This window comes from Papio anubis, chromosome 14 (genome assembly GCF_008728515.1).
Source record: "Papio anubis isolate 15944 chromosome 14, Panubis1.0, whole genome shotgun sequence".
Taxonomy (NCBI): Eukaryota; Metazoa; Chordata; class Mammalia; order Primates; family Cercopithecidae; genus Papio; species Papio anubis.
The window spans coordinates 75,970,099-76,026,045 of record NC_044989.1 but is presented as its reverse complement, the minus strand read 5'-3'; the positions used below and the strand labels follow the sequence as shown (position 1 = coordinate 76,026,045).

General features: G+C 37.1%; 1 protein-coding gene across 5 annotated transcripts; it reads left to right on the top strand.

Annotated features, from left to right (window-relative positions):
* Positions 1 to 3,350: 3,350 nt before the first annotated feature.
* Positions 3,351 to 54,774, top strand: GCFC2 (GC-rich sequence DNA-binding factor 2). Of its 5 annotated transcripts, XM_021925006.2 has the most exons (18): positions 3,351 to 4,128; positions 8,308 to 8,436; positions 12,198 to 12,422; positions 13,332 to 13,429; positions 18,309 to 18,424; positions 20,221 to 20,407; positions 22,871 to 22,994; positions 24,323 to 24,404; positions 24,950 to 25,062; positions 25,824 to 26,023; positions 27,072 to 27,222; positions 37,113 to 37,234; positions 43,926 to 44,002; positions 45,403 to 45,469; positions 47,189 to 47,335; positions 51,437 to 51,561; positions 52,471 to 52,509; positions 52,695 to 52,805. In XM_021925006.2, exons 1-17 carry the CDS (start codon positions 3,834 to 3,836, stop codon positions 52,481 to 52,483), a joined length of 2,271 nt encoding a protein of 756 aa, XP_021780698.2. In that variant the 5' UTR covers positions 3,351 to 3,833; the 3' UTR covers positions 52,484 to 52,509; positions 52,695 to 52,805. The 5 variants fall into 5 exon arrangements, with proteins under 5 accessions (XP_021780698.2, XP_003908917.2, XP_017803162.2 ...); XM_003908868.5 differs by lacking the exon at positions 52,471 to 52,509 and having other exon boundaries at positions 3,351 to 4,098; positions 52,695 to 54,774; XM_017947673.3 differs by lacking the exon at positions 52,471 to 52,509 and having other exon boundaries at positions 52,695 to 54,770.
* The last annotated feature ends 1,173 nt before the right edge of the window (positions 54,775 to 55,947 follow it).

Below are 55,947 nucleotides of genomic sequence, written 5' to 3'. Positions count from 1 at the left end.
TATTTAATACTCAGTATCTCATTTAATAAATGTACAAACCATTTGCATCATTGCTTTTTCTCCTTGAATTCATATTTCTATTCCCTACAACATTTTACCTACTGAAATATAGTTTATACTTGAAAGTCTTTCATTGATCAAATTATAGAAATCAGCTTATACTTGAAAGTTCTTCATTAATCAATCTATGTTTTTCCATAAAAATGTATATGTAATGTATAATTATGTATGTTCTGGATTTAGTTATCTTTACAATTATTAATGAGAAATTAGTCAGCTCTGCTGGAAGTCAAGACCATACTGCAGCTCTAAGAAGTATTTTGAAGTGATTGCTACTTTATACTAATGACATCCAAACTCCACTTCCTTCCTCTGTTCCTCCTACTTCTTTAACAGGATTACTGAGGTACCTAATTGTTAAACTATCTAACTTCTTGACATTATATAATACAAATCTGGCCCTGCTTCCCTTAGCTCTCCTTAAAATCTAGCACAAGCCCAAATCTTAGAAGAAACTCCATTCAACTCCCTCTTACCAATACACCGTGGTTTCCTTGGTCTGTGCTTTCCTCTGCTGGGGCAAGCTAAATAAACCTAACTTTGTTTGACTTGGTATTCTCCTGGTAGCCTTTAACTGGTGGTTTCAACAATCGTATACACTTAACGCAATATAAATACATCACTTTTTTTTAAGCAAAGATAATATTTGTTGAAAATGCATGTCTTGGCTGGGTGCGGTGGCTCACGTCTGTAATCCCAGCAGTTTGGGAAGCTGAGGTGGGCAGATAATTTGAGGCCAGGAGTTCAAGACCAGCCTGGCCAACATGGTGAAACCCCATATCTACTAAAAAATCTACAAACAATTAGTTGGGCGTGGTGGTGCACGCCTGTAATCTCTGCTACTTGGGAGGCTGACAGAAGAATCGCTTGAACTGGGAGGCAGAGGTTGCAGTGAGCAGACATCATGCCACTACACTCCAGCCTGGGCAACAGAGCAAGACTGTCAAAAAAGAAAGAAACATAAAAAGAGAGAGAGAGAGGGAGAGAGAGAGAGAGGGAGAGAGAGAGAGAGAGAAAGGAAGGAAGGAAGGAAGGAAGGAAGGAAGGAAGGAAGGAAGGAAGGAAAGAGAAAGAAAGAAAATACATCTCTTAATGACAAATATAGCTCCTCCCATATTAGTTGCATCCATGGATATTACTTATTGCTAAAACAGTTATTATTGTCAATTATGCTGTTATATTTTAATTTTATGTTATGTAAGCGCTGAGAAAACTCTCTACCTACGAAAAAGTGTGTCTTTTCAATATCAGTCATTTTTCAGAATTCCTGAATTGTATGCAAAAATCACATTAATTCATCATCAAAAATTAGTTTGAATGGTCAACTGACTATCGGATTTGGTCTTCCAATTTTGTTGAAAGCAAAACATTGGAAACTGCCTGGTTTGCAAGAGGATTGTAATGAAAACATTAGTTATTTGTCATCTAGACAACAAAATGTTGGATGCTACAGAGATTTTTACACATGGCATGTACTTTAGTATATTCAGGAGGGACACAGAATTATGCCTCTCCTTTGGAAGAAGAAAAGAACACTATATTTGTCAAGGCAGCATGAATACAGCGGTTCTCAGTCAAACCAGTTTTAGCAAGAATGCATATGGAAGCTGTTAAGTTTAGCCTAAAGCTACCTCCTTATATATTTTAAGTTCAACCTAAAGGTTTCTCCCTACCTAGTGAACTAGAACCTAACTGGATGTGTAAATAGACTGCAACCTACTCTTGTGCCAAACACCGAGTTTTAGCAAATCAAAGCTGGCCAACTGTTCAAATCATGTTCAAATAAGGCAAACACTAAGCTGTAACCAATCTGGCTGTTTCTGTACTTGACTTCTGCTAAAAGATAAACTTCAGCTGAATTAAATTTAAAGGAGTTTAATTGAGCAATGAAAGATTCGTGAATTGGGCAGCCTCCAGAATCACAGCAGATTCAGAGATACTCCAGGGATGCCTAGTGGTCAGAACAAATTTGTAGACCAAAAAACAAAAAAAAACGGGGGGGGGTGTGGAATTTATGTACAGAAATCGAAAGTGAGGTACAGAAACAGCTGGATTGGTTACAAGTTGGCGTTTGCCTCATTTGAACACAGTTTGAACACTCAGCAGTGTATCAGTGGTTTAAGTATGGCTGCTGGGATTGGGCAAGACTGACCTAGTTAACCTAATTTAGGTTTTCAATCTTGTCTACCTATTGTGAAAGGAAAATTTGGGGGTCCCCAAATTACTAAGCTAAAGGAAAAAGTAAAACTGGGAACTGCTCAGGGCAAAACCTGCCACTCAATCTATTCAAAGTCATCCCTCTGCTCACTGAGATAGATGCATATTCTGATTGTCTTCTTTGGAAAGGCTTATCAGAAATTCAGAATAATGCAATTATTTGTCTCTCACCTTCCTGTGACCTGGAAGCCCCCTCCCTGCTTAAGTTGTCCCCATCTTTCTGGACGGAACCAACGTACATCTGACATATATTGATTGATGTCTCATGTCTCCCTAAAATGTATAAACCGAAGCTGTGCCCCAACTACCTTGGTCACATGTCATCAGGACTTCCTGAGGCTGTGTCACGGGCGTGTGTCATTAACCTTGGCAAAATAAACTTTCTAAATTAGTTGAGAACTGTCTCAAAATTTTGGAATTCACACTTAAGTTAGGTTAACGTTCCTCCACGAGGACTCAGATATAGAAGTACAGAATCCTTCTAACACATATTTAGTTCTGTTTTCTGTACCTCACTTTTGTTTTTCCATCCATAAATCTTCCACTAGGTGGCTGGCTACGCTTAAAGCCTCTCTGAACCTATTCTAGTTTAGGGGGCGTGTGATTTGTTCAATTAAACTCTGTTTAATTTGTTTAAGGTTTTCATTTAACAAAGCTGAGAGTCTGGAGATTTAATCCCTTTAAATATCCACTTCTGTGAAGCCCTTGGAAAGCTTTGTTCTCTAAAGCAGAGGCAGAAACGTCGTTGAGCACGGAACCAACTGCAGCAACATGAATTAAATGAACTGGATGAATTGCTCTAGATGTAGACAGTCAGAGGCACCCAAATAACAATAGGTTTTACCAAAACGATCAATCACTCAAAATTTATGGTGCAGGCTTCCTTTCTGTAGACAGAGCTTAATGAATATAGTACAAATTTGCCTCAGACAATAGCCTTTTTTTGTTTTTAGATACTTTCCTTAAGGGTGAAAGCATTTAACCAGGACTAACCAGGACTTCTCGTGAAGTCCTGTTGCCTGAGAGTAGTCGTTTGATTTTTGCTAGTCTGTATGCATTGTTTATGTACAGACTTTACTGTTTTTCTCTCAGAGGCATCTCCTCCTACCCCGAGCCTCACACTACTGGGGTTTCGTTTGTTTTACATCTTGGTTGGAGGGGGCTCTTTCTCCGGAAAATAAAAGACAACGGATCTGGCTCCAGTCCAGGACGGAGAGCATAAAGCCTAATTCACAAGGAGAGCACGTGAGTTCTGCTCTCCGTGGGACTCAGCCCAGAGAGGCCATGGAAATCTCTAGATGTCAGTCCACGCAACCTAAACTGGCAAAAGGAACGCTTTGCCTCTCCAGACCCAGACCCCAGAACAGAATTCGGCCAACCACAGCCAAGAAGGCAAAGCACGCAGGCGCAGACAGAGAAGCGGGTAGTAGAAGGCTGGCGGACGGGCGCGCGCACTCGGCGACCAGGAGAGGCGGGAGCGCGCGCTGGGGGCGGGCACTGAAGCTCAGGCTTGGGGTTCACCGGGTCATAGGGCTCCGGGCCCTTCGGTCTCGGCCATGGCTCACAGGCCGAAAAGGACTTTTCGGCAGCGCGCTGCCGATTCCAGCGACAGCGATGGCGCCGAGGAGTCGCCTGCTGAGCCTGGGGTCCCGAGAGAAGTTGCGGCCCCAGGTTCTGCGGAGGAAGGGCCGCCCTCTGGAGGAGGCCGCGCGCGGGTGGCAGGACGGCCTCACCGGGTTCGGGGCCCTCGTGGCCGGGGCCGGGTCTGGGCGAGCTCCCGGCGCGCCAAGGAAGCGGCTCCCCGCGCGGACGAAGGCTCAGGTGTCCAGGGTGACGCGGGGAAGAAAGGAGGTGACGGCACAGGGCGGGAAGGGGCCGCGGGGTCTCTGGATCTTTCTCCGGGGGTTCTGTAACTTGCTGCCGATCATCAGCCGTGCTAAGTCCAAGTCCTGAAGGTAGTGAGCGAGAAAACAGCTCGAGCACTCGCCCGCTGCTTGCATCTACCTTTTGGACTCCTTGGGGGAGATAAAACAATCCTGTACAGTTGGGAGGCTCTTCGTTTTCACCATCAGATGACTCCACCAGTTATAACTAACACAAAGTTTATGAAGAACCTAAATTGTCACAACAGAATTCAATAATTTCAAATACTATTAAGTAGGCAGAAGTTATATGTACCTTTTAGACACTTGCCCAACTTATCTTTCTTGAAAACATTTAGCCAGAATAATACAAGAATCTAGGTTTTGGAACATTCCCCTTTGCTTGTTTTCTTTTTTCACCAGTTATTTGCAACAACTATTAAAAATAATATATACAACACAAAGAAGCATGATAGAGATTCATGTCACTGTAGATTGTACCAGTAATGGTGTTAAATATAGTGTCATTTTGAAGTACCTTTGAGTTCTTTCGTAAGGCAGCATAAAGTGGTTTACATAAAATGTGCTGCTCTGAGTTTGAATTGTAGCTTAATGAGGAATACGGTTTTTGGTTAGTCTTGAGATCCAAAATCTTCCTACTATTTTTTATTCTCATTAAAGTGATTTTTATTAATTTATTGAGAAGTAAAAATTGTATATACTTATGGCATACAACATGATGTTTGAAATGTGTCTACAGTGACTAAATGGAGCTAATTAACATTTGCATTGCCTTAGGTACTTACTTTTTTTGTGATGAGAACACTTAATATCTACTCTCAGTAATTTTCAAGTATGCAATGCGTTGTTGTTAACTTTAGTCACTGTGTTGTAAAATAGAATTCGTCTTGTCTAATTAAAATGTTGTGCCCTTTGACCAGTATCTCCCCAACCACTCTCAATCCCCGTCCCTGCTAACCACTGCTGGACTCTCTGCCTCTGTGACTTCTGATTTCCACTTTTTTAGATTACATATGCGAGGTCATGTGGTGTTTGTCTCTCTCTGCCTGTCTTATTTCAGGTAACATAATGTCCTCCAGGTCTGTGATCCTCGTGATTTCTTGGTCTTTCTTGTGACCTATTTGTCTAAAGTTTTCATGACCTTTTATATTTGTTTTCTGGTAAAACTTTGTAGATGAACGTTGAAGTAAGGAGTTGCTTTTTCTTTTGCCTTCTAGAATAGTGTTTCTCAAACTTTTTGGGATTTGGACCTCCTTTAGACTGTTAGAAATGATTAAGGATTCCAAAGAGCTTTTGCTTCAGTAGGTTATACCTATCAGTATTTACCATACTAAAAATAAAATTTATTAATTCACTTAAAAAATCTAATACATGTAAGGATAAGTAAGATTTTTGTGAAAAATATTGCACAAAAAAAGGAAGAGTAGCATTGTTTTCAATTTGCAGATCTCTTTAATGTCTGGCAAAATATTAATAGAAGACAGCTGAATTCTCATAGCTGTTTCTGCTTTTAATCTGTTGTGCTCTTTTGGTTTGGTTGAAGTATTTGAAGAAAATACAGCCTCTGACAGATACATGGTTAAGACGAGTACTTAATAACCTTTTTAGATCATTGAGAGTGTTATGCTTTAGTATAACAAAGCTCAACAAGTAATAAACTAACCCTTCTTAAAAGTTAGTTGTGGGCAGGCGCAGTGGCTCACATCTGTAAGCCCAGCACTTTGGGAGGCCGAGGCAGGCATATCAAGAGATCAGGAGTTCAAGCCCAGCCTGGCCAACATGGCGAAACCCCATCTCTACTAAAAATACAAATTTAGCTGGGCATGGTGGTGGGTGCCTGTAATCCCAGCTACTCGAGGGGCTGAGGCAGGAGAATCGCTTGAACCCGGGAGGCTGAGGTTGCAGTGAGCTGAGATTATGCCACTGCACTCTAGCCTGGGTGACAGAGTGAGACTCTTCTCAAAAAAAAAAAAAAAAAAAAAAAAAGTTGCCAAATGGAATCTTAAACCATATGATTAAATTAAATTTGGGGTGCTCTTACATTAAAACTCTGTTCTGTTTTATACTTTGGATCTTTTACTCATGAACGATTGGTAACATCTTGCATTATTTGGAAAGTATTCTTTAGATGAGTTTGCAGGTCTTACAAATGTTGGAGCATTTTATTGTACAATACCAAAAAAACTCAGTTAGTATTACCACTAATTAATCAGTCTAAGCATTGGAAAGCCGTTAGGTTCACAGTAGAGAATATACGTTTTCCAAAATCTCAATTTTCACTTGAAATCTCTCATTTTGGAAGTGATAGGCAAAACGGGGCTCAAGTTTGAGAAAATGTTTGTCAGATAGCCATGTCTGAATAACCAGTTTGTTAGTCATTCAGGTAAAATGGTGGTGCTTCTTAAAAACAATGTCTAGTTCAGCTTGCAACTCAGTCACACAAATGCTTTTCCTTAAGGCAGCCATTGCATTTCAAGATGCAGCAAAAGTGTCTTATGAATACTTTGATTTTGTCACAAAGAAAATTAAACGTGTGTACTCAAGGGTCAAAATTTAATAAAATAACAATTTTTTAATTACTTCATTAAGAGCAACTGGCTTTTTTCTGCCAATGTGAGGTAGTGAAAAATACCATAACCGCTACTACAAATTGATTCATTCATGCTGAGGATCTAGCAGTTTTACCCACCACTGCCTTTACTTCATTATATAGATGTCAACATGGTAAAAAGAACAAATAACATGTTATTATTGTGATGAAAGTAGTTTTGATTTCATAGACTCTGAAAGAGTCTCAAGGACCTCCAGGGATTGATAAACCATGCTTTGAGACCCACTGCTTTGGTGTTAATCCACTTTGGAAACAGGTATGGGTTGTCATAAATGGCAATATCTAAGAAAGCTGTGAGCTGCAGCTATTTTTTTTAAGTGTTTTAAGTTTTGATTTTACTCCAGCCTTTTTTGAACTGTATGTAGGTCTTTTAACTAAGGTAGAAAATTAAAAGTAATGAGTACTGTGTAATCTTATGTTTTAAGGTTACTCATAAAGATTGCAAATTTATTGTGGATTAACCCTTTCTTGTCAGTAATGTCAAGAATTCTTTTATTTTGTTCATTTAATTTTCACAACACCCCTGTGGGTTTTATCTTGGTGTTATCTTTGTTTAACAGATTAATTGAATTTAACAGACTATTTGACTTTCCAAATCATGCATTGAAAAGATAGACCCATGGTTTAGTTTTTTTTTTTTTTTTTTTTTGAGACGGAGTCTTGCTCTGTGCCCTAGGCTGGAGTGCAGTGGCGCGATCTCAGCTCACTGCAAGCTCCGCCCCGCCGGGTTCACAGCATTCTCCTGCCTCAGCCTCCTGAGTAGCTAGGACTACAGGCGCATGCCACTTCGCCTGGCTAATTTTCTTGTATTTTTCGTAGAGACGGGGTTTCACCGTGTTAGCCAGGATGGTCTCGATCTCCTGACCTCATGATCCGCCCGCCTCGGCCTCCCAAAGTGCTGGGATTACAGGCTTGAGCCACCGCGCCCGGCCATGGTTTAGTTTTGACCAAAGTGCTCCTTACAGTATTTCTTGCCACCAGCCACTGAAATATGGCATACTATAAAGAGAGCCTAAATTCTGAAGTTGGATGGGATTAGATTGAAAGCCCTGCTTCTCCATTTCCTGAGTTGGTGTTCTCTATCCTCCCAATCCTTAGTGAACTCATCAGAAATAGTATTTACTTTATAGAATTACAAGTATTAAATAAGTCATGTAAAACAGGTTTCAATGTGCCTAGTACATAGTATACATTAAATATTTTTCTTTTCTACTTACTCACAATCATTACTTTTCTAAATACTACTTCAGTTTTGTCTCTTTTTTTTCTCTAATGCCTCCTTCCCTCTTCTCATTGCATCCTTTTGGAAATATATTATTAGATGCCTAGTTAATACAAATAGGGTCTTTGTACACTTAGTAGATCATTCAGTTGCTTAAGAAAGACAAAGTTGGAGGAAGAACAATATGTCTACTTTAATATGTGGAGTAGGATTAAAACACCATATTATACATATGCCATGTGTTGTTCAGAATTTCAATTATTAATTACATTATTTTGACTCTTTTTTGTTATATTTTTTTAATGTCCTGTTAGAATCCAGAGTCCTTGATATGTCCACAGATGAAGAGGATGAAATACATCACTCCTCAGAAAGTAAGGATGATCAGGGTTTGTCTTCTGACAGCTCTAGCTCTCTTGGAGAAAAAGAACTTTCATCAACAGGTTAGTAATTTGTATGATTTTGGTTAAGAATTTTATTTTTAATATAGTGCTTTTGATATAGTTATTAATAACATATTAAAAACTCTGGTGACGTATGGGGCAAGTAGGTCATTAAGGATGATTGTCAGAGTGCCAAAATTGACTGCTCATTTTTATTACATTTTAACATGCACAGGTCAGACAGCTTATAAGTAGCAGGGCTAGGATTCAAACCTAGTCTGTTCTAGAGCCTGTATTCTTCTTAACCACTGTGCTATGCTGGGTGATTGATACTGATACCTAAAGGATGGTAAGAATTTCTCAGGGAGGATGTTTCAGGTATAGGATGTGGCATATCTGAAACTCTAGGGAAGGTATGTGATATGTGCAGGAAGCTAAAAATAGCTCTGTTTGGCTGAAAGTATTTGGGAATTTAAGGAAAAGAAGAAAACAGGAAGGACAAGTTGGAGTCAGATGATATAGGGCTTAGGGAACCACTGAAAATTTGATACAGGTGACATGAATGTTTTTGTGTCTTAGATCAGTCTAGTTCAGGGGTGGCAAATCTGGCCCACTACCTATTTTTGTAAACAAGGTTTTAGTAAAACACAATCACAGTCTTTCAGCTACTCATTATTTGTGTGTGCTTTTGCACTGCAGTAGCAAAGTTGAGAAGTTTCGTCAAAGACCCTATGGCCCACAGAGTGAAAAATATTTATCTGGCATCTTACAGAGGTTTATAACTTGTTTTATGCTGTGGAGTCCTTTTTCAGTCTAGAGAAGCCTAAGATCCCTTCTGAGAAAATAAAATAAAATACATAGCTTTGTAAAGGAAACACATTTTAGTGAAATAAAATTATTAAAATATATTTTATAACGCTTGTAATATAGTAATAAGTGCTTCTTTATTAGTCTATTAAATAACAACAACCAGTAGCTCTGTAACCTTGTAATTTTTTTTCTCCATGTACTCAAGGTACAGAAATACTAAGTGATTAAGCTAATATGAAGAACTGAAATCTAGTAAACGGTTAAAGCCTTGTCTAGATTCTAGATACAGTGCTATTCAGTAGAATTTTCTGTGGTTTGGATAAATTTTCTGTCTTCACTGTCCATATGGTAGCCACTGGTCACAAGTGGCTATTGAGCTCTTGAAATGTGGCTATAGTGAGACTGAGAAATTGAATTTTTAGTTGTATTTGAATAGTCACATGGGGCTAGTGGCTACTGTACCAAACAATGCTACTATAAAAGATGGTGGATTAGACCAGGTGTGATGGCTCACATCTGTAATCCCAGCACTTTGGGAGGCCTAGGCGGCTGGATCACGTGAGGTCGGGAGTTCGAGACCAGCCTGGCCAAAATGGCGAAACCCTGTCTCTACTAAAAATATAAAAATTAGCCGGGCATCGTGGCACACACCTGTAATTCAAGGGGCTGAGGCAAAAGAATTGCTTAAACCTAGGAGGCAGAGGTTGCAGTGAGCAGAGATCACGCCAGTGCACTCCAGCCTAGGCGACAGAGCAAGACTCCATCTCAAAAACAAACAAAAGAAGATGGTGGATTAAACAGCATAAGGCAGTGGTTGTGAAGTGTTGGCAGCACTGCCCCCACCTAAGGAGAGAGGGCAGTGTTTGAAAATGTATGGGATTATTTAAATGATTACAGTGGTTGAGTTGTTGCTGGCACGTAGTACCCTACAGGCAAGGATTGATAAATGTCTTACAGGAGTGCAGAACAGTTCAGCACGGTGAATTGCCCCTCCCCCACTGATTAAAAATTGAAAACTTGTCCTGTGAGGAACACCTGAAAGTTCAAAGGACTTACTGGCTGGAGAAGAAAAGATGGAGGAATGTGTTCCTTTTAAGGGCTGGCATGTGGAAGAAAAGCATTTATTTGTGTTTGGAAGGAATATCTGCCTTGAAATAGTCCCTCTAGCAGAGGCTGCTTGTTATTAATAGAAGATGATAATTTACCTCTCAGCCCTAGATGATTGTATATCAGATAGGATGATGTATGTGAAGAATTATTCATAAGTTATAAATTTGTAAAAACATGATGTGTTTATTATTGAACAATATGCTAACATTATTGATTCATCCCTTGTCTGCTCAGCATCTGCTGTGTGAGAACCCTTGAACTAGGTATTGAATATGCAGAAACAGGACAGATGCAATACTCTTCTCTTCCTCGAACTTTTACTTCTTTATTTTCACTTGAGCGGTTACCTTTATGTAGCACTAATATCTTACTACTGTGTCCCATTGCTTGTGACTTACTAATTAAACCCTACCAAGTCATCTGCAGGAAAATCACTTCCAAAATAAGAATTTCTGTGTCTATATTCATACACTTGAGTATTTGAACCTAACTGTCTTATCTTAACCCTGCCTGCACATTAAAATCCTCTAGGGAGCTATAAAAACATACTTTGCTCAGCTCTGCCTCAGATCAACATCTTAATTGCTGGTATAGAGGCCTGGGTATGTCAAGCTTCTCAGGTGACTGTGATGTGTAGTCAGGGTTGAGAATTGCTACTATAACCTGCTGTGATGGTTTTGAATCTTAAATGCTTTGGGAAGAGGAAGAGACACCTGACCTTCATCATGTCCCTGACAGTAGTCTATAAGTAAATACTAATCTATAAAAAAGCAAATAACCTGATTTTATATTACTTGTTTTTGATGAATATTTATTGACTTCTAGTGATTACTTTATTGCTTCATGATTTACTCAAGGACTTTTAATTTTCCCTAGGGCTGATGTCAAGCATATTGGTCTGTGATATATCTCTTTTTGTTTGTTTGTATCTAACATTGGAGCTTTTGCGCATCTCCAAGTACATGACATTTTTCTGTTTATTTCTCAAAGAATTTGGGTCAACTTTTGGGAAAGTTTAGAAAATTTCACTTGAGCCTCAGTAGCTTGGCATCTTTTTAGTAGTTTGAAATGCTTAAAATGGTGAAAATTTCTCTTGCCATTTCTTTACTGTAGTATTGTTCTTAAGAAACCATTTTTTCCTGAATGAAGATAAATTTCACCTTAGATCATGCATGAAGAAACTTGTTTTAAATTGGAAGAGTTTATGCTAATGATGTTTATGCTGTACAATATGAAGAAAAAAATAAGGCTCTCTTAAGAGTTGTTGTCATTTAAAATTTTTCACCTGGTAAATGAACCTGATTATTTTCTTTACACTTCTTAATGTCTCATGTTTATTCACGTGCGGCTCACTATAGAACCACAGAGGCTAATTTGGCTTTGCTCTGTTACTGTTTATAGTATGTTTCTGATTTCTTGTAAGTGTGGGTAGGAGGGAAGGAGGACATCGTAGTGTAGTATCTCTCTTACTTGATAAGTCAGACTGGTCTGTCATTGATCCTTCTAACTTCTGTAGCTCTCACTGATTGGGGAACACCACACTCAGCCCCCTCCACATCCCTGTGCTGACAGTCTCAGAGCTTCCAGAAATGAGAAATAGCCACCCCTCAACAAAGTGAGCAGTACCTGATGAGTAAGAGAGTTAAAAGACAAAATGAAGTGGTTTCTGTATATTTTCTGATACTTCTAGATTTGGTTGATTTTTCTAAATTATATTTAATCTCTATTAAGTTTTCTTCCTTTGCTGATACAGACTTTGAGCCATTTATTAAAGTCACATTCATATATCAAAATAGCAAATAATTTAGGAAAATGGTGCTTTTTTTCTTTTTCTTAAATGTGAGAAATATTTACTTACATTGGTCTTTGGTTTTTAGTGTCTTCCTCTTTGTTTCCTTCAGTTAAGATCCCAGATGCAGCTTTTATTCAGGCAGCCCGCAGAAAACGTGAATTGGCCAGAGCCCAAGATGACTATATTTCTTTGGATGTAGAACATACCTCTACCGTCTCTGGTATGAAGAGAGAGAGTGAAGATGACCCTGAGAGTGAGCCTGATGACCATAAAAAGAGAATACCATTTACCCTAAAACCTCAAACATTTAGACAAAGGATGGCTGAGGAATCAAGTATGTGTATACCAATATATGAAGATTAGGATATTTTTCATTAGAATATAATATTATGAGAAAATCTCCATAAAAATGTAATGTGCTGTCTCACATTGTAGAGTGTTGATAACGGTTTTTAACATTGATTTGGTCCATGATATTATGACCTCTAAAAGATGTATCTGTATCGAAATGTTATTATCAAGGAGTATATGTAATAATGTTTATTAATATCTGACCCCCCTTGATCTTTTTTAACAGGTTAAAAAAAATATGCAGTATCTTATTTTTAAAACATTGAAAACAATCGTCACCTTTATAAATGTATTTTTTCAACATGGAAGCATCTACAGAGATTTTCGATGTCATGTATTAAAATGTTCCCTGCTGTAATAAAAAATTTCATCTACCCACAATGCTAAGCCTTAAAGGACTGTTTTCACATTTCTCATTTATAATATATGCATTTAACCAAGGTTTTTGTAACTTTTTTTTTTTTTTTGGAAAAAGACTCAGTTCCTTACAACTTACTTTTAAATGTTTAGATTCTTTGGTAGTAATTGAGAGATGTTTGATAAGAAAAACCAAACATTTCATTCTTTCTCAGTTTTTTTACTGTGAAGTATGTAGGGCTGTAGTGTTTTGAGTGGGAGAGTATGGTAAGAGTGCAGGTTCTGGAGTCAGATCCCAGGATCCAACTTCCAGCTTCGTCATAGTCTTCAGACAGCTATTTAACCTCCCAATATCTGTGTTTCCTCACTTGTGAATGAGGCCAATAATAGTGCCTTCTTCCCAGAATTATTGTGAAGAATAAATAACACATAAAGTCGTGCTAAGCCTGTGTAGAATAAGCTCAAAAAATGTTGGCTGCTGCAATTAAAATGGAAAAATATTAAATGTTTACATGTGAACTTTTTTTCCCCCTAGTAAGTAGAAATGAAGAAACAAGTGAAGAAAGTCAGGAAGATGAAAAACAGGATATTTGGGAACGACAACAAATGAGAAAAGCAGTTAAAATCATCGAGGTAATCATTCTTTATACCATGTATATTAGATTCCTCTGGCTGCTATAACAAATTACCACAAACTTGGTGACTCAAAAGAACAGACATTTATTTGTCACAGGGCAGAGGCCAGAATCTGAAGTCAAGGTGTTGGTAGCACCTTGCTTCCTCCGAAGGCCCTGGGGGATTGTGGGGAGCAGGTAATTCTTCCTTGCCTCTTCCAACTTCTGGTCATTCCAGGTATTTCTTGGCTTGTGACTACATAACTCCTGTCTCTGCCTCTGTCTTCACGTGGCTTTTTCCATGTCTCTGCTGTGTGTTTTTCTCACAGGGATACTTGTCATTGGATTTAGGGCCCACTCAGATAATCCAAGATCCTTCACTTAATTACAACCACAAAGACTGTTTTTCCAAATAAGGTCATATTTGCACTTTCCAGGGATTAAGTCATGGATGTATCTTTTGGGAGGCCTCCATTCAACCCACTACACTGTGCATATTATCTTATTTTTCCACTAGATTATAAATACCTTGAGGGTACTATTTTCTTAATAATTAATTTTATAATAATTGACAGTTTATATTGGACAGATGCTTAAAAGTAAAGTTTAGGCCTCAAACTTTACTTTTAGACACCTGTTCTGTATAATATAAATATATCCAATTTTCTCTTTGGAAACTGTTTTTTTCACTTCACAATATAACAGACATCTCACTGCAATGGTGTATCTACTTCTACTACATCTTAATGATTTCATAGCAATCTAGTGAATAGATGTATTATCATTTATATATTAAATCTCATGTGATTTCTCAGATAATTTTTTATTATAGTGAACCCTGTGGTAAATATTATACACAAATACATTATACCTATATTATGATACATAACTGTGTTACATTTCTGCATGCACAAATATAGCTTTGTGTTTTATTTAATTTTTAAAAAGATGTAAACAAAGTAAATATCCAGTAATAGGGGTCTTCATGCAATACAGTAGGGTGGGACACTATGAAGCGCTAAAAATTATATTAGAAACCAAAGCCCAAGAGGCTGAGTCAGGTGGATCACTTGAGTCCAGGAGTTCAAGACTAGCCTGGGCAACATGACAAAACCCTACTGCTACAAAAAATACAAAAATTAGCCAGGCATGGTGGCACACACCTGTAGTCCTAGCTACTTGGGGGCTGAGGTGGGAGGACTGCTTGAGCCCAGGAGGTCAAAGCTGCAGTGAGCCAAGATCGCACTACTGCACTTCAGCCTGGGTGACAGAGTGAGACCCTGTCTCATTTAAGACTAAAAACAACAACAACACTAAAGCCCAGATTTGTCCAGGCATAGCGGCTCACACCGCTTATTCCGGCATTTTGGAAGGCCAAGGAGGGAGGATCACTTCAGCCCAGTAGTTTGAGACCAGCCTGAACAATACAGTGAGACCTGAGCTCTACTAAAAACAAATAAAACTAGCCAGGCCTGGTGGGGCGTGCCTATAGTCCCAGCAACTTGGGAGGCTGAGCTGGGAGGATCACTTGAGCCCAGGAGTTCTGGGTGCAGTGAGCTATGATCACACCACTGTACTCCAGCCTGGGCAACAGAGTGAGACCCTGTCACTAAAAATGAATGAATGAATGTAAAGTTTAAGCAAGTAGTAAGCTTTGAAACCTAACAAATGTACTGTACTTGGGGTTAAAAGTCCTAGATTTGGGTTCTGGGTCTGCTGCTAGAATATAAGCTCTATGAGGTCAAGAATTGCAATCATAGTATACATCAGAGGTTCCCAAACTTTCTCATTCATGGAGCCGTTAGTGTCTTGGTAATTTTATCATGATACTCGTAAGCCAAAAGAAGTACCAAACAATTCTATTTATTAAGTAGTTCAAAGAATTTTATACAATTTGTGTCCTAAGAACTAACCATTTGGAAAAAAATAATACAGATAATTTGAAGGCAAAACATTTTTATTTTATTTTTAAATAACCAAAATTCCTTACTAATGAGATATGTGTTCCTGTTAGGCATTGCATGACTTTTCAAACCTTGGAATCAGATTGGACACTGTCACTCATTTCCATGTTGATCTTCACACAATGCTTGTTTTATCATAGCGTCGTCCCAAAACCCAGCTCCACAAATATGACTTCATCAAAAGGAATGGAACCCATTCTCTCTCTCTTTTTTTTTTTTTTTTTTTTTAATGAGATAGTTTGGCCTTGTCACCCAGGCTGGAGTGTAGTGGCATGATATTGGCTCACTGCAACCTCCACTTCCCAGGTTCAAGCAATTCTCGTGCCTCAGCCTCCTGAGTAGCTGGGACTATAGGTACACACCACCACGCCTGACTGATTTTTTTGTATTTTAGTAGAGATGGGATTTCATCATGTTGCCCAGGCTGGTCTCAAACTCCTGAGCTCAGGCAGTCTGCTCACCTCAACCTCCCAAAGTGCTAGGATTACAGGCATGAGCCACCATGTCTGGCCATATGGAACACATTCTAATGTAACTGTGAACTAAGAGCTAGTAGTCCAACAGATGTTGAGTATTACGGTTTTTCACTAAAAAATTTAAAATGTCTCACTACACCCTTTTAAATTTGCTAGGATCCCTTTGCACACAGTTTGGGAACCACAATATGCATACAATTTTGAATTCTGATTTCCTTGCTTGACATACTATAAATTACCTTCTCTTGTTTGCACATTGTTATAATAACTGATTTTATTAGCTACATAGTATTCACTGGAGTCACTGAATCATAATCTTCTTAACCATTCTTCATTTTGGACAATTTAGGTTCTTTGCAATCTGGTTTTTTTTTTTATTAACAAATAAGAATCAGTGAATATTTAATTATTTTTCCTCCTCTTCTTTCTTTTGTTCAGATGTGTGTTTTTGAACTATTCCTTTGTAATAATTACCAAGAACTGTATTACTAATCAAGAGATAAATGTTTTTATGGCACTTAGTGTATTTTTCTCTATTGCCTTCTAAAGAAAACTTAGCTCAATCTGTAATGTCACCAATATCATGGGAATATTTTACTATAATCTTGCCCTCTTCAGGTGCAAGTATAGTTGGTGCAAATGGAATCTCACACTTATTTGATTTGCATTTTTATTGCTAATGTGAGTACATTTACTGATTCCTTTATTGAAAAGCTACCATTTGCCACCGTATTAGTTTCCTGTGCCTCCCGTAACAAATTACTGCAGACTTGGTGGCTTAAAACAATAGAAGTTTATTCTCTCTCAGATCTGGAGGCCAGAAGTCCAAAATCAAAATGTCACTAGAGCATCCCCCCTTTCCAGAAACTCTTAGAAGAGAATCCATTCCTTGACTCTTCTAGTTTCTGGTGGCTGTTGGCATGCCTTGGCTTGTGGCCTCATCTCTCTTTGTTCAGTCTTCACATTTGCTTCTTCTCTTGTGTCCCAAAATTCCCTGTCTCTTAGGATGGAACATGTAATTGTATTCAGGCTCCATTGGGATAATCCAGGATATGCACCTCATCTCAAAGTCTTAATTACATCTTTTGCCATATAATGAACATGAACATGAATGTGAACATGTTTTCATGGGGTCACCATTAGCCTGCTACGGCCACTTACAACGTTGTACAACCTTTGCAGGAAGGAAGACAACTAAACAAAACAATTATAGTGAAATCCTACAGGTTCTGTGACAGAACTCTGTGCAGGGTCCTGAGGTGGCACAAAGGAGCAAGTGGGTGGTCAAGTTTTATAGGAGGGAAGGTAAATGAGTAAGTTTGATAAAGCCTTCACGGAACTGGTGATATTTGAATGGGTCATTGACTGCAAAATATCAAGAGTGTTTGGAGATTTTGTAGGTATGCGCAGAGCTGGATGGGAGGCTTGGTGAGAATTGAAATGACAAAAGATGATGCTTCATGGAAAATATAAAAAGGATAGCTAAGCCAGTGAAATTGGCTAAATGTCTGGTCAATTTTCTTCATGTGTCTTTGTGTAAAATAGAGGTTCTTCAGCATCTTTTGAACATTCCAAGGGTGGAGGAGCTGCAATTAGACGGGACGCTAATATGAAATATACCATTTTATAAGATATATGTTAGCAGTGCATTTCTTTACAAGGAACAGAAAACCCAAATAAGAATTTCTTGGCCGGGCTCGTTGGCTCACGCCTGTAATCCCAGCACTTTGTGGGAGGCCGAGGCAGGCAGATCACGAGGTCAGGAGATCGAGACCATCCTGGCTAACATGGTGAAACCCTGTCTCTACTAAAAGTACAAAAAATTAGCCAAGCGTAGTGGTGGGCGCCTGTAGTCCCAGTCCCAGCTACTTGAGAGGCTGAGGCAGGAGAATGGCATGAACCCGGGAGGCGGAGCTTGCAGTGAGCTGAGATCGCGCCACTGCACTCCAGCCTGGGTGACAGAGTGAGACTCCATCTCAAAAAAAAAAGAATGTCTTAAAGAAAAGTAAAAACTTTACCTACACATCCTCCAGCAGACTTCCATCTACTTTTCATTGACTAGAATGGAGTTGGAGTTAAATAGGTACTTCTATCACGGAAATAGGTGTTAGGTCAGCCAGACAGGTCTGTCTGCTCCGCAAGTTAATATTCATGAAGGATTGTTGTTTCTTAAAAAACTGGGTGACTTTCTGAGAGTACATTAGACCATAACCAAAATTAGCTTCAAAACTAAACTTTTTAAAAAATGTAATTTTTAGAATTTGCTTCTTAAATATGAATTTAAACTTCTAAATTTTAAAACTGAATTTAAAAACATTTTATTGGGACCATGAAAAATTACAAAGACATGGAATTTTTTAGCTTGAAGAGACCTTGGATCATCCAGTCCCTTTTCATGCTGTTAATGTTTCGAAGGTAAATGAAATGGTTTTGTAAAACTCTATTTTTATTTTTTTAGGAAAGAGACATAGATCTTTCCCGTGGCAGTGGATCTTCAAAAGTGAAGAAATTTGATACCTCCATTTCATTTACACCAGTAAATTTAGAAATTATAAAGAAGCAATTAAATACTAGGTGAGCAATACTTATTTTGAAATTTACATTTGTCCTAGATATTTAATACTAGAGATATAGCACTGTATTCTTTTAGATTATTAAGTACTGATATTAAACAAACTTATAGGGGAAAAAAAGGATCTCCTGTGTTATCGTACTAACACAATTGATTTCATTTTTGTATACAGTAGTCCCCCCATATCGGCATTTTTGCCTTCTATGGTTTCAGTTATCAGTAGTGAAACCATAGTCCAAAAATATTGAATGGAAAATTCCAGAAATAAACAATTCATATGTTTTAAATTACATGCTGTTCTAAGTAGTGTGATGACATCTCGAGCTGCCCTGCTTCATCCTGCCCAGGATGAGAATCATCCTTTTGTCCAGCTTCTCTTTGCTCTGTAAGCCAGCAGCCTGTTAGTCACGTAGTAACCATCTCAGTTATCAGATCAACTATTGCAGTATCACAGTGCTTGTGTTCAGGTAACCCTTATTTTACTTAATAATGGCCCCAGAGTGCAGGCGTACTGTATGTAATATATAAATTAAACTTTATCATAGTTACATATGTATAGGGAAAAAACAGCATATATAGGCTTTGATATTATTTGCATTCACTGGGGGTCTTGGAACCTATCCCCATGATTAAGGGGTGACTACCATAATGTCTTTTTAGTCTTTGTAACATATTTTACGTGGTTAAAATCAGTAAATACAAAATTCTACTTTTTTATTTAATATGGTTATAAGCATTTTTCTATATTACCAAATAGCCTTTAATTTTTTAAAAAAACTATCATGTTTGTCCATATAGTTGTTATATCATAATTTACTTTAATATTTCTCTGTTGGACATTTTGATCTAGAACAGGAGTCAGCAAGTGCCTTTTTGTGTAAAAGACTGGATAGTAAATATTTTAGGCTTTAAGGACTGGATGATTGCTGTTGTAACTGCTCAACTCTGTGTTACAGCATGAAAACAGCCATAGACAATATGTAAACATATAAGCATGGCTGCGTTCCAATAGAACTTTTTTTATAAAAACAAAGGGTGGGCTGGTAGTTTGCCAGCCCCCTAGAGTACAAAGATAACCTTGCATGAGGGATAAAAAAGAGGCAGCAGATCATTGATTTATTGTAGCATTTTATTTTGTCTGGATAACTTTATTATATTTTATTTTTTATTAACTAAGTTTTTTATTTTAAAAAGACCATACACTCTCATTGTTAAAACATAAAATAACCAGTGGAAAGGATATACAGAACAAAGTAAATTACCACCCTCCCTAGAGGAAACCATTGCTACCATTTTCTTATGTTTTCTTCCAGAGGTGGTCTATATGTATATCTTTACAAGCACATATATACTTACATATTCCCCTGTTTTTATACAAAAAAGGAAGCACATTATGTACCCTGCTCTGTACCTAGCTTTTTCTACATAATATTTACTTACAAGTTATAAGTAATATAATATACTGCTGTAGTCAGAAATATTCTACTTAACTAAAATATTTCATTAATAATGCCTACTATACATTATAATCTTGATTAATTTCTTAATTCTCACTGTCCTTTATATAAAGCAAAGAAAGATTCTGAAAGACAAATGCAAGAAAACTTGAAGAGAGAGTATTTGGCCTAAGCAGGTGCTAAAGGGTTTACTTTTATTGTGGTGTTCTTTGCTTATCTAGTCTGCATACCCAGATTTATATGATTGTCAGTTTCCTTGGTGGTCTTTGGAAATATTTGCATTAGATTCCTACTTTTGAAAAAGTTTGAAAAATAAACTAAGTTTTATTTTATTTATTTAGATTAACATTACTACAGGAAACTCACCGCTCACACCTGAGGGAGTATGAAAAATACGTACAAGATGTCAAAAGCTCAAAGAGTACCATCCAGAACCTAGAGAGTTCATCAAATCAAGCTCTAAATTGTAAATTCTATAAAAGCATGAAAGTTTATGTGGAAAATTTAATTGACTGCCTTAATGAAAAGGTACATATCAATATTTGTATCATTTCCTGCAGAAAACCCCTTATGCAATTAAGAAAAGTCTAAATCTCACAATTAGATACTTTTCTCTAGTATTTTTCCTACACATTTTTAAAATAAGATGATAGGCCGGGCGCGGTGGCTCAAGCCTGTAATCCCAGCACTTTGGGAGGCCGAGGCGGGCGGATCACGAGGTGAGGAGATCAAGACCATCCTGGCTAACATGGTGAAACCCCGTCTCTACTAAAAATACAAAAAACTAGCCGGGCGTGGTGGCGGGCGCCTGTAGTCCCAGCTACTCGGAGGCTGAGGCAGGAGAATGGCCTGAACCTGGGAGGCGGAGCTTGCAGTGAGCCGAGATCACGCCACTGCACTCCAGCCTGGGTGACACAGCGCGAGACTCCGTCTCAAAAATAAATAAATAAATAAATAAATAAATAAATAAAATAAAATAAGATGATAGTAAGCATTCTCTTAATGTAGGATATTCAAGTTTTTTGCAGTTATTTTATTATAAGTAACATTGTATAAAATTTTGTATATAAATTTTTGTTACAATTTCATCTGTTTAAGGAAAATTCCTTGAAAATGAAGTCAAAGAAAATGAATTATTAAGTCTAAATATTTTTAAGGCCTGTGAAACATTACAAAATTGACCTCCAGAAAGATTGTGCCAGTTTTATTAGTTTACTAGATTAGGAATAAATGGATTTTGGTTTTACATATCGTATTTTGATCTCAAACAAACTCTGGTTTTCTTCTTGTGAATTATTTGTTTCTTGTCTTTGCCCTGTTATCTTTGTGGTTATCAGTAGAGATTTTTTTTTTCTTTTCTAGTTTTGTTAGAGTATGAACAATTCTTTATAGCTTAAAATTTTTTAATGCTTTATCCTGCTTGTTGTGAACTTACCAGTTTTGTCTTTTGAATTTGTTTGTAATGGTTTTTCTTTCAACTTTCAGATATTTTGAGATTTTTGTTTTTAGTTTTTGATTTATGCATACTAAGTTCTTACATTAGGGTGGGCCTTCAGTTGTCCGTTTTTAAAAATAGATTAACCATTACAATAAATTATACTCTACTTTCCACATTATTTTTGTTATTTTTACTTTATTTATTTTTTTGAAGAGGGGGACAGAGTCTCGCTCTATCACCCAGGCTGGAGTGTAGTAGCAAGATCTCAGCTCACTGCAACCTCTGCCTCCTAGGTTCAAGCGATTCTTGTGCCTCAGCCTCCTAAGTACCTGGGACTACAGGCGTGCACCACCACACCCAGCTAATTTTTTGTATTTTTAATAGAAACGGGGTTTCGCCATGTTGCCCAAGCTGGTCTGGAACTCCTGAGCTCAGGCAATCTACCTGTCTCAGCCTCCCAAAGTGCTAGGATTATAGGCCTGAGCCACTGCCCTCAGCCCACATTATTTTGTGTTTATAATTAAAATGTTGCTAAACAATGGGATGCTTTGTCCCAATTGTTGTTTTAAGTTGGCTGTCTTCTACTATCACTTGGTAGTTACTTTCTGAAGTATTACAATGTAATTTTCTTTTTTCATTCCTCCTTGAAAAATTACACTGTTAAAATTTTGTCAGCCTGAGCATTAATGTATTCATAGCAGCAGCTGTGGGGTATCAAAGGCGTAGGAGGAATTGTTGCTCCCCAAAATACGAGCGTTTCAATTTCAACTAGTCTCATTTCTGTATCACATCACAACTTTGTTACCTGTCTCTGGTTAGTTTTCCTCCATTCCCCAATTTTTTAAATTTTACCAGCTTTGAGTGCCCCCACCTACTTTCCACACCGTCAGCCTGTGAAAACATCTTTACCCTTCATTTTTTCCTATTCTTCTATCCCAGAAAAAAATCTTCTATCTCAAACTTTAATGCATGTTCCTCACTCCATCCCATTTGGTTTCTTTTTTTTTTTTTTTTTTTTTGAGACAGAGCCTTGCTCTGTTGCCGAGGCTGGAGTACAGTGGCGCAATCTCAGCTCATTGTAACCTCCACCTCCAGGGTTCAAGTGATTCTCCTGCCTCAGTCTCCTGAGTAGCTGGGATTGAAGGTGGGCACCGCTGCACCCGGCTAATTTTTGTATTGTTAGTGGTAGACAAGGGGTTTCGCTATGTTGGCCAGGCTGGCCTTGAACTCCTGACCTCAGGTGATCCACCCACCTCCCAAAGTGCTGGGATAACAGGCATGAACTACCACACCTGGCCCCCTTTAGTTTATATATCTCTAATAATTATAACAGTTCCAGTAGACAGTCAATTTTCTGACTTTTAATATTAAAAGTATTGACAGCTAGGTCTGTTGCACACAATGTTTTATACTTGAGATGTGATAGTATTGGGAATGTTTCTTTGAGAATTAAGCATAAAAATATGCTTATGTATCTTCTAAATATTACTTTTGTGTATGTATATATTTCATTATCGATGACCTACAAAATATTACTTATATATGTATTTCAGATTATCAACATCCAAGAAATAGAATCATCCATGCATGCACTCCTTTTAAAACAAGCTATGACCTTTATGAAACGCAGGCAAGATGAATTAAAACATGAATCAACGTATTTACAACAGTTATCACGTTAGTGTTTTTCCTGTTCAATACAATTTATTATTCATTAAGCTAAATTATGTGAAGAATAAAAATATTTTTATTTTTTTAAACATGTTTTTCATGTATTTTCCCACAAACCCTTTACCCACTAACTTCCAAAAACTCAAAGCATTTAGAAATAGGACTTAAGAATGTTTTAAATTAAGTCCAAGACTAAAAAATAAACATAACTTCCAATTATTTACTATTTCAGACAGAATATGTACATAGCCATTTAGAGAATGTTTTGAGACAAGTTCACATAATTCTTTAGACTCTGTCAGAAATCTAACTTCATAGTTTCAAAGTCCTTTTACAGATTGGTTCTGGTGAGTTTCAATACAGATTTATCTTTAAGATTTCATTATACAAAATATGGATGCCTCCTTTTTTTTTTTTTTTCCGCATTGATTTTGTACTTTCAGAGATAGCTTCCTTTGATTAAGGTGCTATCAGGAGATAGTGAAAGACCGTAACCAAGTAGCTAGTAAATGCAAAGGCAAAGTGACTTTCAGTGAAACACACAACCCTTAATGGATCGTAAATAATGGTATTACATATTAAAATAAGAAATAATGTGAATAGAATACAGTAGTGCCTCTAATCTGCAGTTCTGCTTTCCATAGTTTCAGTCAACAATGGTCCAAAAATGAATGAGTACAGTACAATAAGATATTTTGAGATAGAGATACCCAACATTCCTATAACATACATTATAGTATATTTTCATTGTTCTACTTTATTGCTATTGTTAGTCTCTTACTGTGCCTAATTTATAAATTAAACTTTATCATAGGTGTGTATATAGAGGAAAAAACAAATAGGGTTTGGTACTATATGCGGTTTCAGGCATCCACTGGGGTTCTTAAAATGTATCACCTGCAAATACATTCTAAGGGGATACATTCTAAGAGGGGGGACTCCTGTATTGATAAAGCCAATATTTCTTGCATTTGGCTATGGAAAAAAACTGGTAAAAACTACTGGAAAAGAATACAAGGAAATGAAACTTTTTGGTAGAGCTTTGCTGCTGTTCTCAACAATAGCAACAGTACACCAGCCAAAGTACGTTTTTAGGTTAACATTTTCACCAGCCAAAATACATTTTTAGGCCAATGAACCTCATGCCTGTTAATATTGCAATAAAGAGTTAACACTGAAATTTCATTGCATCATTAATTGCAAAATTTAAGCATATTTGTGTATTTACTTATGCATATATGTTTATACATCCATGATGTTACCTTTATTTTCAAAGCATTTTACTTTTTTCTTTTGAGAATTTGTAGTATGAAGTCAATTTTATTTATTAACAGGCAAAGATGAGACATCCACAAGTGGAAACTTAGCAGTAGATGAAAAAACTCAGTGGATTTTAGAAGAGATTGAATCTCGAAGGTACCTATATAAAGTGAAGATTTAAAGAAAGCATCATTGAGCAAGTACTTTTCACTACTTAAATGTAATTAACCACATGATGTCATTAGGTATACCTGATATATGTTATTAATTTGTGAAAATAAAAATAAAAGCAAAATTTAGTAAAACCATCCTTGACTGCTTTAAAGACAGATTGGTATATTTGGATCAGTTAAAAGGAATGGGTAAAATGACATTTATCAGCCTGGGAATTGCTTGTAACTAGAAACCGTTCCTAATTGTAATTACCCCCTCTTCAGAATCTGGTTAGCCCATGGGAATGTCCTAATTGGGAATATCTTACAAGAAAAAACAAAAAAACAAATGGAGAACCACCAATTCAAACTAATGAAACTAAAAATGTCAAAAATATTAATAAAATTGTGCACTGATATATTTTTGACCATTTAAAATAAATGATAAAATTACTTATTTTCAGCAAGAGGTAAAAAAAAAATTTAAGCATTTATTTTCAGCAAGATCTATTTACTTTTTGTTTATTTTTGGTTTGTTGCAAAATATAGGACAAAAAGAAGACAAGCAAGGATGCTTTCTGGGAATTGTAACCATCAGGAAGGGACATCTAGTGATGATGAACTGCCTTCAGCAGAGATGATTGACTTCCAAAAAAGCCAAGGTTAGTTACCAAGTTTCTAATATATCATGGTTTGAGTTTTGAAATGGTGAGAAACGCTTTGCTGTGATTGCCCTTAATAAGTACGTAAGCTATATAAAACAGTTGGTTAAATTCAGAAAAAATGAAACACATTTTTCCTCTGTAAGACTCTCTTCCTACCTCTGAATAATGGAGTAAAATGAAGGAAGGAGCATTGTGAGTATTCTTGTATCTTCATAGTTTTTTCTCTTAGACTTTCCCCTATTACTAGTGAACATCTTCATTTCATTTCTTTACCACACATAGTTTCTAGATTGTCATTTTTAACTTAAAATATTTGAATTTGGTGAAACTTTTTAGCATGGTGAGAAGATAAGATGCGTATAGTTGAAAAATTCTGGGCTCTGGATTTAAATAAATTTGGGTTCTAAGGGAAATTTTATTCTGTGTAGTCTTAGACAAATGTCTTGTCCTCCCTAAATTTGATGTTGTTTTGTCTGTAAATAAGTAGACTATACCTATATGGTGGGGAAGATAGCTACGATGGTAAAATGAGATTAATGTATTTCTGCTGGCATATAGCAGGGGTATATATGGTAGCTTTTTTTAGTGTTGATAGTATTACTTTGTTGCTAAAGTGATTTTTTTAATAAAAATTTATGTTAATATAAAAGGACAGAATTTTAGGTCAATTGATTACAGTCTGGCATGACCATGTTTTTAAGGAAGCATACTTAAAGTTCACAACTTAAAATGCATAAAGAGACTTATTTTGTTTACAGGTGACATTTTACAGAAACAGAAGAAAGTTTTTGAAGATGTGCATGATGATTTTTGTAACATCCAGAATATTTTGTTGAAGTTTCAGCAATGGCGAGAAAAGTTTCCTGACTCCTATTATGAAGCTTTCATTAGTTTGTGCATACCAAAGCTTTTAAATCCCCTAGTTCGAGTTCAGTTGATTGACTGGAATCCTCTTAAGGTATTTATGCTTCACATATGAAAATTCATCCTGATTACATTAGTATACTTAAATTCTCTTACTATTATGTTAGCTATTAAATACCTTACCCTTAGAGTCGGAGCTGAAATTTAGAGCTTTGGAACAATAGTCAGAAAATGTGTGCTTTCAGCTACATTCTTCTTTTCTTGGCTCTCACTTGACTTTTAGGCTGAGCATCATTAACATCAGTAAAGCAAACACATTTTTTTTTAGCTTCTTGTACATTAAATTTAAAATCCTCCCAGAAAGTATAAGGTACTGTTGGGTTTGGAGAAAGTAGATATAAAAGCCTTGTTTCAAGAATTCTTGAATTGGAGATGACATACTGGGAGGAGTTGCTTAGGGTTGCATTGAGGAGGTGGAATGCAAGCCTTTGAAGGGTTTATGGGATAAACAGGATGAATCAGAAAGGGAAAGGTGTTTCATAAAGGTATAAAGGGAGAAATACTAGTTCAGGAGCTAGAAATTGCAGATATTTAGATCCTAAGTTAAGAAATATAAACTCTATTCAGTGAATTTGACTGACTAAAAGAAAAAAAAAAGAAATATGAACTCAGCAACTGTGTACTGTGTAATAGAACCTTTAACTAAATCATATACAAATTACATATTTATGCTTATGAGAATTGAAGGGGCCAGAAATAAACTTTGCTTGAAGTGGATGGATTTTTTTATAAACAAATTCCATGGCTGTTTCAAGTGCCTAACAAATGTATATTTTGCTCCTAGCAGAGTACTTGCCACGTGGTAGGCTCTAAAGGCTCCAGCACACACTAGGTGGTTGTTGAGTGTTTGTTGTGTAATTGAATGCATGAAATGCTGCTTCTTGTTATGCTACTTAGACACCACATCTCAGTCATGCTGTCCTGCCATCCTGCCTAGCCTTGGTGGTCTAGTGTTAAAACAGGGAATTAGTCTCCTCTGATCCTTAGAAAAGCTCTGGTGATTATTGAAAAAAACAAAAACTATTTTAAAATACACTAATGTTGAAGGATTTCTTTATAACTTTTATCGTTTTCTTTGTAAGTTGGATTCCACAGTTTTAAAAGAGATGCCATGGTTCAAATCTGTAGAAGAATTTATGGATAGCAGTGTAGAAGATTCAAAGAAGGAAAGTAGTTCAGATAAAAAAATCTTGTCTACAATCATCAACAAAACAATTATTCCCCGACTTACAGGTACTGCTTCGTAACCTTGGTAAAATTAAATTATTTTCTGACAGAGTATATAAGGTTGTTAATTTCTGTTGTATTCACAAAGTTTTTTCGTAAGTTTTTAAACACAAGGAAATGTTATATGTAGTAAAACTCAAGAGCTGTCAAACGTAAGCTGGTTAAAAAATACGTGTTTGTACAGGTGGTTGGCTACCAAACTGCTAATACTCAGATTGATTCTAATCCTCATCTGATGTATCATTGGCAGTTCCAACAGTTGACCCTTCTTTCTTCCTGGAAACACTGTCTTTACTTGGCTTCCAAAATACCACACTCTTAGTTTCCTGCCCACCTCTCTGGTCTTTGCTGTCTGCTTCTCACCTCTTTGACTTCCAAGTGCTACAGTATCTCAAGATTCAGGTCACTTACCTTCTCTTTTCTATTTACCTTCAGTCACTCAGTATTTAAAGTCAGTTTAGTGTTTGTGGCATTCCTGCTGCTTCTGTGACACTGCAGTCATTTTTTAGCATATTTCCATCCGTACTACATGTGTCCTTTTTTTCCCTTCTCTAACTATGTTTCTTATCCTTTTCTTTAAAAAACATTGCTTCATCTGGGAGTGGTGGCTCACACCTGTAATCCCGGCACTCTGTGAGGCCAAGGTGGGTGGATCACCTGAGGTCAAGAGTTCAAGACCAGCCTGGCCAACATGGTGAAACCTCGTCTCTACTAAAAATACAAAAAAATCAGCCGGGCGTGGTGGCAGGCACCTGTAATCCCAGATACTCAGGAGGTTGAGGCAGGAGAATTGCTTGAACCTGGGAGGTGGAGGTTGCAGTGAGGTGAGATCGTGCCATCGCACTCCAGCCTGGGTGACAAGAGTGAAACTCCATCTCAAAAAAAAAAAAAAAATTTGCTTCATTTCACTCACATTTGCCATTAGCAACTATGAGCACTTAACATTAATGCTTGTGCTTCAGACCTTAGCGTGAAGTCTTTTGTTTTACCTATGTACTTGATAAGGATCCGTTTCACTATGTCACTGAGAAAGAAATTTGACAGCAAAGACTGCAAAACTCTTACTTAATTTTTTATGTGTTTTTGTTTTTGAGACAAGGTCTTCCTCTGTCACCCAGACTGGAGTACAGTGGCACGAACATTGCTCACTGCAGTCTTGAATTCCTGGGGGCAAGTGATCCTCCTGCCTCAGCCTCCCAATTAGCTGGGACTCCAGGCACATGCCACCACACCCAGCTAATTTTTAAAAGATTTTTTTAGAGACAAGGTCTCGCTATGTTGCCCAGGCTAGTCTCAAACTCCTGGCCTCAAGAGACCCTTCCCCTCAGCTTCCCAAGGCACTGGGATTATAGGCATGAGTCACCATGCCCAGCCTAGAAGTTGGAAGCAATCAGCCTTATAATTGCTTCTTAGGCAATTTGATTATAAGATTTTGGCTGGGGTGCAGTGGCTCATGCCTGTAATCCCAGCACTTTGCAAGGCCGAGGCGGGAGGATCACTTGAACACAGGAGTTCCAGACCAGCCTGGGCAACATGGTAAAACTCCATCTCTATTTATAAATTTAAAATTTTTAAAAAGTAAAACATAAAAACTTTCAAGATTTTATTTCAGCGAAACTTACGGTGCATTTGTGGGGTGTATTAGAAAGTTACTATTTTTAACTAGCTCTACTAATGATAGAATGGATGTACCTAATTTAAGCACTCTGCTTCAAAAATCTAAATACTAATGATGAAACAGTCCCACAAATAAGTAGCTTTGTGAGAAATTAACACTGACTGAGTCCCAGTAGTGGTTGAATTCTACATATATTTCAAAGATAGCACTAACAGAATGTGCTAATGTATTGGTTGTCCAGCAAGAGAGAAAGAGAGGAATCAAGAATGGGTCCGTGGGTTTTGGCCTGAGCAACTGGAAGGACAGAGGTGCCATTTCCTGAAATGAAAAAGTCTGATAGGAGTAAGCTTAATGTGGGGAGCTGTTTTAGCAGCTCAGTTTGAGACTTGTTGAGTTTGAAGTATCTGTAATCTAAGTGGAAATGTCAAGTCCGTTGTTGAATACATGAGTCTTAAAGGAGGAGGTCCAGTTGGAAGGTGTAAGTTTGGAGTTTATCCACATGACATTTATTAATGGCATTTAATGTATAAAATTGACTTTGAATACCGAAACAGAAAAGAGAAGGTTAGTGACCTGAATCCTGAGATACTATAGCACTTGGAAGTCAAAGAGATGACAAGCAGACAGCAAAGACCAGAGAGATGGGCAGGAAACTAAGAGTGTGGTATTTGGGAAGCCAAGAAAAGACAGTGTTTCTAGGAAGAAGGAAGGGTCAACTGTTGGAATTGTTGATGATAAGTCAGATGAGGATTAGAATCAATCACTGGAGTTTGCTATGTGAATGTCATCTGTGATTTGCTAAGAGTGCATTAGGTAGACTGATAAAAGATAAGGCTTAATTTAAGGGAAATCAAAAACAAGTAGGAAGAGAGAAACTAGAGATAGAAGTTTAGATAGTACTTTGAGGAATTTTGTCATAAAAGATAGGAAGGAAATGGAACAATACTAGAGGAGGAAGTAGGGCTAAGGGGGATTTTTTGTTGGTTTGTTTGTTTTTTATTATACTTTTAAGTTCTGGGGTACACGTGCAGAACGTGCAGGTTTGTTACATAGCTGTACACGTGCCATAGTGTTTCCTGCACTCATCAACCTGTCATCTACATTAGGTATTTCTCCTAATGCTATCCCACCCCTAGCCCCCCGACCCCTGACAGACCATGATGTGTGATGTTACCCTCCCTGTGTCCATGTGTTCTCATTGTTCAACTCCCACTTACGAGTGAGAACATGCGGTGTTTGGTTTTCTGTTCTTGTGTTAGATTGCTGAGAATGATGGTTTCCAGCTTCATCCATGTCCCTGCAAAGAACATAAACTCATCCTGTTTTATGGCTGCATAGTATTCCGTGGTGTGTATATGCCACATTTTCTTAATCCAGTCTATCATTGATGGGCATTTGTGTTGGTTCCCAGTCTTTGCTACTGTGAATAGTGCTGCAGTAAACATACGTGTGTATATGTCTTTATAGTAGCATGATTTATAACCCTTTGGGTATATACCCAGTAATGAGATCGCTGGGTCAAATCGTATTTCTAGTTCTAGATCCTTGAGGAATTGCCACACTGTCTTCCAGTGTGGTTGAACTAATTTACACTCCCACCAACAATGTAAAAGTGTTCCTGTTTCTCCACATCCTCTCCAGCATCTGTTGTTTCCTGACTTTTTAACGATCACTATTCTAACTGGCATGAGATGATATCTGAATGTGGTTTTGATTTGCATTTCTCTAATGACCAGCGATGATGAGCTTTTTTTTATATGTTTTTTGGCTGCGTAAATGTCTTCTTTTGAGAAGTGTCTGTTCATATCCTTTGCCCACTTTTGACAGTTTTTTTTTTTTTTCCTAGTGAATTTGTTTGAGTTCTTTGTAGATTCTGGATATTAGCCTTTTGTCCCATGGATAAATTACAACAATTTTCTCCCATTCTGTAGGTTGCCTGTTCACTCTGATGATAGTTTCTTTTGCGGTGCAGAAGCTCTTTAGTTTAATTAGATCCCATTTGTCTATTTTGGCTTTTGTTGCCTTTGCTTTTGGTGTTTTAGTCATGAAGCCTTTGTCCACGCCTATGTCCTGAATGGTATTGCCTAGATTTTCTTCTAGGGTTTTTATGGTTTTAGGTCTTACATTCAAGTCTTTAATCCATCTTGAGTTAATTTTTGTATAAGATGTAAGGAATTTTCCAGTTTCAGCTTTCTGCAAATGGCTAGCCAGTTTTCCCAACACCATTTATTAGATAGGGAATCTTTTCCCCATTGCTTGTTTTTGTCAGGTTTGTCAAAGATCAGATGGTTATAGATGTGTGGTGTTATTTCTGAAGATTCTGTTCTGTTCCATTGGTCTATATATCTGTTTTGGTACCAGTACCATACTGTTTTTGTTACTGTAGGCTTGTAGTATAGTTTGGAGTCAGGTAGCATGATGCCTCCAGCATTGTTCTTTTTGCTTAGGATTGTCTTGGCTATGCTGGCTCTTTTTTCGTTCCATATGAAATTTAAAGTAGTGTTTTCCAATTCTGTGAAGAAAGTCAGTGGTAGCTTGATGGGGATAGCATTGAAGCTATAAATTAGTTTGGGCAGTATGGCCTTTTTCACGATATTAATTCTTCCTATCCATGAGGAAGGAATGTTTTTCTATTTGTTTGTGTCATCTCTTACTTCCTTGAGCAGTGGCCTGTAGTTCTCCTTGAAGAGGTTCTTCACATCCCATGTAAGTTGTATTCCTGGGTATTTTATTCTCTCTATAGCAATTGTGAATGGGAGTTCACTCTTGATTTGGCTCTCTGTTTGTCTGTTGTTGGTGTATAGCAATGCTTGTGATATTTGCACATTGATTTTGTATCCTGAGACTTTGCTGAAGTTGCTTATCAGCTTAAGGAAATTTTGGGCTGAGACAATGGGGTTTTCTAAATATACAATCATATCATCTGCAAACAGAGACAATTTGATTTTCTCTTTTTCTAATCAAATGCCCTTTATTTCTTTTTCTTGCCTGATTGCCCAGGCCAGAACTTCCAATACTGTGTTGAATAGGAGTGGTGAGAGAGGGCATCCTTGTCTTGTGCCAGTTTTCAAAGGCAATGCTTCCAGTTTTTGCCCTTTCAGTATGATACTGGCTGTGGGTTTGTCATAAATAGCCCTTATCATTTTGAAATGCGTTCCCTCAGTATCTAGTTTATTGAGAGTTTTTAGCATGAAGAGCTGTTGAATTTTGTCAAAGGCCTTTTCTGCATCTGTTGAGATAATCATGTGGTTTTTGTCTTTGGTTCTGTTTATATGCTGGATTACGTTTATTGATTTGCGTATGTTGAACCAGTCTTGCATCCCAAGGATGAAGCCCACTTGACTATGGTGGATAAGCTTTTTAATGTGCTGCTGGATTTGGTTTGCCTGTATTTTATTGAGGATTTTTGCATCAATGTTCATCGGGGATATTGGTCTAAAATTCTCTTTTTTTGTTGTGTCTCTGCCGGGCTTTGGTGTCAGGATGATGCTGGCATCGTAAAATGAGTTAGGGAGGATTCCCTCTTTTTCTGTTGTTTGGAATAGTTTCAGAAGGGATGGTACCAGATCTTCTTTGTACCTCTGGTAGAAGTCAGCTGTGAATCGTCTGGTCCTGGACTTTTTTCGGTTGGTAGGCTATTAATTACTGGCTCAATTTCAGAACTTGTTATTGGTCTATTCAAGGATTCGACTTTTTCCTGGTTTAGTCTTGGGAGTGTGTATGTGTCCAGGAATTTATCCATTTCTTCTAGATTTTCTAGTTTATTTACATAGAGGTGTTTATAGTGTTCTCTGACGGTATAGTTTGTATTTCTGTGGGATTGGTGTTGATACCCCCTTTATCATTTTTTATTGCGTCTATTTGATTCTTCTCTCTTTTTTTCTTTATTAGTCTGGCTAGCGGTATATCTATTTTGTTGATCTTTTCAAAAAACCAGTTCCTGGATTCATTGATTTTTTTGAAGGGATTTTCATGTCTCTATCTCCTTCAGTTCTTCTCTGATCTTAGTTATTTCTTGTCTTCTGCTCACTTTTGAGTTTGTTTCCTCTTGCTTCTCTAGTTCTTTTAATTGTGGTGTTAGGATGTTGATTTTAGGTCTTACCTGCTTTCTCTTGTGGGCATTTAGTTCTATAAATTTCCCTCTACACACTGCTTTAAATGTGTCCCAGAGATTCTGGTACATTGTGTCTTTGTTCTCATTGGTTTCAAAGAACATCTTTATTTCTGCCTTCATTTCGTTATTTACCCAGTAGTCATTCAGGAGCAGGTTGTTCAGTTTCCATATAGTTGTGTGGTTTTGAGTGAGTTTCTTAATCTTGAGTTCTAATTTGATTGCACTGTGGTCTGAGAGACTGTTATGATTTTCATTCTTTTGCATTTGCTGAGGAGTGTTTATGTGGTCAATTTTATAAAAAGTGCAATGTAGTGCTAAGAAAAATGTATATTCTGTCAATTTGGGGTGGAAAGTTCTGTAGATGTCTATTAGGTCTGCTTGGTCCAGAGCTGAGCTCAAGTCCTGGATATCTTTGTTAATTTTCTGTCTCGTTGATCTCTCTAACTTTGACAGCGGGATGTTAAAGTCTCCCACTATTAATGTGTGGGAGTCTAAGTCTCTTTGTAGGTCTCTAAGAACTTACTTTATGAATCTGATCTGAGTGCTCCTGTATTGGGTGCATACTTATTTCGGATAGTTAGCTCTTGTTGCATTGATCCCTTCACCATTATGTAATACCCTTCTTTGTCTCTTTTGATCTTCGTTGGTTTAAAGTCTGTTTTATCAGAGACTAGGACTGCAACCCCTGCTTTTTTTTTTTTTTTTTTTTTTTTACTTTCCATTTACTTGGTAAATATTCCTCCATCCCTTTATTTTGAGCCTGCGTGTGTCTCTGTACATGAAATGGGTCTCTTGAATACAGCACACTGATGGATCGTGACTCTATCCAATTTGCCAGTCTGTGTCTTTTAGTTGGGGCTTTTAGACCATTTACATTTAAAGTTAATATTGTTATGTGTGAATTTGATCCTGTCATTATGATGCTAGCTGGTCATTTTGCCCATTAGTTGATACAGTTTCTTCATAGCGTTGATGGTCTTTACAATTCGGTATGTTTTTGCAGTGTCTGGTACCAGTTGTTCTTTTCCATGTTTAGTACTTTCTTCAGGAGCTCTTGTAAGGCAGGCCTGGTGATGACAAAATCTCTCAGCATTTGCTTGTCTGTAAAGGATTTTATTTTTCCTTTGCTTATGAAGCTTAGTTTGGCTGGATATGAAATTCTGGATTGAAAATTCATTTCTTTAAGAATGTTGAATATTGGCCCCCAGTCTCTTGTAGCTTGTAGGGTTTCTGCAGATAGATCCGCTGTTAGTCTGATGGGCTTCCATTTGTAGGTAACCCGACCTTTCTTTCTGGCTGCCCTTAACATTTTTTCCTCCCTTTCAACCTTGGTGAATCTGACAATTATGTGTCTTGGGGTTGCTCTTCTCAAGGAGTATCTTTGTGGTGGTCTCTGTATTTCCTGAATTTGAATGGTGGCCTGCCTTGCTAGGTTGGGGAAGTTCTTCTGGATAATATCCTGAAGAGTGTTTTCCAACTTGGTTCAGTTCTCCCCATCACTTTCAGGTATACCAATCAAACATAGATTTTGTCTTTTCACATAGTCCCGTATTTCTTGGAGGCTTTGTTTGTTTCTTTTCACTCTTTTTTCTCTAAACTTGTCTTCTCGCTTTATTTCACTGAGGTGATCTTCAATCTCTGATATCTTGTCTTCCACTTGATCGATTCAGCTATTGATGTCTGTGTATACTTCATGACGTTCTCCTGCAGTGTTTTTCAGATTCATCAGGTCATTTATATTCTTCTCTAAACTGGCTATTTTAGTTAGCAATACCTTTAACCTTTTTTCAAGGTTCTTAACTTCCTTCCATTGGGTTAGAACATGCTCCTTTAGCTCGGAGGAGTTTATTACCCACCTTCTAAAGCCTGCTTCTGTCAATTCGTCCAACTCATTCTCCATCCAGTTTTGTTCCCTTGCTGGTGACAACTTGTGATTCTTTGAAGAAGAACAGGCATTCTAGTTTTTGGAATGTTCAGCCTTTTTGTGCTGGTTTCTCCCCATCTTTGTGGATTTATCTACTTCTGGTCTTTTATATTGGTGACCTTCGGATGGGGTCCCTTAGTGTATGTCCTTTTTGTTGATGCTGATACTATTCCTTTCTGTTTGTTAGTTTTGCTTCTAACAGGCCTCTCTGCTACAGGTCTGCTGGAGTTTGCTGGAGGTCCTCTCCAGACCCTGTTTGCCTGGGTATCACTAGCGGAGGCTGCAGAACAGCAAAGATTGCTGCCTGTTCCTTCCTCTGGAAGCTTTGTCCCAGAGGGGCACCCGCCAGATGCTAGCCAGAGCTCTCCTCTATGAGGTGTCTTTTGGCCCCTACTGGGAGGTATCTCCCAGTCAGGATAAATGGAGGTCAGGGACCCACTTGCGGAGGCAGTCTGTCCCTTATCAGAACTCGAACGCTGTGCTGGGAGAACCACTGCTCTCTTCAGAACTATTAGGCAAGGACGTTTAAGTCAGCTGAAGCTGCACCCACAGCCACCCCTTCCCCCAGATGCTCTGTCCATGGAAGATGGGGGTTTTTATCTCTTAAGTCCCTGACTGGGGCTGCTGCCTTTTTTCAGAGATGCCCTGCCCAGAGAGGAGTAGTCTAGAGAGGCAGTCTGGCTGCAGCGACCTTGCTGAGCTGTGGTGGGCTCTGCCCAGGTCGAACTTCCTGGGGGCTTTGTTTACACTGTGAGGCATAAACCAGCTACTAAAGCCTCAGCAATGGTGGACACCCCTCCCCCCACCAAGCTGGAACATCCCAGGTTGGGCTCAGACTCCCGTCAGCGAGAGTTTCAAGTCAGTGGATCTTAGCTTGCTGGGCTTTGTGGGGGTGGGACCCACCAAGCCAGACTACTTGGCTCCCTGTCTTCAGCCCCTTTTCCAGGGTAGTGAATGGTTCTGTTTCTCTGGCGTTCCAGGTGCCACTGGGGTATGAAAGAAAAACCCAAACCAAACAAAACGCCTGCAGCTAGTTTGGTGTCTGCCCAAACAGCCACCCAGTTTTGTGCACGAAACCCGGGGCCGTGGTGCGGTAGGCACTGGAGGTAATCTCCTGGTCTGCCAGTTGCAAAGACCGTGGGAAAAATGCAGTATCTGGGCTGGAGTGCACTGTTCTTCCCGGCACAGTGTCTCATGGCATCCCTTAGGTAGGGGAGAGAATTCCCCAACCCCTTGCGCTTCCGGGTGAGGCAACACCCCACCTTGCTTCAGCTCACCCTCTGTGGGCTGTACCCACTGTCCAACCAGTCCCAATGAGATGAACTGGGTACCTCAGTTGGAAATCACCTGCCTTCTGCGTTGATCTTGCTGGGAGCTGCAGACTGGAGCTGTTCCTATTCGGCCATCTTGGCAGCCTCTTTACACCGAGGGGGATTATTTTTAATACAAGATAAATAGTTGTTTGTAGGGTGATGGAAAAAATCTAGTACAAGTGATGTCAATACCAAAGTGGAAGGACAGAGTTCTGGGAACAGGATCTTAGATTAAGCCAAAAGTCTTGGGATCTCATCCACAAAATAAACAGTTCACCTGACGTGGTGGGAGTGTGGGTGCCTCATCCATAGGAATAGGAGACAAGTTAGAGCATATGGGCACAGACGCAGGTAGGTATGTAGATGCTGTGGTAGGAGCTTTGTAGTGCTGCTTTTCTGATTGCTTCTATTTTCTTAGCAAATGAGGAAGTAATTAGCTGAAAGAAAAAGCAAGGGGGTAGAAAAAATAAGTAGGAAATAATCAACTAGAAGGAAAAAGTCCATCAACTGAGAGTGAGATAACAGAGAAGGGAGAAGGTATGAATTAATCATCTAGGTGAGAGGGAGAGCGAATGGACCTGAGAGACAGAGAGAGAGAGAGAGAGAGAGGCTCACTTGAGTTGTATAGGTATCAAGTTAATGTGGTTTTTTTTTTCCAGCCACTTTTTATCTGCGTGGTTGCAGGCAGAGACTCAGTGACAAGTGAACTTAACTATAAAGAGTTGTAGTTTGGCTGGAGGAGTTTAACAAAGCCCAAGAAAAACAAGGAAATTGAGGATGTATGCAAATATGTGATGGTAATAATTGCCATAGATCTTAAACTGAATAAGGAGGGAAGCAGTGTTTGTTAAAGGTCTTGATTATTTATATATAAGAAGCAAAACAATGTAGTAAATAAATTGTTCACCACTGAAATACTTTTTTCAGACTTTGTAGAATTCCTTTGGGATCCTTTGTCAGCCTCACAAACAACAAGTTTAATAACACATTGCAGAGTGATTCTTGAAGAACATTCCATTTGTGAAAATGAAGTTAGTAAAAGCAAACAGGTAATAATTTCTAGAGTTGTGAACTCCATGATGTATCTGTAAATCATTATAATCTTCTTACAGCTCCTGGTTTATAAAAGATACAGAGTGATTATCAGAAAACTGTTTGGGGGAAAACATACTTACTTTTGATTTATAGAATCTAGACTTTTTCTCAGACTGCACTGAGATGAAAACAAATTTTTTTTAACTGGACTTGGCTATTTTTTTATCTTCATATTAATAAGACGAAAGAATATACCTTGATACTTCTGAACACTGTGATAGACGTGGTAATCATTTTAAATTACAGACATACCTGTAAAGACCCAGATTATTACTTTCATTCCTATTAGCTTACTTTTCTCTGTTCAGTGATCTGATTTGTGTTCTCATGGCCCAGGCAGCCATCTTTGAGGATTATGAATATGCACTGACCCTGCAGAGATGAACCGGTATAAGTCCAATAATGCAAATTCATTTCTTCTAAAGGAAGATGACAACACTCTACCTTTGTTCTTTTGGCAAAAATCCTTTGGCAGAAATCCAGTGGCATTGTGGCTTTGCTTGAACAATGGTTTCAAAATTAGACTGACACTTATTATAGTAACTAGTTATTTGTAGTCTGCCAAATAATAGTAGTCTCTTTAAGGATTCAAAGTTCAGTAGGACAGATCTTGATCTTACAGTGATATAGAATTGAATTCACTGAACATAAGATGTATTGAGGAACTTTTTAGAATGATCATGCTGAGAATCTTCTCTTTCATTGTAGTATTTTTTTTTTATTGTTTGTTGATGAGATTGTAGATTCATGCAGTTTTATGAGTAGACCAATTTTAGGTTGAGCTTTAGGAAATTAAGGATAAATTGACAGACTGGAGAACACCCAGAGTAGAGTGACAGAGGTGGTTGAAAAGCAAGGAGGCATATCATATTCATATTATGAGCACCATTAAGTTTTAGCCCTTGGAATTGTGATTACAAAGGAGGAAAGCTATAAGAAATGAAAGGGAGGAAAGGGATACCAGCCTAATTCTGCCTTCAAGAAGCATGTAATCTCAGAGAAAATAAGATGCACATAAAATGTAATTTAAAACAGGAAATGAGAAGGAGAAGTAGGGAAGATAATAAAACTTACTTAATTCCAGTTGTGTACTAGGCACTCTGTAAGGTCTTGTACCTGTCATCTTAATCCCAGCAGCCATATTAAAAAAATGGGTGATCGCCAGGCATGACGGTTCACACCTGTATATCTGAGTCCTTTGGGAAACTGAGGCAGGAGGTTCTCTTCAGGCCAAGAGTTCAAGACCAGCCTGGGCATCATAGCAAGAGCCATCTCTACCAAAAAAATAAAAATTAGCTGGGCTCCCCCTTGAGCCCAGGAGTTGAAGCTGCATTGAGCCATGATTGTGCCACCACCCTGCAGCCTGGGCAACAGCAAAACTGTCTCTTAAACAGATGATAGCCTCGTTTTATAGATGAAGAAAATGAATCTTTAAAACTAGTTTTCACAGTGCTACCATGAATGAGAACTAGGATTTGAACTTGGATAGTCTGCTTCTAAAGCCCAGTTTGTCTCACTGACCACATTCCCTCCCCATGAGCAGCATAGATAAAGTACTATGTCTTCAGGAGGAGACAGGAGAGAGCAGTGGGGATAAGGAAATAGTTTATCTTAGGGGTAGCATTTGAGCTGTGGCTTGAGAGAAAGAGTAGGATTTCAACATGTGGCAACAGATAGAAAGGCATTTTTTACTTACCTCCAATAGGATAAAAACTCAGGTAAAATAGATGGAAACTGTTGCAGGAATTAGAGATATTTAATTTGAAAGAAGACGTACAGAGAGATGGTGTTTGTATTCAAAGAAGGTGTAGATTTATTCTATGTTGATATGCCGCATAGAAGATTAGTAGTTAAAAGCTACAAAGAAGCAGATATATAATCCTGTATTTGCTTTCTGTGTAGGATTGTTGAGTTACAGCCTAAATATAAATCATTATGCTTTACTGTTTATTAAATACTTGCACATTGTCTCATTTGATCCTCATCACCCTGTGAAATGTATTTATTTTCATTGAGTTTTTACAGATGAAGCTGGGGCCCAGAAGGGTTAAGTCATTTGTAAAATCTTGAGTACTAAGTGGTAGACCTGGCTCTTTGTGATCACTGAAGCCTTTCAGCAGTATTATGGATTCACTCACGAAGTCTTTTTTTTTTTTTTTCTTTTTTTGTTTGAGACGGAGTCTTGCTCTGTCACCCAGGCTGGAGTGCAGTGGTGGGATCTTGGCTCACTGCAACCTCCGCCTTCTGGGTTCAAGCGATTCTCCTGCCTCAGCCTCCCGAGTAGCTGAGACTACAGGCACCCACCACCACGCCCAGCTATTTTTTTGTATTTTTAGTAGAGACGGGGTTTTCCCTGTGTTAGCCAGGATGGTCTCTATTCCTGACCTTGTGATCCACCCACCTTGGCCTCCCAAAGTGCTGGGATTATAGGCGCACTCATGAAGTTTTTATAATGGATGTTTTTATTCTGAAATTCCTCTGCTATGAATGTAGAAAATGGGTTGTTTGCATAAGCAGGAGAATAGATTACATCAGGGTTTTCAGTCTCAGCACTACATTGGCATTTGGAACAGATAATTTTTTGTTGTAAGGGTCTGTCCTGTGCACTATAGTATGCTCAGCAGCATCCCTGGCTTGTGCCACTAGGTGCCAGTAGTACTCCCGGGCTTCACAACCAAAAATGTCTTTGCACATTGTCAGGTATTCCCTAGGGATGGCAAAATGGCATTTGGTAGAGGATCACTTACACTACATAATGCCCCAGGTTGCTAAGACAGTTCACCAGTGGGATCACTCTATTTCTTCAGTGATGGAAGAGAATGAGACAGGTTCAAGAACAGAAATTGAGTCAGACAACATAGTTTCTGTTTTCAAAGTTAGAAGCAAACGCTGTAAGCTAATGCCTGGTAATAATAATTTTGATTCTGACTAAAAATCTAAAGTAAATTATTATAGAAGTAGATTATGAATACTTAAATTTAAAAAGCAGTAATTACTATAACCTATCATTGATAGGATTCCCAAAGATACTTAACATTATTTATTGAAGCAAATTTAATGTATTATGTTTGTTGTTAGGGATTAATAGGGGAAATGTGAGCTTACGTATACCTAAAACAATAATGACCAGTAGGGCATTGACTACCTATGGAGAGTCTGCTAGTTTTAGGTATCTTCTCAGCTTTGCTCTGTTCAATATTTTTATTGAACTGGATAAAGTGGTAAAATACATACTAATGAAATGTGTCAGTGATAAAAAGCTAGGAATTCTGTAAGACTTGTGGATGGTAGAATTAGAATCCAAGGAGATTTCAAAAGATTATAGAAAATGGACTGACTCAAGAAATTGTGATAAAATAAATGCATGTGCCACCCTTGTGGTTAAAAATTCAACTGTATAAGTAAAAGATGGGAGAGACACAGTTTTGAAGCAGCATAGGTAAGACAGATTATAATCAACAGTAAACCTAGTGTGAGTCAGCAGTGTCACTTGAGTAACAGAAAAACAGGTAAATGGGAATTTATCCTAGTATGTGTGTGCTATTTTGAGTAAGAATGGCATATTTGGTGATGATACCCACAGATTAGACCTTCCTGGGAATATTGCACTTAATTCTTGGTGTAAGCTTATTCAGTGGAGAGTGTCTTAAGATGGTATGGGAAAGAAAAGATGTTAAAAAAAAAAAAAGTATGATATTAATCTTAAAATCTAGAGAATTGTCTTGTGGAAGTGGGGCTAGAGCTATTCTGCATGATCCCAAGAAGTAAACCAAGACCAAGGAGTGGAAACTGTAGGAGGGAAAAGTTTGTTAACTCTCACTGTTAACTGAAATCTAATAGTCTAAAGTTATGGGCAGCCTCAGGAGATAATGATTCCCTGTCAGCAAATGGTTTTAGACATGGTTGATGAACCATTTAGTAGAAATGTGAAAATAAGTCTAAGCATCACTTGGGTGTTCAGATAGATTGGTGGTTTTCAGACTCATTTTTTGTTTTTTATAAACAGAACCTATTTCAATTAAATCTTACACAATCCAATATGCAAACACACACAGAGAAGTAAAACTGCTCCTGCTGTTGTGAGCACCTGCCCTTATTCTTCCCTGACCACCCCAACATCTGTCCAGACCATCCTGGGATTACCTCCATGGATATACAGAGCAGCATAAAAACCACGGGCGTCACACAAGTGCCTCTTTAAAGCTGTTTTAAAGTATATTTATACAAAGGGTTGTATGTGAGTCTGAACGTGTGATTCAGAATGCTTGTTAAAACTGTTTGGAGAACCTTATTTTCCACCAAATAAATGATGTTATTTAATAGTTAGAAAAGTTAATAGCTCACGGTTTTCTGTGAATTCATGTGGGGTTTTTTGTTTATTTGTTTTTCTGTTTTTTGGTTTTTTTTTTAAGATGGAACCTCACTCTCGTCACCCAGGCTGGAGTGCAGTGGTGCAATCTCCGCTCACTGCAACCTCCGCCTCCTGGGTTCAAGCGATTTTCGTGCCTCAGCCTCCTAAGCAGCTGGGATTACGAGCATGTGCCACCATGCCTGGCTAATTTTTTCTATTTTTAGTAGAGACAGTGTTTTGCCATGTTGGCCAGGCTGGTCTCAAATTCCTGGCCTCAAGTGACCCACCCACCTCAGCCTCCCAAAGTGCTGGGATTACAGGCGTGAGCCACTGCACCCGGCCAGCAAATTTATGTTTTGTTTTAAATAATTTATTTGGAAATATTAATACTTTGAAAGAAAACTTTCATGAATAAGAGTAGTATTTCCATGTTCCCTTTACCCAGATTTACTTGTCATTAATATTTTGCCCCATTGGCTTTATCATTAGCCCTTCCACTTTAAATATATACATACAATATTTTTTGTCCTGATTACTGAGAACAAGGTGCATATTTGTTAAGACAAAGATATTATGTTTTATAACCAGAGGAGTTAGCAGTTTCAGCAAATTTATCAACAATCTACCATCCATATTCCACTTTTGCCAGTTGATTCAATAATGTCCTTTATTTATAGTTCATTTTCAATAGAACTATTTTAAGAAACAAAATTTAAACAATATGGAAATATTTCTCAAGGCTGGCATTCAAAATTATTAAAATTAAATGAAAAAAATCAAAGCAGCTTTTTTTCTAGCATGAACACCTAACTCAGTAAGTTACATAAACTCAAATGCTATTTTTTGGAGATAATGTCTGGAAAATGCTCTTTTTTCTTTTAACAGAATTCAGAATGTTTAAGGAATGGAGTAAAATACAACTGGAGTTTTAATTTTTAGCATTAAATAAATGTTGATATATGGCCACTTGAGGAATATGTTACAGATAATTGAGTGGAAAGAGAAACGACTTCAATTCATTATGCTATTTATGAAAAATATATTTGATTGAATTCTACATTTATGGATAATTCAGTTAGTATACAGTATGTGACAGCTGAATTTGTGCTGTATACATTGTCATTGACTTAAAAAACTTTTACTCTGGTGTATAGTATGCCATTTTCATTTTTCAAATATGAATACTTTTTTAAGAATATCATTATAGAAATATTGCTAATACACGAAAAAAATAAACACTCATTATCTTTTACCCTAGTACAAGGACTAATACCATTGTAGGATATTTTCATCCAGGCTCTTTTTTCAAAGTTATAATCCTAACAGGCATGTAAGTTAGTATACTACTACTGCTTAATGTTATCTCATTGCATATTTATAGTTGTCTGTTACTGTAGTCATCATAAACTTCAGCTAAAATTTATGGTAGATTCACTGGATGGATGTAACATCTCCTTAAAATTCCTTATGATTGAATATTTTGGTTATTTCCAATTTTTTATATACAAACAAAATGGATTTCCCTAAGTGGATTTTCTGCATCACAGGACACAAGACAAACCAACAAAGGACCCACAGCCGGAGTATGTAGAAGACTTGCACAAATCAATAATAAAAAGACAGAACCTAATACCAAAAAAAAGCAATGTTGGCAAGCAGCTTAATTAGGTACTTTGCAAAAGGGCTTGCCAAGTGGCAAACAGGAATATGAAAAGATACCCAAGAGCACATTACTCAGTGATAATTAAATGAGAATTAAAACAACACAATGAAATATGACTGCATACCCACTACAATTGCAAACATTAAGAAACAAGAAAATGCCAATTATTGTAAGTATGTAGAGAAACAGGATTTCTTTTATACTGCAGGCAGTAATGGGATGCCACTATTCTAGAAACAGTTTGGTTTTTTTGTACATAGTTGAATGTATGGACATGAACTATACTCCAGCAATTCTATCTCTATGTGTATACCCATTAGAGATGTATGACGTGTACTAAATGACATGTACAAGAATTTTTGTGGCAGCATTATTTATAATAGCCACCAAACCAGAAATCACCTAAGTGTTCCATCAGTAGTATTCATGCAACAAAATACTATATAGCAATGAAAATGATCCAACTATACCCATATGGATAAATAAGGTTTTGTTTGTACTCAATTGATAGTTATTTTAACAGCTGCTTCTGTGAGTGTGGACAAATTTGTACTGCTGTTAAAATTACTTTTTTTTTGGTAAATACATTTCTGTCTTCTATCACTGATACTTTTCAAATTTGTAATAATAGGATTTACTTAAATCCATTGTTTCAAGAATGAAGAAGGCAGTAGAAGATGATGTTTTTATTCCTCTGTATCCAAAGAGGTAAGAGCTGTTAATTTCTAGATTATTTGAAATAGCCGATCATAGAGTGCAGATTTGTTTAAGAATGCAATGCAAAAGAAACTATAGTGTTTTCAAAACGTGTACACATACTCTATGAGGATGCAAATTGAGATTTCAACAAATATTTCTCAGTGACCTACTTTATGCTGTGCTTTATGCTTGGTGCTTATATGTATTTTTGTTTGGTTGGTTTGGGTTTTGGTTTTAGTTTTACACATATCCTAGGAACATAGCAGGTGATATAGAGTGGTAAAGAACACAAGTCCACTGTTAGTAGATATTTTTACACACCTGTTTTCTCATTATAAAATTAGGATAAAATTAGTGCCTACCTCACAGGATATTAGGGAGATGGAGAGGGTGCTCAGAACACAACAGTGCCTAGCACAGAGGAAGCACAACACTGAGGAACCAGAAACTGCACCTGTAAATTCTGCAGTCACTTTAAATTATAAAACAAGTAGTATTTGATGTGTGAACATAACTTTGCTAAGAAGACATCAGTTATAATGATACATGAACTGTAGCAATCCAGTGAGTACTGACAGGATGGAGGAGCTTTTTGGAGGGGGAAGAAAGGAACCTCAAAGCTTTCTGATTCATTTTGAGTCATGAGATGTCTACATGTAAAAATTCTGCCCTGGTAAACTTTGCTTTGTAATGTTTTAGATAGGTAATGCATTCACATGGTTCTGATGTACGAATGTGGTATATTATTTATTTATAAATAAGTATATATTATTTTACTAAAAAAAATTTATTAAAATGAAAAGTTTTACTCCCACCCCTGACTCAGTTTTTGCCCTTCTCCTTCTACTCACATATGTGCATGCATTAATAATCACACTGAGTAATTTTTATCTTTCAAGACTTTCTTCATGCAAACAGAAGTACTTATATAAGCTATAATCTTATGTTACCCTCCTTTCTACAGCAAAGGAAGTATACTCAAAAAGTTGTAATCTGTTTTGTACCTTTTTTTCACTTAGTACCTCTTGAGATCTTTCTATACACGTCATCCATCATATAAACAGCTTCCTCATTCTTTTTTAAGCTGTAAAGTTTGCCATCATTTAGATGTCCTATGATGGTCATGTGACTGGTGAACTACTGTCATCACTGATGTTGGAAACAATCTTATAGACATATTCCATACTTGTGCACGTATATCTACAAGAGGCATTCTCAGAAATGAGATCATTGGGTCAGAGTATGCATACATTTGTAATTCCAATGGATCTCATCAGACAATCTCTGTTTATATTCCATTAAGGCTTAGTTTGGTTGGTTTAAAAGAAAGTCAGATCTCAAACTCTGGTTCTGAAAGGCTAATAGTTCTTTGCATTTTCTCCTTTTCTCCTTCTTTTGCTTCTAATTAGTGCTGTAGAAAACAAAACATCACCTCATTCAAAGTTCCAAGAAAGACAGTTCTGGTCAGGCCTAAAGGTGAGCAAAAACTGCAAAAATGAAAAGACAAATTTTGTAAAAATCCTGTTTACTATAGAACAAAGAACAACAAACTTCTTCGGTAAGAATTAGATAGTATTTTAGGCTTTGTGGTTCACATGGTCTCTGTCTAATTACTCAATTCTGCCACCATAGCACAAAAACAGTCATAGTACATAAACAAATGAACATGGCTATGTTTGAATAAAACTTATGAATGCTGAAATTTGAATGTTATGTAATTTTCTCATGGTACAAAATATTTTGTTTAAAAACAGTTTTAAAATGTCCTTGAAAAATGTTAAAACCATTCTTAGCTCATGGACCCTACAAAAACAGGCGACAGGATAGATTTAACCCACAAGCTATAGTTGGCCAACCCCTGGCCTTAAAATTATTGCTAAGTTAGTGGCAATAGGGATGGGAAGGAGAAGAAGGTTCAAACAATGTTTAGGAGGAAGCATTGAAAGGACTCGATAACTGATCGAGAGAAGATAAGATCTATTTTGGACATAATGAAGGTATATTTGGAACAAATAGAGATACAAAGGTCTAGGAGGTAGTTGGATACTTGAGTCTGAATTTCAGGAGACAAATCTGAGCTGGAGATTTAGGAGTCCACTACCTGTAGGCAATATTTGGAGCCATGGTCATGAATGACAAGCTCTAAGGAGACTGGATGAAGCATGAGAAGTAGGCTAAGGACAGAACCTCGGGAAATACTAACGGAAGAGGAGAACATGGAGGCTTCAAGGAAACTGTAGAATCAGTTATGAGCCTTAGGATGATCACAAGAGAATGGCCTTAAGGAAGCTAAATGGAAGATTTTCAACAACGAAGAAAAGAGTGTTAAATGCCCACCAAAGAGAATTAAGAGAAAGACTGAAACTACTTATTGGATTTGACAATTAGAAGGATATAGGTGACCTCAGCAAGAGTAGTTTTAATAGTGTGAATTAATATTTATCATGTGGTTGAATTAGGGAAAAGGCTTTCTGGGAAGAGGGAACAACATCAACAATGAGATAAAATGTGCAAAAGCATTACATTTTAGTAAAACAATAGAGTGGTGAATATAGTACAAGAAAGGAAGGAAGGAAGGAAGGAAGGAAGGAAGGAAGGAAGGAAGGAAGGAAGGAAGGAAGGAAGGAAGGAAGGAAGGAAGGACCGACCTTAAAATTCACAGAAAGATCTGAATTTAGTAAAGGGAAAGGGCCACCAATATTTTATTACAATTTATTATGGTTACTTAATCCAAGTTATCTTCAAATTCACAGGTGATTATTAATCTTTATGTATCAGAGGAATGAAGCTCTCAGCATTGATTGCCTTCTCAAGGTCACATGTTGGTAATAGCAGCCCTAGTTTTGACACTGGTTCTTTATTAATCACATGGTCCTGTGGTCTTATATTCAGTGGTCCTCGACTTTGAGAGAAAATGGATTGGGAAGGAAGATTATTGATCTGGAAAGGCTCTAGTGAAGTTATTTGAGACAGATTTGGGGATGGTTATCCTAGAAAATGAAGATAAGATGAGCAAATACATGGAGTTTGGAAAGAATCAAGTATTTATTCAGAGATATTGTATTCTAAAATTGACAGTTCCAACAGGGCAGTTGTAGTGAGAATTTTAGTTTGATCAACTCTTTATTTTTGTTAGAGACTATTACAGTTTCTCTTTGGAGAAAGGGTACATATTTACTTGATACTTTATTTTAGCTCTTCCACAATATTCTTCTTTGGAATGGACTCCTTACAGATGACACCTTGCAAGAACTAGGACTAGGGAAGCTGTTAAATCGTTACCTTATTATAGCTCTTCTCAATGCCACACCTGGGCCAGATGTGGTTAAAAAGTGCAATCAGGTAAGTTGTGAAGAAACTGATTCTAATTTTATCATTTCTAAAAAATTTAGCTATTAAAATCTACTATTTAACAAAATAATTAAATGTGTGGTACTCATATAAAAATAGACAAATGGACCGGGCACAGTGGCTCATGCCTGTAACCCTAGCACTTAGGGAGGCCAAGGCAGGTGGATCACCTGAGGTCAGGAGTTTGAGACCAGCCTGACCAACATGGTGAAACTCCGTCTCTACTAAAAATACAAAAATTAGCCAGGTGTGGTGGCTAACACCTGTAATCCCAGCTACTTGGGAGCCTGAGACAGGAGACTCGCTTGATTGAACCCAGGGGGCGGAAGGTTGCGGTGAGTCGCTATTGCACTCCAGCCTGGGTGACAAGAGCAAAACTCCGTCTCAGAAAAAAAAAAAAAAAAAAATGACAAATGAATTTAACAAACTAGAAATCCAGAATAGCCCTTCTGTATTTAAGAGATAGTATACTGGTTTGAAATATCACCAGTAGGAAAAGGAAAAAGTACTTAATAAATGATACTAGATGGCTGGCTGTTTACAAAAAGAATATTAAATCCTCACCTCTCACTATATACCAAAAAAGTTTCAGGTAAAATTTTTAAAAATGTAAAAATGAAACTATAAAATATACTAAAATGGTAAATAACTGTACTTGAGAGTAAGAGATTTCCTTCTAAACTTAAAGGCCAAGGAAATGAGAAAAAGTAATAGATTTGAAAAAATTTTATAAAACTTCAGTGGATCAAAAAGGTGTTGAGATTAATTGATCATTATTAAAACTGGGGAATGTGTTCATTGGGCTCACTATACTATTCTTTCTACTGCTGTTTATGTTTGAAATTTTCTTTAATAGAAAGTTAAAAAGAAGTTAAGAATCTAGGAAATAAAAAGTTGTTAATATATAACAAGGATTAATATTCACATTAAATAAAAAAGCTCTTTACAAATTAGGAAATAATTCAAATGTTCTGACTAAAAATGGCCAAAACACGTGCAACAGTCAAGTCACCTGAAAGGAAACGTAAAATTAACCTTAAAATATGTGAAAAATAATCAATAGTACTAATAATCAGAGAAATGGAAATTATTTATAGGAAGGATATTTTCTTGACCAGTTGTGTTGGCAAACATTTTTTTGCTGTTGTTGTTTTACTTATATTTTCCAGTGTTATCATAAACACAGGAAAACAACAGTTCCATCATTGCAGGGGCACCATTCACCTAGAGTATGCAGTGCAGTGGTTCTGGAAAACAGTCTCCTGCACTGATGGAAGGAGGGATACAGCTCTTTTGGAGAATATTTTGGCATGATGGATACAAAACTTTTAAAGCTTATATTCTTTGACTTAGCCAAAGTAAGTTAAGTCAAAAATTAGAGATGCACGTATAGATTTTAAGTACAAAGAATATTGTTATAGCATTACTTATAATAGAAAATAGCTGGAAACACCTAAATATCCCTGAAAACATGATGGTGTTCTCATAAGATAAAAATGTGAAAGGAAAATAAATCTCAGAACCTGTCTCAGATACTTTTGGGTTCGCAAAAGTTATGTTTTTGAAGAATTTTTAAGAACATGGGAAAATAATTATTTTATAATGTGATTTAAAAACACACACTAAACTGTTCCCAGATAGAATCGGGTCCGGCTGCTTGTTCTCACAGTCCAATAGCAAGATGCAGACAGACTGGGAAAGAAAGGAGCTTATTTTTGCAACCAGTTACAGGGAAAAGGTTGTAGTAACTCACCAGACCAACTAAAAGTTACAATTCCGCCCCCCCGCCCAGCATTTACATGCATTCTAAGCTCCATGCTATGTGGGAGAGTGCACCTACAAGGGAGAGTGTTTCATTCAGTCTCTCTCTAATCTAACTAGGGTCTGGAGAGCTTTCTCTAGACTCTTGGAAAGTTTTTTAATCTTAAGTGGGCCCTGGTACGAGGAATATGTGTAAGAACACTCTTATTATTTGATCAGACTTTAGGGTCTGGGAAAACCCAGGCGGAGTCTTAATGGGTTTGTTTTCGCATTCTAGTTCTTGTACTCAGGCACCAGTTTCTCTAGTTCTTTAATGTTTAACTTACACATTCGTCAAAATTATAGAAAAGGGTTAGTGGAAACTGATTCATCTGGTTGCTAATGGAAACCTAGCCTGCCATAAAACTATATACCAATTATTAGCCAACCATGATGGTTTTGGCTATAATTTTTGTATCATACAGTTTTAAGCATTGTATATTAAAAATTTAAATCATCATCCATTTTATGTTCAGGCATAGTTTAGTCCCCTTTGACCATAAGGTCTGTTATGAAGTAGAGAAGAGGAAATATATTTACACAGCATTCTCTCCACAGCATATGGCTAGAAAACCAGGCCAAGAAAATAGACTTTTAGTGCTGGGATCATTAATGGAAAAGCTCCATGGTTAAATGAGAATTTTATTGAGACTTGTGACACAAAACAAGGGGAAAACAAGTGCAAATGACATTCAATAGTAAAGGCTGGTTTTAAAACTTTTAAAAAGAGATAGTTTATATAACAAAACTTGTGGGATCTTCTGCCTTAGGCAGTCAGTGTTTCTCTATTTTTCCTGAATAGTTGAAACAGGTGATTAAGGAGTAGAATAAGTCTTTTGCCTCAACCATGTTTTAAATGGTGACCAATCTTAGAGTGCATTCCAGAACCTTTATTTAATATCCTGTATAATATATAGGGTGCATTTTAATTTTTTCGCCAACTCTCTGCTTTCTATAAATATTGATCTTGATGTTACCAACTGTACCATAATCTGTATGATTATCTAGGAATTTCTTTGAATAGTGTGATACTGTGGCAGGCCAGGTTTCCATTAGCAAACAGAACAGTCAGTTTCCACGAACCCGTTACTATAACTTTAATGAAAGTATAAGCTAAACATTAAAACTGGAGAATCTGGTACCTGAGTACAAGAACTGGAATGCAGAAACCAACCCATTAAGAACCCGCCTGGGTTTTTCTCAGACCCTAAACTCTGATAGAATAACAAAAGCATTCTTGCACATACATCTCGTTCTGTCATAAGATTAAGAAACTTTCCAAGACTCTAGAGAAAGCTTTCCAGACCCTAGTCCCCAGCTAAAGATGAGATAAAGATTTAATGCAAACCCCCAGTTCCAATCCCACACATAGCACGGAGCTTTAAATATATACAAGCACTAGAAAAAACCTTATAACTTTGAGTTGGTCTGGTGAGTTACTCTGACCTCCCTGTAACTGGTGGCAGAAATAAACTCCCTTCTTTCCCAATTGCCTGCATCTCGTTTTTGGACCTCAAGAACAGGCAGCCAGACTTTGTTTTCTCGGGAACAATATCAAGTTTTTTCCTTTCTCCCCTTTCCCTCTCTTTTTTTCCCTTGTTTCCTCTATGAGGAAGTTTTTTTTTTTCTCTCTCTTTTTAAATTTTTTCTAACATTTTTCTGTTTTTACCAAAATTTTTCTCAAAATCTTGTATTACTCTTAGAATGACAGTGATAAAATGTAATTTCCATTTCCAAAAGAAAAATTGAATGCACGTACATTGACTTATTCTGCTGCTTTACGATTAACGCAATGTATTACATTGATAGAAGATAAAAACATAATCTATCTTTCATTCTATATATCTTAGAATCACCCATTTGATTTCTTAACTCAAATTTATATCGATCATATGCTAGGACACCCAATTTCTTTATAAAATAATAGTGAATGTATGTATTACGAGTTGTATTGACCAAATACTTTGTGTCTAGCCATTTCTGGTTTTTAAGTGTAAATTATGTTTTGTACAGATTTAATGACTCACAAATACAAGAACATAGAAAGAATTATTAGTACTACCAGGGAGTGTTCATAGAGAGTAGCGTATTTTAAGTTCTTAGGATTAAAGAATGAATTTCCAAAATACGTGTAGCCTTTGACATAAAGGGAAATTTTTACAAATTTTTATTTAAACCATAAACTATAAAATGGGGAGAATGATATTCAGCTTACAGTATCACTATGAGATTATGTTAGCAAGAGTTCTTAGATACTGTCGTTGTAAACCAGCCATGTGTTTTGATTAACAGGTAGCAGCATGTCTACCAGAAAAATGGTTTGAAAATTCTGCCACGAGGACATCTATTCCACAGCTAGAAAACTTCATTCAGTTTTTATTGCAGTCTGCACATAAATTATCTAGAAGTGAATTCAGGTGATGCAGATTTTGTTTTCACTTCTATAAACATAGTTCAAGGATTCTGTATGCTCTCAGCCATTTTTAGAAAGATCTGTATTTTTACTGTACTTCTAAAAATTTGTTAGATATTTTTATGGTTACCTTTGGGATGGCTTATGCATATTCATATTTTAAAATGTAAATCTCTCCCAAATTAAGCACATTCAAAAAACTATAGCACAGGGGAATATAGAATTAAAACTATAAATCAAAACCCTTTTATTACATACTTTTTAAATATGTTTTTAATTTTCCTGGCCATTTTTAGAGACTCAACGGTTGTTAAGTACAGGTCTGCAGCTTGGTATTTATCCAGCAGTAGCTAGCTCTCTGTTCTGAATGTTTCATTCACAGCACCAGATGTTTGGGGGCTTAAATACAGTGGTATTCCTGTTAACTCCCTCTCCAAAAAAATTTTTTAAGCCCAGATTTGACCGGCACGGTGGCTCACGCCTGTAATGTCAGCACTTTGGGAGGCTGAGGCAGGAGGATCAATTGAGCCCCGAAGTTTGAGAACAGCCTGGGAAACATAGCAAGACCCTGTCTCTAGAACAGAAAATTTAAAAATTAGCTAGGCATGGTGGCATGTGCCTGAATCCCAGCTACTGAGGATGCAGAGGTGGGAAGATTGCTTGAGCCTGAGAGATTGAGGCTGCAGTGAGCTATGATTGTGCCACTGTACTCCAGTCTGGCCAACAGAGCAAGAACAAGTCCCTTCAAAAAAAAAAAAAAAAAAAGACTCAGATTTGTATTATTTGCTAATGTCATGATGTGTGAATATACTCCCACCATTGCTTCCACCACAATGTCTCATACAAGCTGATAGCAGCGCAGCACTACTAAAATTTCTGATAGACTTACTGTATGTTTTTCTACTTTTTACAGTAATTCACATTGAAATTTGCCAGAATACATCCACTAATGGTCTGTATTTAAACTTTATAATTAAGTGGAGATGGCAGCATCTCTCTGTGTTTTATGCTACTTTTAGATACTAGCTTAAGATAAAGCTTTTGTTTTAGATTAACAGCTGATGATCAGGTTCTGAACTGACTGCTGTTCCCTCATACATTGCATTTCTAAAGGGAGAAATTTGTTTTGTTTTTCAGGGATAAAGTCGAAGAAATAATTCTTATTTTGGTGAAAATAAAAGCTTTGAATCAAGCAGAATCCTTCATAGGAGAGCATCACCTAGACCATCTTAAATCACTAATTAAAAAAGATTGAATAAACTTTATAGGAAAATCCTAAAATTTTAATATAGTTACACTCAGTTCCTTTGCTTGAGAAGAAGCTGGTGCCTCTGTCTTCTTTATTCCCTGTAAGAGAAGGTAGGATTTGCAAAAAAGCAAGACTCCACCTCTTATTCCCCCCATGCTCTACCTTCTGGCATCATGAAAAGCTGCCACGATTCTGTGGTGTTCTAAGGAATTAAATGCAGTGGAGCTTTAAGAGCTCAATGTGTTTCCCTTTGATTCTTTTGGCTGGTCTTTCAGTTTTCTTAAGAGGGGAACTGGAGAAACCTTGCCAAAGGTTTTGGCTTAAGTGAGCATGCTAGTGAGTCTTCTGTCCTGAACCACAGTAATATCTCTTAGTTCTCTTTAACTACCTTTATTTAAAAATAAGTCAATATGAAAATCTCAGTTGGAGTCAATTATTTGCTGAGTATTAAATGATTAAGGCATTTGCTGATTGTCAAATTGTCCTTTAGAAAAATCTGTACCAATTTAATGTACCAACACAAGTGTAAGTGAGTGCCAGTGAATCCCTACCAGCGTAGTTATTATCCTTTTTTTAAAATGCATTGAAAATTTGAAAGGTAAAAATAATCTTATTTTAATAGCTTATTTTGTTTTGGCTATTAGAGAGTAAACATACTTGTTTTGGCCATTTGTAATTATTTCTGAAATATCCATCTTTTTGTTATGGACTTTACGACCTTTATATTTTTAAAGATACTGAATTTTTGCCCATGCTTGTGGCAGAAGTTTTCCTTATTTGCCATTTTTCTTTTCATTTTTTTTAATTATATTTTTTGAGACAGGTCTGGCTCTGTCACCAAGGCTGGAGTGTAGTGACACAATCTCAGCTCACTGCAGCCTCTGCCTCCTGGGCTCAAGCAGTCCTCCCACTTCAACCTCCCAAGTAGCTGGGACTGTAGGCATGTACCACGACCAGCTGATTTTTGTATTTTTTTTTTTAGGGATGAGGTTTTGCGACCTTGCCCAGGCTGGTCTCAAACTCCTGAGCTCAAGCAATCTACCGACCTAGACCTCCCAAAGTGCTGGGATTACAGGCTTAAGCCACCATATTTGGCCTTTTTTAAAATTTGTTGATTTTTTTAATGCATTAAGACATTACTTGTTAGCAAGTTATTACTTTGTTTTTTTGTCATTGGTGGTAGGACTAAGAAAGGAACAGATATTTTAAATACTCAGAACGTGATTCCTTTTCTGATAAAATATTTGTCTAATAAGACTGAGGCAAGATAATTTAATCAAAAGAAATTAAGAACATTTTCCAAAATGTCAGTTTACTAGTAATTTTTCTAAGTCTACTTATTAAATAACTTAAGGGAAACCGTAAATATATTTTGCAAATTGATGCCCAAAAGATAATTGGAAAAACTTGAATATATTGTAGGATTTGAATATATAGCCTACTTTTATGTCACCCCTACCTTCAAAACTACATATAATTTATTTTAGGAGTTGGGTGTGTTATATCCGTTGCAGTGAGGACTTGTGATTCACTGGTATGAAGAATTTTTTAATGTTTATCTTAGTAGCAAAATTATACAAGAATGGACTCTCATCTAGAAAATTCAAACCATTGTTGAAAAGCAGTTAGCATTTCCACACAACTGTTGTCCCCAGAGGTAACTGCTGTTTTCATTTTAATGTTATCCTTTTAGATCTTTTCTCTATTTACAAAAATGTTGTGTTTTTATGTGTACATAAAGTTTTGGGTTTTTTTTTTTCTTTTTACATAAGTGGCAGATACTCTATTGCACATGCAATTTGTATTTTTTTTCTATTTAAAGTACATATTTGGAAATTATCCTCTAACTTTTGGACTTTTAACTAAAGATATGTTGGATGTGTTCCTTTATATTTTTAAGTTCAGCTAAGAAACCTTCCTACCTTTTTGTGGAAGATAAATTATTAAAACCGCTTTCAAAACTACAAATTGACTTAAATTGCTATAGTAATTTTCAGTTAAATTTCATTATACCTGGAGTTTGAACCTCAAGGTTTTTATCATATACTGTAATTCAAAAATTTACCTAAATCTCAATGTAAAATTCTTTATTTCTTATTACTATGAAATGGATGGAATAAGAAGGGGGAACACAACTAGCAAGAACAAAACATTGAGTTGGCAATTCACATACATCTAATTCTTTCCCTGAATTTCTTTCAGCTTTTTGTTCACATAAAGAATGAAATTTTTACAGAATCAGACAGATGACTTTAAAGAAATTTTTTTTCATGATGGAAAAACCACCTCAAAACAGAATTGATTTTTGCATTTCTTAGGTCCTTGAATAAATGATACTTAGGTATACCTAAGAAACGCCATATGTGATACAAATCCTAAAAAAGACATCATGAGAAAATAACAGCAATATCTATCATGAATGTAGAAATAAGTCCTTAAAATAATTAGCAAATCAAATCCAGCAATGTGTAAAAAAGATAATAGGGTTTATTCCTGGAAAGTAAGGTTGGTTTAACATTAGTCAACCAGTGTAATCACGAACAGAATAAAGGAGAAAATCCACATCTCGATGACTACAGAACCAATCATCTCAATTATTACAGAAAAAATGTTTGACAAAATGCAGCCCCCGTCAGACTACAAAAACCTTTCAGCAAAGTAAGAATATAAATTCCTCAATCTGATGAAGGGCATCTGTGAGAAAAATCTATACCTAACATCGTATATAATGGTGAAATATTAAAGCAAGGATGTCTGCTGTCACCATTTCTGTTCAACATTGTTCTAGAAGACATAGTCATACAATCAGTCAAGAAAAAAGAGGGCATAAACATTGAAACACAAGAGTTAAGGTAGTCATTAGTTGGCCAAACAATCCCAACGCTTTGTGAGACTGAGCTAGATCGTTTGAGGCCAGGAGTTCAAGATCAGCCTTGGCAACAAGCTGCTTGTAAACATTAAGAGAAATGAAAAGTCTTGTACAGCATCTGGCACATAGGAGCCTTCTAATGAGGAGCCTATCCCTGAAAATGAAAGATATATCATGTTTCTAATCCTTCTAATAGGATAAACTTTTTGATCTGAGTTATACAAAAGGCTCAGGGATTTATTTCCCATCACAACACTACAGGGTAGTTTAGA

What these genes read in the sequence shown, in the direction of transcription:
- GCFC2 (XM_017947673.3), top strand. Translation starts at nt 3,834, where the DNA reads ATGGCTCACAGGCCGAAAAGGACTTTTCGGCAGCGCGCTGCCGATTCC. An exon ending in AATTATTCCCCGACTTACAG is followed by an intron (nt 27,223 to 37,112) that starts GTACTGCTTCGT and finishes TACTTTTTTCAG; the next exon opens with ACTTTGTAGAATTCCTTTGG. An exon ending in TGGTTAAAAAGTGCAATCAG is followed by an intron (nt 47,336 to 51,436) that starts GTAAGTTGTGAA and finishes TTTGATTAACAG; the next exon opens with GTAGCAGCATGTCTACCAGA.